The 72,089-nt window shown below is 36.6% G+C and overlaps 2 protein-coding genes and 2 pseudogenes across 2 annotated transcripts; all 4 read right to left on the bottom strand.

The window, feature by feature from the left end:
• Positions 1 to 10,149: 10,149 nt before the first annotated feature.
• Positions 10,150 to 11,091, bottom strand: LOC101966509 (TIP41-like protein pseudogene; annotated as a pseudogene).
• An 8,886-nt stretch (positions 11,092 to 19,977) lies between these two features.
• On the bottom strand, positions 19,978 to 26,957 carry LOC101969372 (putative olfactory receptor 2W6). Its single transcript, XM_078018560.1, has 3 exons — positions 26,058 to 26,957; positions 23,620 to 23,651; positions 19,978 to 20,302 (listed from the first exon to the last, which is right to left on the bottom strand). The coding sequence occupies exons 1-3, from the start codon at positions 26,955 to 26,957 to the stop codon at positions 19,978 to 19,980; spliced, it is 1,257 nt and encodes a 418-aa protein (XP_077874686.1).
• A 20,563-nt stretch (positions 26,958 to 47,520) lies between these two features.
• LOC144365812 (mitochondrial nicotinamide adenine dinucleotide transporter SLC25A51-like) lies at positions 47,521 to 49,200 on the bottom strand (annotated as a pseudogene).
• A 10,872-nt stretch (positions 49,201 to 60,072) lies between these two features.
• Positions 60,073 to 61,080, bottom strand: LOC101969664 (putative olfactory receptor 2W6). Its single transcript, XM_013365995.2, has one exon. The coding sequence runs from the start codon at positions 61,078 to 61,080 to the stop codon at positions 60,073 to 60,075; it is 1,008 nt and encodes a 335-aa protein (XP_013221449.2).
• Between the last annotated feature and the right edge of the window lie 11,009 nt (positions 61,081 to 72,089).

The raw sequence follows: 72,089 nt of genomic DNA, 5'->3' as shown, positions 1-72,089 counted from the left end.
AAGATGGTCCGTAGTTGTCTTACGGATGGCCGATGCCAAGAAGCGCTTGTTAAAGGGCAAGAGGTTTTAGAACAATTGCATGAGGAAAAATCAGAAACAACAGAGAGCGAAGTGTCTCAGGAAGAGGGGAGTGTGCGGGACGTGGAGAACGGGAGGAGACTGTATCCAGATCTCAGTGTGCTGCGCACGCCCCCATGCGAAAGTGGGTCAGAGGTAGAAGATAATGAAGAGGAGGAGCTGGAGACGCTGTCTCGGCAGCTAGGGAGTTTAGGTACAGGGAACAGAGATAAGCAAGGGCTCAAGAAAAGACAGCCTCCCGATCCGCCTCCGTATGGCGGGGGTGTTTCAGGCTGCTGCTGCTTTCCTCTGTTACTCAGGGCTGGCATATCATTGCTATTGACATTAAAGACTGTTTCTTTTCTATTCCTTTGCATCCTAAAGACTCACAGCGTTTTGCCTTCACCCTTCCCTCGTGTAATCACGAGGAACCAGATCAAAGGTTTGAGTGGGTTGTTTTACCACAGGGAATGTCTAACAGTCCTACGATTTGCCAGATGTATGTAGGGAAGGCACTCGCACCTCTTAGACAACAATATCCTTCCATCAAGATTATTCATTATATGGATGATGTATTATTGGCAGCCAAATTAGAACAGTCAGTTTATGAGGCCTATAAAGACTTGGTGAAGTTGTTAGCTCAGTATGGATTACATATTGCACCTGAAAAGGTTCAAACAGGGGATTCTATTCAGTATTTGGGAGCAACGATTGGATATGACATATTAAAACCACAAAAAGTTACTATAAGAACTCAAGATCTCCAAACTCTAAATGACTTTCAAAAACTGTTGGGAGATATTAATTGGATAAGAGGTTATTTACATATTCCTAATATCGTGCTCCAGCCTTTGTATGCTATTCTTAAGGGTGATCCAGATCTTACTTCCCCTCGTACCCTCACTAAAGAGGCCAGAGCGGCCCTTATAAAAGTAGAAGAAGCTATACAACATGCTACTCTATGCAGGCTCCAGAGTGATAAACCTTTCCAGTTATGTGTGCTTGCCACTATGCGGCAGCCTACTGGAGTACTGTGGCAAGATGGGCCTTTACTATGGATCCACCCACATGTATCCCCAGGAAAATCTTTAGAATACTATCCTGATGCTGTTGCAGCGTTAGCACTTAGAGGGATTCAACAGAGCATTCAATTTTTTGGACAAGCACCTTCTTCTCTTATCATACCCTATTCTAAAGTTCAACTTAATGTTTTGTGTGCTACTCTGGACAACTGGGCCATTCTATGTTGCTCGTTTCAAGGGCATATTGATAATCATTACCCTTCTCATCCATTACTCCATTTTGTTAAAGAGCATCCTATCATTTTCCCTAAAGTAACTTCACCCACTCCAATTCCAGGGGCTGTTAATATTTTTACTGATGGCTCTAAGTCTGGAATGGGAGCTTATGTGATTAATGACTCTCCCCCTGTCCAGCATCAATTTGCTCCTAAAAATCCACAATGGGTAGAACTGCAAATTGTCATTGAAGTTTTTAAACAGTGTTCTTTTCCTTTCAATCTCATTTCGGACTCCATCTATGTGGTGCAGGCGCTCAAAATTTTGGAGGCTGTAGGAGCTATTAGTGACACCCATGCTGTGTCTGCTTACTTTAATCAGCTTCAACAGCTTATCCGTAGCCGTACTGCCCCCTTCTATCCAATGCACATTCGGGCTCACACCTTTCTTCCTGGCCCGTTATCACAGGGTAACGCCTGTGCTGACTCGGCAACTAGAAGCCAGTTAGTATGCTTGGCCTCCTCCTTAGAAGAAGCTAAATTGTTTCATCACAACTTTCATGTCAATGCTATAACGCTGCGCAGACGTTTTTCCATCTCCAGAGCAGATGCTCGTCAGATAGTATTACAATGTCCCCATTGTGTCACATTTCTTCATCCTCCTACTTATGGTGTAAACCCACGAGGATTGAAGCCATTGGTCGTCTGGCAAATGGACGTAACTCACGTGCCTGACTTTGGTAACCTCAAATATGTACATGTTTCTATTGACACATACTCTGGAATTATTCATGCTTCTGCTTTATCGGGAGAAAAGGCACGTAATGTTATTACTCATTGCTTAGAGGCATGGGCAGCATGGGGTGCACCTGCATCCCTTAAGACTGATAATGGACCTGCTTATACTGGCAGACAGTTTACATCTTTTTGTTCTACTATGGGAGTACAACTTGCTCATGGGTTGCCTTACAATCCTCAAGGGCAAGGCATTGTTGAACGTGCCCACCGCACCTTAAAAAAAACCTTAGAAAAACAAAAAGGGGGAATAGGAGTTGACCACACTCCTAAAGAACGCCTGTCCTTAGCTCTTTTTACCATTAATTTTTTGAATTTGGATATTCATGGCCGCTCTGCGGCTGATAGACATGTGTCCCCTCAGCCCTCTGTGACTGGCTATGTTAAGTGGAAGGATGTTCTTACGGGCCAATGGAACGGCCCTGACCCCGTGCTGACATGGGCACGAGGATCTGTATGTGTTTTTCCCCAGGATCGCACGGAGCCGCTGTGGATCCCTGAACGCCTGACAAGAAGAGTCTCGAGATCTACTAACCAGCAGCAGGAGGTGCCACAACAGTCCCATGATGAGGAGCTTCATTCTGATGAGTGCTCTGGCTCTGATGCTGGTGCCAACGGTACAGATGGCACCAATGCAGTGGTGGGCAGTGGCACGGGCATGGCCAATGCCAATGCCAGTTCATAGTAATTCTAGTGTCCTCCCCACTCCTTTTTTCTACCTCATGTGAGATGTCTGCTCCTTGTACCTCTCCTAGAGGGGACATGGAAAATATTTTTAATCAGTCTCAAGTTAATCTCACAGGAGTTTTTTGTTTCAGCCTTGGGAACACTAATTGTATTAGCCTTAAGACCAAATATTTGACTAACTGGGAGGACCCATTGCGGTCCAGTCGAGTCTCAGGGAGTATTCTCAGTGCTGTATTGAGCCAAGTAGTTTCAGGGAAGCAATCAGGCTCAGGGACCCCCGCAACTAGCTCTGTTTTAAACATAACTACTTTAGCTATTATCTCCGAGGTATTAATCCCAATGCCTCCTTCCTCTAATAGTACTTGCTATGCCACTCATTTCAAGGCCTCTCCCTACTGTACCCCTAATTTTGGTTTTCCCCCAACATTTACGCCTTGTCAGGATCATTCTTGGGAGAAACATCAAGTTGCTAAAGGTTTCTCCTTTTCCCCCCCTCTGAAGAGATATGTTTATAACTTTAACAACAATGCCAACTCCTCTACAGGAACAGGTTGGTCCTGGTTTCAATGGCTAATTTCCAATGAGAAGGGGGCTTCAGCCGATATTTCCGCATTGGCTCAATTACTAGGAGCCAAAAGTTGGCTGGCTAATGTTTCTGGCACTACTAAGGAGAGTGAACGAGGTAATAGGCTTACATCTGTTTCGTTCAACTCTCTGTTACATTATGCCACATTGCCTCCTGCAATGGTCTGTATCCAATCCCCGTTCCTGTTCCTTTTAGCTAATCACACCTCGTCGGGGATGCTGGATTGTTCTATTATTACCTGTTTCTTATCTGAGTGTTGGAATGGTTCTTGAACTGTAGCAGTGATTATGAAAATTTCAACTTTTGTCCCAATCCCAGTCACTGCGGATCCAGATAAATTTCCTATTGTAGAGCTACTTAGAGTCCGCAGAGATTTTGAAATCACAGCAGCTATAGTGACAGCCGTGGCGGCATCTGCTGCTGCAGCAGTTACGGCCGGAGTAGCCATGGCCAGTCAAGTACAAACTGCTGCCACTATTAATCAAGTTGTTCAACAAACGTCCACTATACTTGAATCGCAAAATGCGATTAATCAACATATTTTGTCAGGGATTTTAGCTACCAACCAAAGAATAGATTTTCTTCAAGCTCAGGTAGAAGAATTGGCTGACCTAGTACTTTTAGGCTGCATTGACCAACGTGCACATTTATGTATAACCTCTGTCAGATTTAATGATTCCAGGAATGCTTCCCACATCATTGGTGGATATCTGGCCGGAAATTGGTCCATGGAAGCGGAAGACATGATCCAGTCTCAATTAACCCAGATAGCTGTCTTAAATAGTACCCGTGTCAATCCCGTGACTCTGGGTCAATTCACCAATTGGATATCTTCTGCTTTTTCCCTTTTTAAAGAGTGGGTGGGAGTAGGCATTTTTGGTGCACTATGTTGTTTTGGTATGTTCCTCTGTTTGTGGTTTCTCTGTCGCCTTAAGGCTCGTAGTGCTCAAGATAAGGCTATGATCATACAAGCTCTTGCAGCTTTAGAAACTGGCAACTCGCCACAGGTCTGGCTTGCGCATCTTAAGCACTAAACTTTTGACATGGTCATTGCACCCCAAGTTATTATAACATTGCACTGGGATTGACATGTCTTTCCTCGTTATTCTCTTAGTGTCAGAAAGCCCTTGCACTCTGCCGGTCTTACTACCATTGCACGCAGATGGGTTTCTACACTAGTGCCTTTGACATGGTCGTTGCACCCCAAGTTATTATAACATTGCACTGGGTACGACATGTCCTTCTTTTGTCTTTCTCTTAGTGCTGGAAAGCCCTTGCACTCTGCAGGTCTTGTTGCCATTGCACGCAGAAGGGTTTCCACACTGGTCTTTATCTATCACTTTAAAGTCCGTGCCTTTCTTTCAGGGTGCTGCCAACTTGTTTGTAGTTGTACCTCTGCATGGCCACAGTTCAACCTCAGCTATTCCCTCTTACTCACCATTGTCACGATACAGGATGCGAGGCAAGGCACTGCACTTGAGTGATCCATTGAGAAGAGGGACCTCAAGGGGAGCATGTCCTATTGCATGCGGGTTTGACGTGTCTCCGCCCCGCCCCACGAAAAAAGGCGTCGGCTGATATGGTGTCAGGTCTGGGGAAGGCGCCCCCTGGGGCTGGCCCATACTATGCAGCCACTTTTACACAGTGGGATAGGACCTCTACTCTCGCCTGTATTGTCTTAGTGAAACAAAAAGGGGGAGCTGTGGTGAGCCGTTCCTGCGGACTGTGGTCGCCATTACATGATGGCGCTGGCTCCGTTGTGGTCTGTGAAGGACAACTCCATATCAAAGAGAGTTGGCGTGTTCCCAGCTCCTTATCAGAGAAAGTTGGCGTGTCATTTTCTAGCACCCTGTGAGAAGGGTACACGTGGCAGCTTTGCATTGGGGTTCGAGGTGCTTTATTAAGGCTGGGAGGGGCATCCAATTATTATTCCGGGTAGTAGAAGTAGAGTAGAAGAATCATTAAAAGAATATCAGGGGCCTGAATAAACTGCTGAAAGAAGATTCCTGAGTCGCGTCTTCCTTGCGGGCAAGGGGGTCGTGACAAATACCATCCCCTTTTAGGGTATCCAAGTCAATCATGACCAGTCATTTACATCTTGAGCCATTTCTGAAATCCATGTGGATTTTCTCTTCCTCAGAGTTATGTAAAAACATGAATGACAGGTGATGTCACTGAATAACTGACATGGGAGTGGACAGCTTGAAGATCCTCAAAAGGAGCCAGGTAATCAGAGAAAAAATTACACTAAAGATGGAGGAGGCCAACCTCTGTCCAGCTCTAGGAAGAGTCATCCCGATTTCCTTCTGGGACCTGCTCAGTATGGATTATGGGTAAGATATGGGTAAGACAAGGTCAGCCATGAACTGTGAAGAATTAGGATGCATTGCGGGTGCTGATGGAAGTAGATTTGTATTTCAGGTTTACAGATTTTACTAAGAAACTCTGAAGAATTAGGTTAAATTCCCTGAGATTCAGTTTTCCCATCCAACAAATCGGCCTAGTAAATGCACCGTCTTCACGATGATAAGGTGAAGATGTCATGAGGTTACATTTGCAAAGCAATTACAAACTCTGGAACCAAACTAGATGCTGTTCAAGAGGTGAATTAATAAAGATAATGTGGTACATATTCATAATGGAATATTACTCATCCTTGAAGAATGAAATTATGCATTTATCAGTAAATGGATGAAGCTAGAGAATATTATGCTAAGCAAAATAAGCCAATCCCAAAGAACAAAATGACTAATGTTTTCTCTGATATGTGGAGGCTAATTCACAATAAGGAAGTGGGGTAGGGAATAATAGAGATATTTTGGATTAGACAAAGGGGAGTGAAAGGGGAGAGGGTATGGGGGGAGGAAGGAGAGTAGAATGATTTGGACTTTATTACCCTATGTGCATATATTGTAAAGGAGAAAAAAATCAAATTTTGGCCTCCTTGTGATTCTGCTTCAGATAGGTCAACTCTTCAGTCAGTCCTCAGTCTGCATCTCCAGGTCAGCTCTGGCTAGAGTCAGCTCATCTGGCACCTTTTGCAGGCCATTGATGTCAGCTTACACAGTCTGGCATAGAACCAGGTCATTCTCCTACCTGAAAAGTAGTTTAGGGATGCAACACACTAATTTAGACAAGGTCACTGTCATCTTCAGGGCTATCTGATGCACAAATCTATGCAACTGTTTTAAAATAGCAGCACTGGAGTGTGTAATGTGGTTCTTGCTTTTCTAACTCCTTTCCTTCTCTCCTGCCTTTCTTTTTTCCACATCATGATTAATTTTTCAGTTGGAAGAAAGGAAAGGGAAAACTCATGAGGTGGTGCTTTTCTACCAGCAATGAACTCCACTAGCATTGTGCATCCCAGGAAGGGATTCCCCTTTGGCTAGGTGTTGTGGCTATAAAAAATAGCAGCCCCTATCTTTTTGTGCAGTTTCTAATGGTGTCCCAAGAGCAACTGAAAATTAAACAATAGTTATTATTTTGCTCAATTTTCTTCAAGATTTATTCAAACATTGGTACTTCTTCATTATATTGTGCCAAGATTTTATAGGTTCAGGATCATCATCCTTGCAATTTCCTATGTGAAAATTTTGTAATACAAAAAGTTTGTATTCCTTATGTCGGGAAGTATGGGATATGAAGAAGGAGATGAAAATATAAAAACAAGTGGATGGATAATGTTTTTGCATGTGCATCAGGAAAACAATTGTTTAACCCCTTGTCAAATACATTATTAGTTCATTTAATGCTTTGAAAATTCCAGCTTCGGACATAGTAGAGTTATGTTGAATTATAAGTCATTAAAACTATGGTGATCCATAGCCTTAAGAGAAACCAATTTATTTTAACAATGTGTAATGTGAATTGTGTTTGATTCTAAATACTTTTTGGAATGAACATTCTATTTTCATTTGCCTAAGCACCAAATATGTGGAGAATGTGAACTTCAGAAGATTCCAAATATTTGCTATCAATGGAGGCAGGAAAACAGGGAATAAGAGGACATGGTGGGAAAGGTCAGTTATCATCCGTCTATTCCACTCACTTCATTCTGAAGTCCCAGGCAGCCTGTTTTGCATTGCCAATCTGCAAGATGAGCTAGGCATTGCCAATCTTGGCAGAAATGATCTGGCAAAATAAAGGAAGACATAGAAAATAAAATCCTAATATGCTAGTAGTTTACAAAGATATTTTTGACACAAAATTTGAGTGGTAATGTTAAATGCTGTTTCATTAAGAATTTTTTTAAAAAGGTGGTGTTTAAACTATAAGCCATGGATGCAAAGTAAGGGATTATGGTAAAGCCCTACTTTCATTATGAGTTCTGACAACAGCCCTTTAAGATAAATAGTATTATTCTCATTTTATAGAAGATAGAAGAAGAAACTGAGATTCAGAGAATTCACCCAGCTAATATTTGGCAGAAGGAGAGTTCAAAGTCCAGGCTGCATGATGCAAATGGCAGTAACTGAAGAGGCTGTGTACAATCCTAGGTAAGACTTTATTATACTTTTGCTTTTTAAATTAGTTCTTCCCTGCATGCTACTATATTGATCAATGTTTCTGCCCTTCCTTAATGTTACTTCATTTCTTCCCTTCTATTGATATATTTTATTCCCTATTGTGGTTTCACACAACTGAATTATGCAAATGAAATATTAAGTCTAAAGTTATCCAGCACCTCTTTTTTCCCAGTAACTGAACAACCTTAAAATGTTTTAATACTCTAGACTTTTCCTGTGTGAATGTTATTATGGTATTTTAGATCTCTCTTTTTGAGTTTTTTTTAACACACACATATCAATAAGAATAGGATTTTACCTTGTTTTAACATATCCTAGCAGTTACTCATTACTTATGAAAACAATGCTTTCCATGTATGCCCTATGTATTCATGTAAGCATGTTTGTATTTCAGACGCCCTTGATGATAGCGTAGCTGGGAATCAAATTCTATTTTGATTACTTTGGTGCAGTTTAAGGATACAATATAACTGTATTCTGGTTTCTACTAGTGGTATTGAATAATAAATAATACATTTATTATTTGTTTTTATAAACATGTTATTCTTCTAATTCTTGTAAATTTTCTTGTTCCTAGTATTCTTTTTAAAATGTCGTTTTAAAAATATTGTTTAGATGTTGATGGACCTTTATTTTATTCATTTTATTTATATGCAGTGCTGACAATCAAACTCAGTGCCTCACACATGCTAGGCAAGCATTCTAACACTGAGCCACAACTCCAACCCCCTAGTATTCTTAAATCTATAATATGCCTAAGTGAAGACTTATTTTTTTTCAGTAATTCCTTATTGTTTTTCTCCTCTTACAAAAAGACACTTGGAACAAATAAATATAAAATGGTATATATCATTTATCAATGGCCAAATACACATTTTCTTGTTATCCCCCACAGTAATAAACTAATGAAATTTTCAGAAGCACACTCACCCACCCCTCCCACCTTCTTTAAGGAAAAAAAGTCAATTCTTTTAATTCTCCATAATTTTTAACAATGGATTCTCAAAATAAGTAATCTAAATCTTCTCAGGGACAAGACATCTATATCAAAAAGTTAAAAAAAATACACATGTGTACACACTCACACAATGAGTGAAATGATGTTGCCCAGAAACTATAACTAATGAATATTCTTAAAAGTTTTCATTTCTTATGAGTCTTTTGTGTTTAGATCTGCACAGTGTATAAAACAAAGCTGAGTGCAATGTACGTATATATGTACATACTTTCCCATCCTAAAAGAAAGCATTAAATACAGGTATATTTAGTATACACAGAACACAAAATTCTGATTTTCTATACCATGGAGGTAATGCAGAAGGCAGACACATACCAAAACTACATGTGACCAATTTACCCTGACTGTTTGGCTCAAAATAATGTACAAAATTTGAGCAAAGATTAATAACCAAGTGTATTTTTTCACTAAAATTTATCTTTAGGCCAATACTTGAAGAGTTGAGCTTTGCTAATGCTTTCAATTAAAGATTCTTATTTAATGGGTTTTCCATCAAGTGGAAATATGCACAACAGTTATTTCAAGAACAAAGGGGGTGATTTTTCCCTGTCCTTTAAAAAATCATTTGTAAAAATCCATTTCAAGTAATCCCTTAGTTGATGCTTACATAATTTTCCACTTTATGAAAACAATCTAGAAAGGCAGAAAATAATATAAAATGTTTAAAGGGTCATCATCAAAATAAACAAATGAATTTTAAATTTATTTTTATATAGCTTCTGAACTAGCTAGGTCCCAAGCTGAAAAGCACTTAGAGATAGCTCTGACACCCTAGGTTCAAGTTTCGACATACATAACAGCTTCAGTTCTCCAAAACACTAGGGGGATGGATTTCAGTTCCATGTCTAAAACTTTCTTTAAACTCAAAGGTAATTCAAAAGAAACTGGTATATATAATAGGGGGTAGAAACATTTGAAAATTTTTGTGGGTTAGGATCATTAAACTGTGGCAAGTCACAACCCTCCATAAGTGCAAATAAACACTGGAAAGCCCAAAGCCAAAGCCAGTACCTGAACATGCACAATCCAGGATTCAATGACCAAAGTAACCTCTTCATGGCAGAAGTCAGTGTTTCATGATGGCTGCAGATTATGCCCCCACTCTGAAGTCCCACTCTGTGATAATTCATAAATCCAAACTTAACTCCAGAACGTGTAAATCTGAAGTGTGAATTTGGAGAGACAGTACAAACATCGGTTGAGTGGACCTGCCTGCAACAATTTTTATTTTTAACTTTTTTTCCTTTAAGGCTACAGAAGATCTTCACATAAACAAGGCAATTAATTCTCATAATAAAAATACCCCCTTACAAATAGCCAAAGTGTTCAGTCAGATTCCATGGTGAGTATATGCTGTAGTACATTCTATTCCACAGGTGTACATTCTTGTGAGTCTGCAGGGTTAGGATCCATTCTTTCTGGAAATATCAGCTTCTCACAAACTGCCTCCTTTATTGGTAAATACTGTGATATTTCATTAGGTTCCGTGAACAGGGAAGGTGGGACATGCATTAAATTAGCAATTTTGCTCTCTCCTGATGTGTATTCTCCTAACATGTAGGTCTTGTCTGCCTCATGGTAAAGTCTCGTGTAGTTCATTCTGATAAACACCCCATCAATTCTCAGGAAAAACCGCAACAGCAGAAAAAAGCTAGAAGGCATTACTCTAATTTTCACACTCAGGCTTGAAACACCATGATCATGAAGTTCATCCTCAAACAGGAGAACTTCTTCAAAAAATTTAATCTGTTCTCTGGCTTTCAATTTCTCTGTATCTATATGATCTGTTGTAGGTACAACCTTTAATTTAAGAGATTCTCCAAGTAACGTTTTTTTATAATCTGTCTTATAGGTCCAATCATAGGGCTTAATAACCTCTTTGGCGTGTTCGCCCTCCGTCCTGCTTTCCTGCCACTCTTCGCCACAGGCCACTTTAAGCATTCCCCTTCGTAGTTGTTTACACATCTTAATGCATCTGTAGCATTGAACTCGATCCCAAAGCCAGAGCCATGCTGGATTCTTATGACATTGTCTCCAAACATCATTTCAGGGAGAGAAGGCATGTGCAATTCATCTGCTAACCTCTCCACATCCGCTGACTTCATGATGCGGGTCTTGGAGGCCGTCAGCTTCCAGGGCGGAAGGAGAAGTCCTGGTGGCTGCTCTGGAAGCCGTGGATTATCATGGTGAGGCGAATCCGCAGGCCACACCGGACGCTTGGGAAGGCAGCAGCGGCAGCGATCACCGCGGTGGCGCTGCCTGTGGCCCTTCGCGCTAAGCTCCCCAGCCATTAGCATGCTCGCTGCCCCGCCCCTCGCTGCGACTCAGACGCTGAAGACATTTTTATTGATCTTGCTCAAATTATGATTTTCAGACATCTCAAAGTCTGTTTTTGATTATTATTCCCAAACACATTTTTTAAAAGAAAATTCTATTTGATATACAGCAAGTCTTATTTTGTCTTATAATTTGCTGAACATTTACTTTCTTCCCTTCCATATCTTTATGGCTGTCAACTAAATCATGGATATTTTCATGTATTTTCTAGTTAAACATGTTCTTTGTGTGTAAACTTCTCTTTGGTACTTCCTCCAATTTTCCTTCATTTTTGTGAAGTTTACCATTGTTAACTATCAAAATCTAAATTGGCCTTTTAATTCAACATTTCTTAGTTTCTTTTCTTATGACTTTTATTTCATTAATAATCTTCCCCTTTATGTATATTTACCATGGAAGGTTTGCAACCATTTCATTCTCTAAAAGTTTTGAATGTCTGATCCTGATGTCATTTGCCTGCTGATTCTCACTCATGGTGAGTAACTGCTCTGATATATTGCAGATGTTCATGGATAGTAGAGCTGACAGTGTAAGAATAATTCTGTATTTTGTGGCTTATCCAATGTTCATATTACTGTATAATATATCATTTGTCCATATTCTTAAGGTTAAGTGGCATAAGAGAAACTTTTTTTATATTGTCCCTTTTAAAAATGGTAAATCATTTTTAAAAACAGAAAACCTGTTCATGCTATTCGATAATTAAACATTTTGATAGGGTATAATTCATATTTGATTTGTGATGACTCCAAATTGGCAACAAACACATAACTCGCTACTTTCATATTTATACTTGAAGGGGCTATAGAGACACACTAAAATTAACTTTGATTTTGCCACAGGCACAAATACTTGATTAAGAAACTTAATCACAAGATCAATCACAATTTCTAAATCTAAATGAAGGGTTCCTGGCCAAGGGTGAGAAACATATAGACCAAATTAGTTATCGAGGATCAGAAAATACTCCTAAGTTGAAGTTACTGTAATTAAGTGATTTTGCCAAGGTAAACTGAGAATGTTATAGATTCAGATGTAAAACTAAAACTGTCATACTATTGTCATCACCATGTCAATCACAGTTCCCAGAGATGGATATCTGTGGGCTGTCTCTCATCCTGTGAGGAGGTCCATGGTACAGGTTAGAGGAGAGTATGGCTGTACAGTCACTAATCAAGACCTTCAGAGACCAAGCAGGAGGAAGGTCTGATTTTATTGCACAATTACCATGTATATAAACTCAGACAGTAGCTAAGCAGACTATAAGCAGCCACCAATACAATTTCTGGCCAACTGTCCTTGCAGCGACCAATCAAGGAAGTGGCCTTGGAACAAGTGCAGGTACTGCAACATGTGGCCTCATGCCTAGGGCTGTGCCTATGGGGTGAATGATATGCCACTCACATGCCTAACACAGGGGAGTGCTTTGCCCCTCAGACACCCTTAAGATATGCTAGGTATTCAGTACTCCATGCACTTGTCCCCACAGATTTCCAAATTCACGATTGTTTTTAACAAAAAAGCTGGTGTTTATCTGCTTTTCACCACAATGAAAGTTAGCTTGATACTTTAAAAATTAGGATAAGATGTTTGCTCAATCATCTTAGAAACATCCAGGGTGCTAGAGCATTGCAAACTTAGAATCTATTCAAAAGCCTGTGGACAGCAGCCATACACCCATACAGCACAGTTTACAGTCTTAGTTTATTCATGTGGTGCTTTTTGCAAGGCACAGTGGTATGAATTAGAAAACCTGAATGACTTATGTAAAAACCTTGGAAAGACACATGAAGGATGTTATGATAGTCAATCTGAGGCAGGATGCTTTAATGAATTGTTATTAATCAGGATATAGAACATCAGGAGTGAATTCTAGTTAAAATTCACAGAATAAAAACACCTTAAGGTGAGTGACTTATATGTCCTTCTTGAAGCTCTTAATAATCTGGAAAATTACAGAGCCACAGACTAAAGGAATGAATGAGTGAATGAATGAATGAGTAAATAAACAAATAAATAAATAAAAAGAGCCAATAACTAGGATGATTATTGATGCCTCCTCTTCAGGGACATTTTGTGAGGTCTTAGGGACGTAGCTATGCTGCATGACCTTCTTGCTGTACATAGTTTTTTTGCCATCTAGATCTGGGTGGTCAGACCCACCCAGCCTTCCCCCTAGGCTTTGTTCATTCCCCTCCAGGGTCTGCTATGAGGCTGGGCTCCTGCTGCTCCCATGACAGGCGCTGACTGCAGCCGCTGTGCCTACATATGGGAGGCCAGGCACAAGGCTGGCTGGGCACCTGGCACCAGCGGAGGAGTGTTGGGCTAGCTGGATGGGCCAGGAGGGCACATGGAAACACAGAGCAGACAGCCAGGACATTCTGGAGCAGCTGCTCTGGCTGCTGTCCTGAGCCTGAAGAGAAAGAGGAAGGAAAGGCAATGCCCAGACAGTGCAGCCCACTGCCTCAGTGAAGCAGGTTCTTGTGCAGAATGTAAAACTGAGTTTTACATCAAGTTATATATGGTGTTGACCAGGATAAAGTTCCATCCTTGGATTAGCAGGACAACAATTATGGCCTATGCCAACTATCCTTTTTCAAAAATCATAAGGATATTTATTATTTAAAGAGAATCCTATGATGATCAGAGGCTATTAGATGTAATTTCTATACAGGGAATTGACACAGTTTTTTTATATGGGGATCAAGGTTGGGTCTCAAGTAGTCCCAGGACTGAGTAGATTCAACACTGGGCAAAAATGGGCCTAGAGGTGGATGGTAGGGGTTCACGCCAAATTAAGAATGATTTAATCTCAGCACCAAAGTGGGCCTTGCTTTCCTTGTGATGCTACACCCATTAAGATGGGCATGTACTCTGAAGGGATGGTCAGTCAGAAGCCACTAACAGTTAGTGCTGGATCACCACATTGTTGATTTTGTAATGATTCTGTGGTTTGGAAGATCTATTTCTAAATTCACTAACCACAACCTTACTGTACTGAGTAGATTATTGATTAAAGTCCATCTTTAAAGACATCATAGCAATTTACTGGTAGAATTTCTGTCAGGATCACTGTAATACAAATTAGAATGTGCTATTAGACTTCTGTTTACTTTCCTTATATGCCATTTTAAGGCAAAGATTAATTTTTTGGCTTCCAAAAATTTGAGATATATTGTGTATAGAAATGTTAGAAAGAATAAAATTAAGTCTCTCTTTAAAGGATACATGTGCAATGTGAGGTGAAACCAGGTGTTATGGTGGATGGAGACAGCAGTGAGGGCAGTTTGAGTCTCTTAAATGGCATTTGGGAGCTACAGGAGAGCTTGCTCCAAGGGCTTTCCTGCTGCTCTTGTAATAGGCAGAGTCTGGTTAGACTTGTGTCTTGAGGGAATCTCCCACTGAATTGGTGTGTGTTTGGGGAGTCAGTGTGGTAAAGAATCTGCATCTCCACTGGGCTTACAGAAGAGGAGATGGCATTGGTAAGCAGATTGAAAGATATAAATGGATGTCAGGAAGCAAAAATTGCTTAAAAAGGGTTCCATTATTTCTCAGGGTCATCATGTGCCCTGACTAGCATGGGTAAACTTGTGGGTTTTATCAAGGATCAATGGTGGATTAGAAAATAAAGATTCACAGATGCATATTTTGAATAAAATAGCTGGTATTGGGTGGAGTATTGCTTGCTGATGAAGAAGCAGAGCCAAAAAATTAAATTACACCAGGAATCTTTATTTATATATGGGTCATTATCAGGTTAAAGACTATACAAGAATTATTCTTTGTACTCAGAAAGTTACAGTAACACTTACACAGCTTTTCCACAGATGCAATTTACAGTTGCAGCAATGTTAGGAGCTTTGTGTAGCTCTCAAGAAAGTGCATTGTTTAAAGTTACTGTTAAGCAGGCAGTTTCAGAAGTAAGGGAGCTGGTGAAACATTGTGGTTGTCTATCAGGAGAGTTCCTCTTTTCCCAGGAGCAATGTGCCTGAGATCAATGTCAAGGCAGATAAAACTCTTCTGCAGAGCCTCCTCATGCAGGACATTATCACAGCAGCTAGGCATCCTGCATCCTTGCACAGGAACATTCCCAGGCAACAGGCTTGCCACAGCTATGAGGTCATCAGAGACCCCAATCTCAGACACTGCTCTCCCATTATCTGTCACTACTCTCCACCATCATGGTTAAGAAAGTTAAGATTCTTTGTGTTTAGTATACCAGAAAAGGAGAGTAGGATATAGATTGACAGAGAGCCAGTGGCTGATCTTGAGATTGCTCCCATGAGCTGTTATCTTAGAGAGGATAACCTTGCCACACTGGGGTGGGTACCCTGGATAAATTGAGTGCCCTGAGAAACCTTTAAGGGGCAGAGCCATGCCATATTCACCACCTTGTGGTGGAGGAGATAGGATGCCCAGTGGCCCTGTGGAGTAGAGAGGCAGGGCAGGCCGAGGCCCAGATGAGAAAAGTGGAGGACTGGGGAACTTCAGGCTTTAAAACACTTAACAGTATTCTGTCTCCCCCTTAGACATCTCTGCTGTTGTCCAGCAAAGGCCTCTCTTTTGGCACCCAATGACTTTGCACCATGAGAAGTGTCTTGATTGTGTAAAAGTAGGAAAGATTGAAATATGACATTCCATTCCACTTTCATGCTCTCAGAACATTCCTGCTCTCAGAACTCATATCTGCCTTTTGGGCCATGTGCCTCTCCTCCCCAACAGGAGGGACCCAAAGAACCAGACAGAGCCATGGTGCAAGCTTGGGACAGAACAACTACACTACCCCTAGCCAGAGCACCAAAATTTTGACCTATAATTTAAGGCAAAATATTGAGCTATAAAATAGTTTTTATTGACCCATGTCTACTGGTTTAGCACATACCTATGGATTAGCCACTATCTCACAAATCCTTGGGGTTCCTGGTGGGCAAAAGCTCAGAGTGCAAACCCTTCCTAGTTGTCAGCTGTTTGGACACCTGGGAGCTCCAGTTCCCAGTGCAGCCCCAATTCTACCCTTGATAGCAGCCCCCCCCCAACTTTGGGCAGCCCAACCCACTCAGCCCTTGGGGCTCAAACACAGAAATCCCACAGATGGGTGCTCATGCCAGAACCTTCTGCTTGGGAGGAAGAGCCAAAGCAGCAATTGTCTGGCTGCAAGGTCCTCTTGTGCATCTAATACATCTGCCTCAACCTCTGTAGCTGCCAGCCAGAGGCCAGGGTCTGTGGCCAGTGTTTGTCTCTGGCAGCTCCAGGCAACTTGGGAAAACCAAGGTTCATCTCCCTCAAGCCTGGCAGTGTCAGTGACCTCAAAGGCAAGTGGGAGGACAGACTTGTTCCCAGGTATCACATCATCTATGGCAGTAATGAGCATCTGCACAAAAAGTAAAGGGACACCCAAAACCAGACAGCACCTTGGAGCAAGCTTGGGACAGAAACATCAACAGGAGCCCCTACCAGACCCCACCATGGGGACCAAGAAACACAAGACAAAGAGCTAACGGGGGCAGGGAAACACTGGTTTTCCTACACCGAGTGCCATCCCCCAAAGCCTGCCACAACTCCTAAGCTCATCTTGGGGAACCAGCACCAGTCCCAGAAAGGCTATCTCTTTTCTCATCTGTGCCTCAATGGGATCTCGGAGCTCAAACTTGCTCTCAGAACTCATATCTGCCTTTTGGACCATGTACCTCTCCTTCCCAAGGGGAGAGACCCAAAGAACCAGACAGAGCCATGGTGCAAGCTTGGGACAGAACAACTACACTACCCCTAGCCAGAGCACTAAAATGGGTACCAAGGGACACAAGGAAAAACACAAATCAGGGCAAGCAAGCACTGGTGTTCCTATAATGATTGCTATTCCTTAAAGCCTGCATATGCAGAATCCCTTGGGGAAAAAGCACTACCCCTAGGAAGGCCACCTCTACTTGCAAGTCTGTTCCCATGCCATCAATGGGATCTGGGAGCCAAGCCTTGCTTTCAGGTATTATATCTACCTTTGGGGCCATGTGCATCTCCTTCCAAAGTGGAGGAACTCAAAGCAAAAGACAGGGCTAATGGATATTCTTGGGCTTCAACACCTTCAGCCCATTTAAGCAGACCATCTCTGTGGTAACCACCTTACATGGGACAAAGAACAACTGTGTTCTTGGAGCCATGGGGCCCACTCCTTTAAGTGCCAAAAGGCCACTCCTTGCAGACACTTGCAAGTCCCCCTCATGGTACCAAGACCATCATGAGAATGTCTGCTTCTAGGTTCACATCTGTTCTGTTCTCTTATCCTGGAAGATCTGCTTCACATGGGTGAACAGTGAAGAGGAAACTGGCCTTTAGGGCCCCATCCTTATCTGGTCAGGGATCTCCTGGAAACAGGATCACTGGAGCAGCCCCAGATCCTAGGATGTAGGTCAGGTCCTACTCCTGTAGGGTCCAGAAGGAAAATGCTGCCTAAGCCAACTTCCACTTTCTCCCTTTCAGGACCTGGTGTGAGCCCTGTTTAGATGCATACCACAGGGCTTGCCCTGACCTTTGTGATTCTGGGGCAAATCAAGGCTCAGAGACAAAGTATCCCATCCCCACCCACTTCCTAGGCAGCTTTGCTCTCAAAGCTGGCTAGGAGGAGGGGGGGTCTTATTTGGGCTCATTGGTTGGGGTCATTACCACTACAGGCACAGGCCCTCAGCCTGGCTCTCTCTGGTTTCCTTGTAGTTTTGAGCTCTTTGGAGCTTTTGGGCTTTGGCCATTTGCTTGATTGGGGAAAAGTGAATGTTGGCAGATTTGGGGTACCACAGAGTGAGAAGGAATGGAAGGTATACAGATAAGCGGGCTATTGAGGAAATCTCTATTGTCATTTGTAATTGTGGTCCATGTTGAGCCCACAGTATCAAGAAGCTCCCTGCGGAGAAATTTCACTGACTGCTCTGCCTGTAGCTCTGAAGCTGTGAGCACAAACAAGATGACCGCCTGCTAGAACACAGCATGAAGGCAAAATGGTGTCCATGAATGTGGCTCCAAAGGGAGCCAGGGGCTGTGGTGCTAAACCTGCCAATGTGCTCAAAGAGGAAGGGGGGGAGGAAGGGCCAAAGCAGCGATTGGCAAGCTGGAGGAGAGGGGGACACTGAGGTTGGGAGTGGGAGGATGTCTCTGAGAGGAGACAGCAGAGCCTACCCATGTAGTCTGGAGGCCTCCATGGTGGAGGTGCTGGGGTAGTGGGGAAATGTCTGGATGAGGCCAAATTGAAGCCAGAGGCCTGGCCCCTCCCCATGCACAGGGGGCCCACACATGGGCTTGGCAGTGCATGGTACAGATGTCCCTGGGCCTCACCCATCAGAAGGCAGCTGATGTGCTCCAGAGCTTTCTCCTTCTCCTGGTCTATGTCCTCAGCAGTCACTGGAAAGGCCAGTTCTGGAGGTGGTGGCAGCCTCAGAGGGTCCCTTTGGCAGTGTCGCAGCATAGAAAATTTTCATTTCTGTGGCCTACTGGTGTTCCCCGTGGATGAGGACATTTCCTCAGCAATGGCTGTCCTGCCTGTCTTCTACCACCTTCTCACACTGGGTCTTCTTCAGGGGAATTTCTGCAGTTGAAGAGCATCCCAGGGGCAGCTTCCAGATGAATAAACCTGAAGCCCTCCTCTTCAGGACTAAAAGACCTTGAATGGAGATGTAGGAGCTGCTGATGGCATTTCTCTTGGGCAAGAAGTCATACAGGAGGCCTGAGAGATCTCAGCTCTGTCTTGGGATCTCTGGGTGTGGAGGTTTCCATATGAAGCCCCCGGCCTGGACACAAAGGAAGGCAGGGAGCTGTGGGTCACCAAGAGCCTAAAAGCAGATTGTGCTCCTCTAATAACATGGGGGTTCTCTGATGTTCTCTATCTGTGGGGTCTTTCAGTTGCTCAGCCACTCCTTGGCCACTGTCTTTAGGGGCTCTGGGCACAATCTTCCCTGGACAGGGGTCTTGGGTACACCACGATGCTGCAAGCTGGCAAGGAGCAACTTCCTGCTCCTGTGCTATAGAAGGGTTGCTGAATCAGTGGGTTGAACTGCAGGAAACGTGGAAAGGTGCAGCAGGCAGCAACATCTTCTTCAGGAGAATAGGCATGTGGAGGATGCAGGTCATGTCTATGTCTCCCAGAAAAGATGGAAGAGTTCATAGGACCTGGTACAAACACCTAGGAGGCACATTTCCCAACCACTGATGAGCAGTTGTAGGATGCCTGCAAGATAACCTGCTAATGCTCCCAAGGCCCCTGGCAATCCAGAGCGATCAAGAGTGGAGGGAAGTGGACATCTGGGACCTCTGTGAGCTGTGGTCTCATTTGAGACCCTTCTAGCAGTTCTCTGCCTCCCAGGCTGGGGACAGGGGTGAGGAACAAAGCTTGTCCTGGAAACTACCCACGGAAGCATTTAGAGAAGGTGGGGTTCAGGAATTGCAGAGGAGGGCACAAAGGTTCATTCTTCTGCTTGTGAATGCGGCTTCAGGATAAACAGCAATGTCAGACCTATAGCCAGGTCTCAGCTTTGGAGGGTATGAGTACAGAACCTCCAGGCGCGTGCAGAAAACCATCTACCTGGGCACGAAGCAGGGGCATGCCAGGGAGAGGCGTGCATTTGCAACGTCCTTTGTACACGCACCAGACGCAGGAAGGATAGGCGTGAGAACTGGGTGCCCCTTGCCCGTGTGGGTCTTGGGTAGACTGTGGAGTGCTGGCACTGGGGTTGGGGATCCAGATCCCGCTGATTCACAAGCTGACCCAGTGAGGTTTCCTGATCATGTGGGAAGGGTGGAAGATGTTGGGTTTAAGGGTCAGCAGCCACAGCAATGGCGGGGACCCCTCTCCTAGGGCTGGTGCAGCGCCCTCGCCCAATCCCTGAGGTGGCCAGGATGGCTGCACAGATGGTTTGGTCAGACGGTGGCCAGAGGGCTGAGCAGTTTCTGGTTGGCAGGTAGAAGGCGGCCCTGGGGGCGCGGAGCAGGTGGGGTCTAGGGTGTACATGCGGGTGTTGGGCAGTCGGTACCTGCATGTCCTATACAGGGTCAGGCTGCCTGTGTTTCCTTTGGGTGCTCTATATTGGGCAAGGTGGGCCCTGGTGCAGGGCCCCAATATGAGCAACACGCATGCCTCCAAGGATGGAGCAGGGCAGCAGAGTGGAGCCACCCCAAGTTCTCTGAAGGAGGAAGCAAGATGGGGGTTGGGGGGTTAGGCAGTGCACCAGCACAGGAATGGTGCTGCAGGTGTGCAGCCAGTGAGCAAGTGTGGATGGTGTCACCAGAATCTCGCTCCCTGCACTTGAGCAGGACACTCTGTCCTCTTCTGTAGCAGTGAAGGTGTGAACTGGCGATTGTGTCAACCTTGCTCTGGTGAGAATGGGCAGTGTTGGGCTGGGGATGTGGCTCAAGCGGTAGCGCGCTCGCCTTGCATGCGTGCGGCCCGGGTTCGATCCCCAGCACCACATACCAACAAAGATGTTGTGTCCGCCGAGAACTAAAAAAAATAAATATTAAAAATTCTAAAAAAAAAAAAAGAGAGAATGGGCAGTGTTAGGTTTGACATCTAGGATCTCTTGCAATGGCAGGGATCCCTTCTCCCATGTCATGGACCTAGAGCTGTCAGACAGCGTCCTGGTTGGGCCTGGCCATAGGTCACAGGACTGAGGATAACAGAAAACTTTGTCAAAGCAGACAAGCATTAGGAAAATCCCAAACTCCCCAGAAAATTAATTATAATACCTTACAAGAACTCTTGTTTCAAGATTTCTTGTCACCAGGCCCATTGTGAGAGGTCATCACCAAAAACAGGGCACACCCACTTTTCCACCTTCAGGACCCACACAGATTTTCTGAAGTCTCTACAAAGGGTAACAAACCACTTACTGGATTGTGAAAAATTGAGGTAAGATGAAAGTGGAAGTGATTTCTTTTTGCCCCATTGAGTATGTTCTTGGCAACCTTGTAAAAAAAAATCAATTGATGTTAACATTAAATGTTTGAATTTATTTTTGAATCCTATAATCTGTTGTATTTGTCTGTTTCTATTTTTATGGCATTAAAATTCTGTTGGATTACTAGCCTTTTCAGGTAGTTAATGCCTCCAGTTTTGTTCTTGCTTAAGATCATCTTGCTTGTGATCTTTTGTGGTTATATGAATTTTAGGATTATTTTCCCATTTTTTTGTGCAGAATATCATTGGAATTTTGGTAGGGACTGCATTGAAACTATATATCATTTAGGATAAGAAGGACAATCTAATAATATTCATTCATTCTTCTAATTCATAACATGCATATCTTTTGATTTACTTTTGTCTTCTTCATCTTATTTTAAATATATATTCATATATTTATTTTTTAATTGGTCATAATTGTACATATTTATAAGGAGTGGTGTGATATTTCAGTACATGCATACAATATGTAAGTATCAGAGCAGAGTAATTGGTATGTCCATCACCTCAGACATTTATCATTTCTTTGTGTTGGAAAGCATTCATAATCCTTTGTACTACTTATTTTGAAATATACAATTAAATATCATTAATCATAGTTATCCTACTGTGCTATAGAACATTATAAGTTATTCCTTCTATCAAACTGGTCCTGTACCTGTAACCATCTTCTCTTTATTCTCCTCCTTTCACTGTTTTCAGGCTCTGGTCACCACTATTATCCTCTCTACTTATAGCAAATCAGCTTTTTAAGCTTCCCCGTATAAGTGAAAACATGCAGTCTCTGTCTTTCTGTGTCTGACTTATTGACAGGATTTTAAATTTTTTTTATGGCTGAATAATAATTCATTGTGTATATATACCACATTATCTGTATCTCTTGTTATCTCTCCTTATCTCACTTTTATCTATCCCTCCACTGATGAACACCTAAGCTGATTCCTTTTCTTGGCTATTAGGAATAGTGTTGAGATAAATATGTAAGTGTAGATGTTTTGTCAATATGTTGATTTTATTTCCTTCAGAATACCAGAAGCGGTATTGCTGTATTCAATGGCAGTTCTATTTCTATTTTTTTTGAAGAGCTTCCATTGCCTTTTCCCATAATGGCTGTACAAACAGTGATAAGAGTCACCAATTTTCTGCATACTCACCAGAATTTCTTATTTATTTAAAATAATAGTTATTGTAACTGGGGTGAGCTGATATCTCACTGTGGTTTTGATTTGCATTTCCCTTGTGATTACTGATGTTTAGCATTTTTAGCTGCACCTGCTGGCTATGTATATTTTCTTATTATTTTTAACTAGTTTTGTCTTTAACCTTCCTACTGAAGTTATTTATATATACATTACAATAGTATTCTCAATTTGATCATGTACTTACTATTCCAGCATGTTTTGTACTTTCATATATTTTTGTATTACTAATTTAGTAATCTTTATTTTTTCAAATTGAAAAACCTCACTGTTTAGTTAGATGTTAGGTATCTCCCCAAAACTAATGTATGAGGTTATGCAAGAAAGTTTAGAGGTAAAATGATCAGATTATTAAAACTGTAACTTATTCAGTTCATTAATCCACTTGAATGGATTAACTGGGTGGTGACTATATGCAGGTATGGTATGGCTAGAGGAAGTAGGTATTCTACTATCTTGCTGAGATATCCTGACCAAAAGTTAATTCTGCTTGTTTCTTTAAAAAATGTTTATGAACTAGCATGTAACTAATACAATGAGGAAGAAATGGGATGTCTGTTTCCCCAAATTACTAACACTTTACTCCCAACTTAAAAATATATCATGCCAGTAAATTTCCAATATTTTAATCTGATTAACTAAAGGATGCATATTGAATTCCTAACCTGGAAGATTATCAAGGCTTTTATCAGGTGCTGGAGCCTGAGTATGTCTATCCTTTGCTTCAGAGGGAGCCTTTCTTCCAATTATCTTTACAGAGAGGGAAAACACCAATACCAAGTGTTCTCAACCTTTTTTGTTTTTATTATCATTTCCTTCCTAATGATTGTTATGGCATAGTTATACTGTGTGTATCTGTGGTACAGTGCCTTTTGAAGATCCATCAACAATTTTAATATCTGATTTTTGTCATTTTTCCTCAGTTTTGACTTTTGTTCTTTTGGGGGTGATACTATCACTGATATAAAAGCATACATTGAGAAAAATAAAGGATACCAAATGGAATATGATTAAACCTTTAATATAGATAGAAATATAAATAAATAAAATCAACTAAAAATTCCCATGACTATTTATGGGCTAGAGATAATGAGGATGATTTTACTCTTATTTTTCTAGTATTTTTCAAGTGTAGCAAAAAAGCTAAACATCAGGAATAATCAGGGAAATGCAAATAAAAATGTATTTCCAAGAAATATATTAGAAGAAAATATATATTGAAGATTTTAAAATATTATGCCTGTGAAAGAAAAACCGTATTACTTTCTTTTCCTCTAAGTCAGAGTGTTTTAAATGACTTAAACATTAACATAAACTAAAGATTTTGCTTCAGTATTCCCCAATGGATATTTTCTATATTCTGTAGAATTGATAATATTTTCATGAAGATTTAGTAAATGAGAAGGGGAAGGAGGGAGAGAAAGAGGAAGAGGCAGGAAGAGGAGGGCAGGAAGAAGAGGAGGAGGGAAAAAAGGAGGAGGAGGGAAGAGAGGAAGGGAGAAAGGGACTCAGAATCAAGATATAGTCCCCAAGGGAATGTTCCCAGTGACCTACTTCCTCAAATCATGTTCCACCTGCCTAGAGTTTCCACCTCCTTCCAGTAGTCCATTCAAATTAAGTATCCCCCAAATCCACCAAATGAATCAGTCCACTGATGAGGTTAGAACCCTCATGATCCAATCACTTCTCAAAAGCTCCCCTTATGCAATAGGGATCAAGTTTTCAACACATGAACTTTTAGGGGACATTTCATATTCAACCATAATGGCATATACAAATCCTTTGCCTCAGGGAGTGTCTTTCATTAAGTCATCTTTTCAAATAGGGAAGAATGTAACACTGTTCCATCAAACCTTTTTTTCCATTATTACCATCTCCTTTCTAATGAAATTTTATACCACACTTATATTGGATATTTGCTTGTATATACAGGCTATTTGATGAAACTCCAATTATTAGAATATCTATAATTTTTGCCACACTCCCAGTGTTACCTTTTGCCCTCTTGGGAGTGAAAACCTTAATGTAAAAGCTTACATTGAGAGCAATAGCGAAGGAAGACAAACTGAACAAGATCCAAAGTTTAATGTAGATGGAAATATGGAAATAAGTCAAAAATGAAATTAGTTAAAAATTTTCAGATTATGTCTGGGTTAGAGATGCATATTATTTTATTATTTTTGTAGTTCCCACAAAGATAGAATTTCTAGTGTCTGAATGACTGACTTATAGAGAAAATAAACTATTTTATTTTATTTTCCAGTCCAGTAAAATAAAGTAAAAAATGGTGGACATACAGAAAATCACTAAATTTTTGTTTTGTGAATTAAGAGCATAGTGCTCCTTCCCCCAGATTACTAAGTACTACCACCATCATTCAATATAAGAAGAAAAACTATAAAATCCAAGTGCCTAAAAGGAATAGATCAAAGAGCAATATTTAATACTGACTTCCTTTAATCTTAAGTAAAGATTTATTAAAGATTTATTTAATTTATTAATTAAAGATTTATTTTCTTCATTTCTCCATACTGGTGATAAGAATTTCATAAACTGTATCTGACCTGGAATCCTGCAAACTCCTTATCAGGTCATAAAAGGATTAGAGCTAAGTTACTCCAACAAAAAGCACCCCAAATACAGAGGTTTAATTAATATTACACATAATGGAAATTTTTTTCCTGAAATGCTCTGGAGGCATTGCTTTGCCGGTGAGTTACTATATATTTTCTCTTATAGTTCTGTTCCCACTTGCTGGTCTAAGGGAGGTAGCTTCCACATTCCAGATAATAGTAAGGGAAGTGTGCAAGGTGAACTCAAGTAGGTTCATATTAAAGAAGTTGATCCAGAAGTTGTACCCATAACTTTCCTGGCATTGTTTTCATGGAGGCCACACTAAGAAATGTGATTTACAGTATGGTGGTCATGTGTCCAATTAAAACTTGAGATCAAAGTGGAATGTATATTGTCAGGTAGTCTATCAAAAAAGCTCCTCAGGCACTGTCATATGAATGAAGGGGAGTATCATGTTCTATCACTTTTCTTAAGCAGTATGTCTGGGAAGAAAGAGAACATTGCCTAATATAATTCTACATTAACATAGATGTCCACATGAAAATTTTCCTTACAACTATTTACACATCTCTTAACTGTATTTACTACATTTCTTAATTGTTTATTTGACCACAGTTCTTGATTTGACTTGAAGTTTTATATACATTCATTGTATTATATTCATGTATTTGTATTTCCTTATCATTCCTACTTCCCATGTATTTACAATGTTAAACCTTTTATCTAGTAAAATTCTTGGTAAATGATGAGTACCCATTTTGTGGTCTTCTTTTTGGGGGTACTGGGGATTGAATTCAGGGCACTTGACCACTGAGCCACATCCTAGCCCTGTTTTGTATTTTATTTAGTGACAGGGTCTCACTGAGTTGCTTAACACCTTGCTTTTGCTGAGGCTGGCTTTGAACTCGGGATCCTCCTGCCACAGCCTCCTGAGCCAATGGGATTATACTTTGTGCCACTGTGCATGGCTTAGATGGTCTTTAAATGAATTGACAGAGCCCCTATTGATAAAGGCCAATATTTCTTTAGTTCTCTATACTCTCACATTATCCCACCTACTCATGACTTTGCTGAACATTTTTCTCTTGATAGTGTTCTTTTCACTGCATTCTTTACATCTTTGTTTCTTAAAGTGTAGATCAGAGGGTTAAGGCTTGGTGTGATGACTGTGTAGAAGAGAGTAAAAAACTTTCCTTGTTCTTGGGATGTGGTATTCTGTGGCTTCATGTACATATAAATGGCTGTCCCATAAAATAGAGTTACTACTGTGAGGTGGGAACCACATGTATTGAGGACCTTTATCCACCCTCCTGCTGACTTGATCCTCATCACAGCTCGAGTGATAACTCCATATGAAATGAGAATAAGTGATAGAGGTACTAGAAGAAATACTACTCCAAGAGTAAAGACAACAATCTCAATTACTCTTGAATAGACACAAGCCATCTTGATCAGTGCTGGCGTTTCACAGAAAAAGTTATCCACCTCCCGGTTCCCACATCTTGGCAACTTCATAGTCAAAGAGCAAAGAATTAAGGCACTGCCAAGGCCACCCAGCCAGGAGGTCAGCACCATCTTCTGGCAAAGCTCAGGGTGCATTATTACTGTGTAGTGAAGGGGTTGACAGATAGCAGCATAGTGATCATAGGCCATCACAGCCAAGAGAAGACATTCTGTGGCTCCCAGGTCAAGGGCAAAGAAGAATTGGAGCACACACCCTCCATATGTAATAGATTTTTTGGGGCCCCATATATTTACCAACATCTGGGGGATAATGCTCGTTGTATAACAGAGGTCCAAAAAAGACAAATTAGATAAGAAGAAATACATGGGGGTATGAAGCTGAGTGTCTAGATAAGTTACAAGAATGATGGTTGTGTTTCCTACAAGAGTCACAATATAGAAGATGAAGACAACCACAGAGATGATGCTTTCTAGTTGAGGTTGATCAGAAAACCCTAGAAGGATGAAGTCTGTTGTGGAACTTTCATTGATTATTTCCATTGTTCCTATGGAAGTAAAAGAAAAAAAATGTCAGTTTCAAATAGAATTGAAAATGTCTGTTGTTGTCATTTGTATTGAACCTCCTTATTTGCTTGCTTTTCACATTTGGAATTTTTAACATTTCTTTTTGTTTAGTAGCCAGAGCTTCGACATGTTATATCTACAGTGAGTCTATTTATATATGTTAAACTCTTCATGCTGAATTTTAAATCACTGAGAAGGGCTAATAAACTATGCTACCCTGTGCAACTATGTTCCTGTGCATTTTCTTTAAGTAATAATTCCATAGTTATATAATTTCAAGATGGGAATGTATATTTGTGTAGCTATTCCTCTTGAAACTAAGATATAAGCATCACTTAATTGTGATACATCTTTCCCTTACTAAAGAAGTTGAGTTTGAGGTAGAAAGTTAAGTTACATATTTCCTTTGAATAAGCTCCACCATTTGTTATAGAATCATTTTACTTATTGCCTTCTAAATATCTACATCTCAAACAATATAATCGTAATCAAAATCATTGCTCACCTTCTCCTTTTTATATTTTCTTCTTCTTCAACATTGCTGGCATTGTAGTTATTGTATTGATTTTGGTGTTTGCTGAATTTTCATAGTAAGACAAAATGTAGATAAATTATCTCAAATTATAGGAGATAGGTTGAGCTAGGATATAGCAGGAACTATGTTAAACTCTTCAAATGTTTTGGTTGTAAAATGCACTGGTTTTTTTGGATTGCTTGCATTTGGGATGTTGTTTTAAAAACAACTAATTTTTAAAAATTGGTACATTATAATTGTACATAATAGTGGGATTCATTGTGATGTATGTTTATATGCACATATCATAACTTGGTCAGTTTTATTCCCCAGTACCTTTTCTTTCCCTACTCAAGACTTTCATCCTCTATTATTCTGGTCTCCCTTTATTTTCATGAGACAACCCCCATATTTCCATTTTCCTTTTTTCTCTTTAGTTTCCTCATATTTGAAAAAATTAAACCCTTGACTTTTATGAACCTGGATCATTTGCTTAGCATAATGTTGTCAAGTTTTATCCTTTTTTTCTGCACATAATTTCTGTTTTGTTTATGACTGAATAAAATTGTGTCCATAATCCTATACTTTCTTTATCAATTTATCTGTTGAGGGACATCTATTTTGATTCTATAATTTGGCTATTGTGAATAGTGCTGTGCTAAGCATGGGTATGCTTGTATCTCTACTGTGTGCTAACTTTATGTCTTTTGGGTAAATGCTGAGCAGTAGTATAAGTGAATCATCTGGTATATCCATTCCATTCCTAGTTTTTTTGAGGAATCTGATTTCCATAGTGGCTGTATTAGTTTGCATTTCCATCAACAATATATAAATGTTCCTCCCCAATCCCATATCCTTACTAGCATTTATTATTATTTGTATTCTTGATGGCTGCCATTCTAAATGTGGTGAGATTAAATCTCAGTGTAATTTTGAGTTGCATTTCCCATATTGCTAAAGATGAACATTTTTTCCATTTGACATTTGTATTTTTTCTTTTGAGAGGTATCTGTTTATTTTATTTGCCTATATGTTAATTTTTGATGTTTTTTGAGTTTTTTGATTTCTTTCAGTCCTGGCTATTGATCTTTTGTCAGAAGAGTAGCTGGCAAAGATTTTCTCCCATTCTGTAGGCTCCTTATGCACCCTTTTAATTGTTTCTTTAGCTCTGAAGAAGTTTTTTAATTTGATGCATCACACTTATTACTTCTATTGAAACTAACTGATTTTTCGCAAGGTGCTCAGAGAACACACTGGGGAAAGGATAGTATTTTCAATAAATAGTGCTTAAAAAATTGGATATACACATTCAGATAATAAAATTAGATCCTTATCACTCATCAGCTATTAAAAAAAATCAACTCAGTATAGGTTAGAGACTTACCTAGACCTGCAACTATGAAATAACTAGAAGAAAAGATAGGGGAAACATTTCAGGACTTTGGAATGGGCAAATCCTTTTTTTTGGAAAAGACCCCAAAAGCACAGGGATAATAAATAAAAATAGGCAAATGTAGTCATATCAAACTAAGAATGTTCTGCATGTATACGAATCAATCGACTGCATGAAGAGACATTTATATCAAGGGAGAAGATATTTGCAAATTATGTATCTAACAAGGAATTAATAGCAATATTATGTAAGAACTCCAAAATTTCAGTAGCAAAAACACACAAAACTCCCAAATCTCAATATATAAAAATGGTCAGTTGACATAAAAAGACTTTTTTCAAAAGTATACATGTAAATGGTCAACAGGTATATGAAAAAATGCTCAATATCTTCAGTCAGGGAAACTCAAATAAAAACTACAATGATGTATCCCCTCACCTCAGTAAGAATGGCTATTAAAAAGAGAATAATTGCTGGTGCAGTTTTGGTGAAAATGGAATCCTTGTAAACTGTAGGTGAATATGTAAATTAGTATAACCATTATGGAAAAAGTAAAGCTATTCCTCAAAATGGAAATCAGTATGTTGAAGAAATATCTGTGCTCCTATGATTATTGCAGCACTCTTTACAGTAGGTAAGAAATGGAGACAAGTTAAGTGTCCAACTAATGAATAGATTAAAAAAAACATGATACATATATGCAATGGAAAGTTGATTAATGTTAGAAGTAAGAAGTCTGGTAAGCTATTGTAAAGAAGGGTAGGTAACAATAATGTACTGTATATCTTAAAAAGCTAGAAAAAAGTATAGTGAAAGTTTTCTCCATAAAAAATAGTAAATATTTGAGAAGATAAATATGTATAACCAGATTTAAATATTATATATTGCATACATGTATTGAAACATCATATGCTGTAACATTATTATGTAATTCATACATATTAGTTAAAATAAATTTAATTTACATGCAAAATTATTTTAAAGAAAAATTAAGTTGGGATGATGTTCGGAATATAAAGATTTATGAATTTTAAATTGGAACAAACCTAAGCCTGAATCTAGCCTTCTGTTCTGTACAGGAGATTTTTCCACAGAATATTCACACAGCAACTATTTTTTGCATATAAAGCAGTCTTTTTCCTTTAGTCACTGCCTCTTACTTATATTAAGGTCTAAAATGCTTCTTTGTAATATCCAGGCATTGCCTTTAAAAAAAACCTGAAAAGACCAAAGAGAATTAAATTCAATATGGGTTAATTAAAAGAAAACCAGTTTTAGTATAACATAAAACATGTATACAATGAACAACAGAAAACCAGTAAAAGCTTAATAATTTAGGTGAATATTCTTGCAACTCTCACCTGAGTTAAGAAATAGAATATTGCTAACTACCCCAGAAGTTTCTCTTTGTGCCTCATTGTAAATCATAACTCTTCCAAGTCCCTGGAATTATCCACTTCCTTATAATCACCTCCTTGTGATTTAGTAGCTTAATTAGCTAAATGAACATGTAGGTGATGTTGTTTAGTTTGGTTTACATAAAAATCTTATATTATGTGTTTTAAATATGCTTTAATATTAGAATTTATAATCTACATACTCTCAGAATATTCTTTTTCTGAAAAATCACCATTTGTTCCTAATGCAGCATGATCTTTAATTACCATGGTTTTCTGTTGGTTCTCCATAAGACATACCAAGAGTCACAATGCCTCAAATTAGTGTATTTAAAAGTAAGCACAATAATCCTCCAGATATGCAACACTACTGAAGAGAATAGTGAACATCTATGTTCTGAATACGTTTTCTGGAGTATTTGTTAGTTATTATTATTTTTTTTGGATGAAGTTTCATTATATTGCTCATGCTGGCCTTAAGCTTTTGGGTTCAAGTGAAACTCTTGCCTCAGCCTGCCAAGAAGCCAGTACAACAGGCATGTACCACCATGCCACACTTGTACCAGGCATTCTTTTGGAAATGCTTCCAATCCAGGGATTATAATTGTGTAACTTTATGTTGTGAACTCAAAAATATTACCTTTCATTTATGCTCATTAGTATTTTCCATATTGATTTATGTCTTGGGTCTTAAATTTTAAAGTGACCATGATATTTAAAATGAGACTGAGAATACTAGAGTAGAATTGATAATAAAAAGAGGCATACTACATTTTAACTGCAACTGAGTTTTTCATTTTTCATGTATGGATGTCTTTTAGTTCCATAATATAAAACATATTTTTACTTTCTCCAGTGAATTTAAAATAAATGACTCCAAAATATTTAAGCCTAATTTGGATGTATATAATATTATTGAGAAAAAAATTAGAAATATGAAAGACCAAAAGTGGCTGAATGTTAAAAAAATCCCTTTTAAATGAATCATTTATTAAATTATAAAGCAGGAGGTATATTGCTGTAGTCAAAGTTCAAAGAGAAAAAGACAATAGGTAAGATCCTAGACTCTGAATTCATCCCACCTATGTTTTCATTCCATGGATGTCAGACACTTCCTTAGTGTGTGAACCTGAGCAAGCTAATTAACTTCCATAGAGTTCGGTTTCCTCATATGTAAAATATTCATCCCAACAGCACCTGCTTTGTAGGATGGTGGTGAGGAGGATTAAATGACATACTAAGTATAAAACATTTAGCATAATTTTTAATGCATTCAGAAACTTCAAAGTACACTAACAGCTCTTATTGAAATTTAATCTCTACTGAGAGGACACCAATATATTTATATTCCATACACCTTTCACAATTTTGTTTTCATGCTGGACTGAGTTCTGTGCTATCTAGGATTTGTTTTTTTCTCTCCTGAATTTTTTTCTTCAGAGAATAATGGAGAATACTTACCAGAATCCAAAGATTAGAATGTATTTATATTTTCATGAGGGAACATTTCATAGCTGTCAGGTTTTCATGTAGTCCAAATAACTCTCTTCTCATTATGATGATTCTTCATTGCATTAATAATTCAGAAAAAAATTTGAAGTGTAGGTTACTGAACCTGAAAAATTAGATTAATCATGATTTTTGAAATGTTGATACACAATCCTACCTACATTTAAATGTTAATGGAAATCTCTATTTAATTTGAATTTTGGGAAAAAAACTAGATATGTCAATGGTACAAGAGTTGATGAGTTAGTTTTAGCTAGATGTATTTTTGATGCCTATTTGAAGTCTTCTGTGTATATTTTTGGTATTCATATTTATGGGAAGATAAATGCCTAATTGGACAAGAGGAGTACTATGTTGTTTGCTGTGTGTTTTAAGAATCATTAATACCAGCAGGGAAGTATTTTTGTATAATTATATAGGCTACCTATATTAATATGTTGTAAACCCTGGGGATTGATGCCTCACAGAGATGATTAAGGAAATCTGTGACTAAGGTCAGAGGCATATCCAAGTAACAACTTCATGAATAGTTCCCTTAAGACCTTTAGTTTTATCTTTTCCTTTTAAAAGAGATTTTTCAAAAGAAATTAATTTGATAAAAATTTAATTTCTCATATTAAACATACATAAAATTGAAAATATGATATAAACCATACCTGTAAAATTAACACATGTAATTGAATTTTGGTGTAAACAACAAAATCAGTTAAATTGAGAAATTAGGTTTTCAGGTGTTGTCTGAACAGGACATAAAATAATTGATTTTTAGCAAATTTATAGAATAATTCCAATTTTTTGGTTCATATCATCATTGTTTGCTTTTCAATATATTAAATAGCATGATATCTCTTGAGCCCACCATCAGTTCAATGACTAGAAAGTTAATAGTAGCTTAGTAACTTTGCTTTTATGTTCTTTCCTTCTTTCTTTCTAACTCAGAGTGATTATGGTTCTTTTTAAAAAAAATTTAAAAAGTTGTAGATGAACACAATACCTTCATTTGATTTATCTATTTTTATATGTGGGGCTGAGGATTAAACTCAGTGCCTCACATGTAGTAGGCAAATGCTCTACCACTGAGCTACAGCCCCAGCTACATAATCATGGTTTTGAATTTTGCATTCCTCACATACTTCTTTTAGTGATATATGATATTAAGTATGATATATACATAACTCCCTAATATGTATTAAGTACTGATATATATCACTTCCTTACATGTAATATATATATATATTGATATGTATAGTATAATATATATATAAATATTAACCATTCACATACACATGGGAATGCCTAAATAATATGTTAAAGTTTACTTGTTTTTGAACTTATACAAAGGGTCTCATACTTCAATTTCAAGTATGTTTTGGGAACTCTTTTTACCTAACATTTGCTAATCAATTTTATCCAATGCATTTTGTGTAACTATATTTCATTTATTTTTCACTAATTGTCATTACTGCCAATTAAAAGAGTATAAATGCTATATCTATGGCCTTAATTTTTATTTTCCTAAAAACTAATGAGGTTGAACATAATTTAATTTTAGTTATTGCAATATATGGTTTCCCATCTTTGCAAAACCTTCTTGTAGATTCTGCCAATGTTCTATTGCATTGCTTGCCTTTTTTCCATACTTATAGAATATCTTTGTACTTGAATATTTTCTGTACTGTTTTTTGTTCTACAAAAATTTTCTCTCAGTTTTTTTTGTTTTATTACTTTTTTCCCATCTTCCACCAGACCTCACCTCTTTTTTATTTTTATTTTAATTAGGTGTATATGACAGCAGGATGCATTTTGATTCATTGTACATAATTGCAGCACAACTTTTCATTTCTCTGGTTGTTCACAATGTAGCATCGCACCATATGTGCAGTCATACATGTACACAATGTAGTGTTGCACCATATCTGTAGTCATATATACACATAGGGTAATGATATCCCTCGCATTCTACCATCTTTCCTGCCCCTATGTTCTCTCCCTCCCCCACTTTGCCCAATCAGAGTTCTAGTTTATTACTTTTAAAAAATTACTCTTGATAATCTGAAGCTCTTAACTTCAACATGAAGACCTTATTAATCTTTTCTTTAATGGCTTTGAAAAGAAATCCTTATCCATTCCAAAGTCAGAAAGTCATATTTTTCTACAAGGTTTCAAGTTGTATCCTTAATCCATCTGGATTTAATGTGTGTGAATGGTGGAGGGTAGGGATCCAAATTAATTTTCCAAATTGTTAACCAAATTCTAGCATAATTATTTAAAATGTTTATTTGTTTTCCATAGATGCTATAAAATCTTTCATATGTTAAAGTTCTATGTGGAGGGAGAAGGAGGAAGAAAAGTGGGGGAGAATATGCATGTATGTATCTGAGACCTGTATTCTGCTACATTGTTCAATTTGTGTTTTTCTGTATCAATACCAGCCTATAGAGATGGAGAGGAGACCCAACATGGCAGCGAGCGCAGAGAGATCAACTCTCTGACCTCTTCAGCTGCACGGGCATAGGGAGTTGTAAACTGTCTAAATGCTGTTTGCTCAGGATCACTAGGCATTGCTGAGCTGATGCGGATCTGGGGCGAACAGTCTGGGCCTCTCAGAACACACACTGAGCCCTGATCGGCTGAATTCAAGCTCCTGTTTGCCTGCTTCTCGCAGCCAAACTGCTGTGACTCAGCACTAACGATCCTGCTGAAACAACTGGTCGGCCCTTCTGAACTTACGGAGGTAAATGCCAACCGAGCCTTCATAGGCAGTGGCCACAGGATTGAAACGAGGCTTGGGAGAGACAGTCAGGACCCACGCATTGCATTGATCACCCGGCAAAGGGAACGAACTGTCACCATTTGCATGGGATACCACCATGGCAGAGAACTGACGTCACCAGAACGCAGCGGAGGAGATAACTTCATTGAAACCAGCAGCGACAGGTGTGTAATCCCCTAGCCATCTCTTTCCACACAGCAGGGAAAACTTAAGGGCCCCTCCCAGCTCTCCCGTGAGCTCGATAGCCAGACTAAGGGAATCAGGAGTGGCGCGGGACTCGTGGTGTGGAACTCCCGGCTACCGCTCCCACCAGTGATGACAACTGAGATCTCTTGCACCAGCTACCGGGGCCGTGGCTACCGGAGGGCAAGCAAATTTGCTGGGGGTTCTCAGCCCCAAGCTCTACAAACTTAGGGTCTGAGGGAATGGCAAACAGGGAGAGTGTGCCCAGGCGTTCATGAAAACAGGGCTCCCAGGAGCAGCAGACCTGGCGTGTAGCCAGTATTGTGGTGAGCATCACTGGTCAGCGGGGCCTGGCTTGAGGGAAAGTGGGGAAGTGACTAGACACAAGAGAAGGCCCTAGACACTCAGGATTGGAGACCCGCCCAGTCTGGGAGGAAGAGCTGCTGCACAGTGATTGGTACCCACCTATTGAGAGGAGAAGTGTGGCCCAGTGGGCACAGCTCCACCTACTGGATGAGAAGTTAATCAAACTCTAAGACTGCATTTACTAATATTTTTTTTTAATTTGGGTTTTTTTTATTTTCATTTTTTTGTTGTTGTTTTTTAATTTTTTAAAAAAATTTTGTATTTTTGTATTTTTTAAAAATTATTTTATTTATTTATTTTTTAAATTTAAATTTAAATTATTACTATTATTATATAAATTTTTTTTTCTTTTCTATTTTTTTTCTTTTGTCTTTCATTTCTTTTCAATTTTCTTATTCCCCCTTCCTTGAATTCTACCTGCTTACTCTCATTCGCTTTAGTGACTTCTTCCCTTCCCTTCTAATACCTTTCCTCCCAAGCATCAAATAAATTTATAGGAGTAAACAGTAACTCAGCAGTCAAACAGAAAAAGAAGTAACATGAGCAGCATGAAAAAGCAAGGAAGAAAAGGAGTACAAACAATGCAGGAAAGCCCAAATATTCAGGAGGACCTAGAGTCATCAGAAAAATGGTCATATAAAGAACTCAAGGAATACCTTAGACAGATGGAATGGAACCTTAAAGAGGATACGAGACAGCAAATTCAAACAGTGAAAGAACACATTGAAAATGAATTACATAAACAGATAAAAGAAGAAGTTAAGCATCTTTTTCAGGAGATAGAGATTATAAAAAAAATCAAAAAATAATTCTAGAAATGAAGGAAACTATAAACCAAACTAAAAACTCAATTGAGAGTATCACTAACAGAGTGGAGCAAGCCAGAACGTCAGATAATGAAGACAAAATATATCTTCTTGAAAAGAGTCTAGCCAACTCAGAAAGGGTGGTAAGAAATCATGAGGAAAACATCTAAGAGATATGGGATAACATAAAAAAACCAAACATAAGAGTCATCGGGATAGAGGAAGGTATAGAGATTCAAACCAAGGGAATGAGTAACATGCTGATGAAATAATTATAGATAACTTTCCAGAAATAAAAAAGGAAATGGATATACAATTTGTAGATGCATACAGGACACTGAGCATACAAAATCACAGTAGACCAACGCCAAGACACATTGTTATGAAGATATCCAATATACAGAACAAAGAGAAACTATTAAAAGCTACAAGAGAAAGGAGGCAGACTACATTCAGGGGTAAACCAATAAGGTTAACAACCAATTTTTTATCACAGACGCTGAAAGCGAGAAGATCCTGGAACAAAATATTTCAAACACTGAAAGACAATGGATGCCAACCAAGAATTCTGTATCCATCAAAATTAAGCTTCAGGTACGACATCAAAATAAAAATCTTTCATGATAAACAAAAGCTAAAAGAATTTGCATCCAGAAAACCAGCATTGCAAAGCATCTTGAGCAAAACACTACATGAGGATGAAACGAAAAACAATAAACAAAACCATCAGTGGGAAGTGTCTCAGCAAAGACAGAGGGCGGGGGGGGGAAGCTAATCATGGAGAAACAAACTAAATTAAAAAAAGATAAATAATCAAACATGGCTGGAATTACAAACCATATATCAATAGTAACTCTAAACGTTAATGGCCTAAACTCTCCAATAAAGCAACATAGGCTGGTAACATGGATTAAAAAAACAAATCCAACAATATGCTGCCTCCAGGAGACACACCTGATTGGAAAAGACATACACAGGCTGAAGGTGAAAGGTTGGGAAAAAATATAACACGCACACGATCCTCGTAAGCAAGCAGGGATGGCCATCCTCATAGCGAATAAAATCGACTTCAAGACTAAGTTAATCAAAAGGGACAAGGAAGGACATTATATACTGTTAAAAGGAACCATTCACCAACAAGATATAACAATTATCAATATTTATGCACCAAATAATGGTGCTGCGACGTTCATAAAAGAAAATCTCCTCAAGTTCAAGAATCAAATAGACCACAACACAATAATTATGGGTGACTTCATCACACCTCTCTCACCATTGAACAGATCCTCCAAACAAAAGTTGAATAAAGAAACTATAGAACTCAATATCACAATCAATAACCTAGACTTCACTGATATATACAGAATATATCAACCGTCATCAAGTTGATATACTTTTCTCTGAGAAGCACATGGATCCTTCTCAAAAATAGACCATATATTATGCCATAGGGCAACCTCAGTAAATATAAAGGGGTGGAGATAATACGATGCATTTTATCTGATCATAATGGAATGAAACTGGAAATCAATGATAAAAGAAGGAAGGAAAAATCATCCATCACATGGAAAATGAACAATATGTTACTGAATGATCAATGGGTTACAGAAGACATAAAGGAGGAAATCAAAAAATTCTTAGACATAAATGAAAATACAGACACAACGTATCGAAATCTATGGGACACAATGAAAGCAGTTTTAAGAGGGAAATTAATCACCTGGAGGTCATTCCTAAAAAAAAAAAAAAAAAAAAAAAAGGAAAAACCAACAAATAAATGAGCTCACACTTCATTTCAAAGCCCTAGAAAAGGAAGAGCAAAACAATAGCAAATGTAGCAGAAGGCAAGAAATAATTAAAATCAGAGCGGATATCAACGAAATTGAAACAAAAGAAACTATTGAAAAAATTAACAAAACTAAAAGTTGGTTCTTTGAAAAAATAAATAAGATTGACAGACCTTTAGCCATGCTAACGAAGAGAAGAAGAGAGAGAACTCAAATTACTAACATACGGGATGAAAAAGGCAATATCACAACAGATGCTACAAAAATACAGAAGACAATTAGAAATTATTTTGAAAACCTATATTCCAATAAAATAGAAGATAGTGAAGACATCGATAAATTTCTTAAGTCATATGATTTTACCAGACTGAGTCAGGAGGATAAACACAATTTGAACAGACCAATATCAATGGATGAAATAGAAGAAGCAATCAAAAAACTACCAACCAAGGAAAGCCCAGGACCGAATGGGTATACAGCGGAGTTTTACCAAACCTTTAAAGAAGAATTAATACCAATACTTTTCAAGTTATTTCAGGAAATAGAAAAAGAGGGAGCTCTTCCAAATTCATTCTATGAGGCTAACATCACCCTGATTCCGAAACCACACAAAGACACCTCAAAGAAAGAAAACTACAGACCAATATCTCTGATGAACCTAGATGCAAAAATCCTCAATAAAATTCTGGTGAATCAGATACAAAGGCACATGAAAAAAATTGTGCACCGTGATCAAGTAGGATTCATCCCTGGGATGCAAGGATGGTTCAATATACAGAAATCAAATAATGTTATTCACCACATCAATAGACTTAAAGATAAGAACCATATGATCATCTCGATAGACGCAGAAAAAGCATTCAACAAAGTACAGCATCCCTTTATGTTCAAAACATTAGAAAAACTAGGGATAACAGGAACCTACCTCGACATTGTAAAAGCTATCTACGCTAAGCCTCAGGCTAGCATCATTCTGAATGGAGAAAAATTGAAGGCATTCTCTCTAAAATCTGGAACAAGACAGGGATGCCCTCTATCACCACTTCTATTCAATGTAGTTCTCGAAACACTGGCCAGAGCAATTAGACAGAGGAAAGAAATTAAAGGCATAAAAATAGGAAAAGAAGGAAAAGAAGAACTTAAGTTATCACTATTTGTGGTTGACATGATTCTATACCTAGAAGACCCAAAAGGGTCTACAAAAAAACTACTAGAACTAATAAATGAATTCAGCAAAGTGGCAGGATATAAACGCAACACGCATAAATCAAAGGAATTTCTGTATATCAGCGACAAAACTTCTGAAACAGAAATGAAGAAAAGCAATCCATTCACAATATCCTCAAAAAAAAAAAAATACTTGGGAATCAACCTAACAAAAGAGGTGAAAGATTTATACAATGAAAACTACAGAACCTTAAAGAGAGAAGTATAAGATCTTAGAAGATGGAAAAATATATCCTGTTCATGGATAGGCAGAACTAACATCATCAAAATGGCAATATTACCTAAAGTTCTCTATAGGTTTAATGCAATGCCAATCAAAATCCCAATGGCATTTCTTGTAGAAATAGATAAAGCAATCATGAAATTCATATGGAAAAATAAAAGACCCAGAATAGCAAAAGCAATTCTAAGCAGGAAGTGTGAATCAGGCGGTATAGCGATACCAGATTTCAAACTATGTTACAGAGCAATAGTAACAAAAACAGCATGGTACTGGTACCAAAACAGGCAGGTGGACCAATGGTACAGAATAGAGGACACAGAGACTAATCCACAAAGTTACAACTATCTTATATTTGGTAAAGGGGCTAAAAGCATGCAATGGAGGAAGGATAGCATCTTCAACTAATGGTGTTGGGAAAACTGGAAATCCATTTGCAACAAAATGAAACTGAATCCCCTCCTCTCGCCATGCACAATAGTTAACTCAAAATGGATCAAGGAACTTGATATCAATCAGAGACTCTGCGTCTGATAGAAGAAAAAGTTGGCTCCGATCTACATATTGTGGGGTCGGGCTCCAAATTCCTTAATAGGATACCCATAGCACAAGAGTTAACAACAAGAATCAACAAATGGGACTTACTTAAACTAAAAAGTTTTTTCTCAGCAAGAGAAACAATAAGAGAGGTAAATAGGAAGCCTACATCATGGGAACAAATTTTTACTCCTCACACTTCAGATAGATCCCTAATATCCAGAATATACAAAGAACTCAAAAAATTAGACAATAAGATAAAAAATAACCCAATCAACAAATGGGCCAAGGATCTGAACAGACACTTCTCAGATGAGGACATACAATCAATCAACAAGTACATGAAAAAATGTTCACCATCTCTAGCAGTCAGAGAAATGCAAATCAAAACCACCCTAAGATACCATCTCACTCCAGTAAGACTGGCAGCCATTATGAAGTCAAACAACAACAAGTGCTGGCAAGGATGTGGGGAAAAGGGTACACTTATACATTGCTGGTGGGATTGCAAATTGGTGCGGCCAATTTGGAAAGCAGTATAGAGATTCCTGGAAAAGCTGGGAATAGAACCACCGTTGACCCAGCGATTGCCCTTCTCGGACTATTCTCTGAAGAACTTAAAAGAGTGTACTACAGGGATACTGCCTCATGGATGTTCAGACCAGCACAATTCACAATAGCTAGACTGTGGAACCAACCCAGATGCCCTTCAATAGATGAATGGATAAAAAAAGTGTGGCATTTATACACCATGGAGTACTACACAGCACTAAAAAATGACGAAATCATGGAATTTGCAGGGAAATGGATGGCACTAGAGCAGATTATGCTTAGTGAAGCTAGCCAATCCCTAAAAAACAAATGCCAAATGTCTTCTTTGATATAATGAGAGCAACTAAGAACAGAGCAGGGACGAAGAGCAGGAAGAAAAGATTAACATTAAACAGAGACATGAGGTGGGAGGGAAAGGGAGAGAAAAGGGAAATTGCATGGAAATGGAGGGTGACCCTCATTGTTATACAAAATTACATATAAGAGGTTGTGAGGGGAATGGGAAAATAAACAAGGAGAGAAATGAATTACAGTAGATGGGGTAGAGAGAGAAGATGGGAGGGGAGAGGAGGGGGGATAGTAGAGGATAGAAAAGGTAGCAGAATACAACAGTTACTAAAAGTTATTATGTTAAACTGTGGATATGTAACCGATGTGATTCTGCAATCTGTATTTGGGGTAAAAATGGGAGTTCATAACCCACTTGAATCTAATGTATGAAATATGATATGTCAAGAGCTTTGTAATGTTTTCAACAACCAATAAAAATAAAATAAAAAAATAAAAAATACCAGCCTATATCAATTATTATATATTTATTAAGAGTCTCAATATTCAGTAGGACAGGGACTCCTATTTAGAAGTATTTTGCTAGTTTAACTCTTTATGGTTCAATGTATATTTAGAAACAATTTTTCCAGTTCTACAAAAAGTGCCGAATTTTTAATGAAGTTTCACATATTTATTACTGAACCAACTGAAACCAGTACTACAGGACCCTCATGGCCAAAGAAAGTGACATTTCCAGTTAAGTATTCCCAACTGTCTGAGCAGCAGTGACATTTTCAGCTTGATATGATAAAATGATCATAACCTTGATACAGCATAAAATATGTGTGCCATTTCAGATATAATTCCTTATACACCCATTTTGATTCTCTTCCAGTATCTCCTCTTGGAGTTGTATCTGATTTTATTATCAGTTTTCATTCAAATACCTTCATGTGGGATAGGTTGATTTTTTATTTTGTTTCTTGGCCAGGAATCATTTGACCCTGAAATTCTTGTGAGAAGGGTAAGAATCCTAAAACAGAATTTCTCAGTTATCTGTATCACAGGGTAGTGACACGTGCATTGTTGGCATTTATTAAGAAATTCCAAACTTCACAGGCTCACAAAAAAAGCCCTGTTCCAGGTGCTTCTGCTGGAGTGATATTCATGTCTCTGAACAAATGGCTAAAATCCTGCATTTTCTCAATGTGGAATGCTCTCAATAGCCAACTTCTGGTCCTGATGCCCAGTATATTGTTCATGCCATGGGTAGCCTACAGTGGGCCAATTTGAAGGAAGTACCTCGCTTCTGCCATCCAGGTGAAGCAAAGTAAGAATTCTTGTGCTCCTGGGTGGTGTTCCATGAACCATGGCATGCCCTGGAATCTATAGCACCAACTAAGCTGCTCCTTCCTGGGTACTCCCTTGATTGCTGTCTTCCCACCAGACCTTGGGTTAGAGCAGTGGCCAAACTGGACCTTCTCTTGAAAATGCCTTTAGAATACACTTGCCCCTCATGTTTTATGCGGCCCTGGCCATTCTGCAGGGGCCTAATGTCTTAGGATTATTTTATGGATAATATGATTCAAATGTAAATGCCCTTCCAAAATGCATATATTAGAAGATGCTTGTTAATTTTTGGTGAAATAATAATGAGGAAAAAGTGAATTGACCATAAACTGTGATGATATATTTGTCAATTTATCTTTGTAGTTCCATTAACTTTTTATTTTATCTTTTTTTATGATGAGAAATTTTAGTCACTATTACAACTCTCTCACTGTAAATGTCTTCCCTTACTCTTGCTGACTGTGCACTCTCAAAAGGCTGAGATAAGGTCCTGCATTTTTCCTTTTTAATATTTTTCTTTTATTAGTGCATTATAGTTATACATAATAGTTGTGTTCATCTGGACAAAAATTAAATATGTGTGGAATTTTATTTACTCCATTTCAGTTTAGGTTCCCCTTCCTTCCCTCCCTTTATCGCTCCCACTATTCTCCTTCCTTTACTGGTCTTCTTTTCACTGTTTATTTTTGATTGGCATTTTATAGATACACATAAAAGTGGATTCACTGTGATATAGTTATATATGTGCATGGCATAGTTTTGTTAAATTCATTCTACATTTCCTTCCCTTTTCCTCCTCATCCCCATCTCCTTCTATTACATTGATCTTCCCTATTTCTTTATCGTATCTGACCTCACTCTCTTTTTTCATTATTTTACACTGGCTTCTGCATATGAGAGAAAATATTTGACCCTTGATTTTCTGAGACTGGCTTATTTCATAAACATGTTGCTCTTCAGTTCTATTAATTTAGCAGTAAATGCCATAATTCCATTCTTCTTTATGGATGAGTAGAATTCCACTGTGTACATTTCACACATTTTTCTAATCCACTCATCTATCGATGAGCATCTGGGTGGGTTCCATGACTTGGCTCTTATGAGTTTTGTTATAAACATTGATGTATCTGTATCACTATTGTATGGTGATTTTAGTTCTTTTAGATAAATACTGAGGAGTGGGATAGCTGGGTCATATGGTGGTTCCCTTCCTAGTTTTTGTATCAACTTTAAAAAAATAATTTCTATTTTATTTTTTGGTAGCTTTTTCAACTTTTCAAAATATTTTACAGATTATTTATAGGTAATTTTCAGTTATATGTTCAACTAGTAAAGACTTAAAAAGTAGAGGAAACAGTGAAATGAAACACAAGGTTACTGTAGGAACTGGCTTCCACTTCTTTGGTGATACAGCGGGAAGAGAATTTAGAAATTCAGGGAGGGACTTGCAGAGCTGAGATTCAGACTACAAAGAAAGGTCTCCACTTGTCTGTGGCTCATGACTCTGAAGCACTGAGCAGGGTTTGAGGTGCATCTGATTCTGTTTACTCTTTAGAGGCACCTAAGACCACCAAAAGAGCTGAAGATTGGAATTATCGCTGTTTTTGATTTAGGTGCTATTGCGGGAAGCCATCTGTAAACTGTGCCTGAACTAAAGCACTGTTGAAACCATTAGGCAGAAAAGTCTGATGTCAGGAACTTCCAGTAACAACCCTGCTGTTTGAAGAATGCCTGATTCACATGGTGTCTTACCCAGCTTCCTCACAAGTTCAGGACAGCACCAGAGATGGGGTGACCTGCTGGAGCCACAGAGCCTCTTGGAGATGGGTGTGGCTTGTCAAAATGCCAATCAATCTGTTTATTGCAAGACCTCTGCCCCAGTGAAAAGCAAGCAAGAATCAAAACTCCTCCCACTGAAACCTGCCTTTGAGGTACTCCCCCTTAAATAAACAATCAGGATCCTTTTTCAGTTGTTGAGTTCCAGCTCCTATTAGGACTGGAAGATACGTCAGGTGCTCCGCTTTTCATAACTGATTTCTGGCTCTCTCTTTATTTCTTACTGATTATTTCAGATTTTTTTTTTCCCAGGTGGCTCACACCTCCTGAGCATGAACCTACACTGGTTGGGTGCTGCTCACCTTATCATATGCTATTATGGGGTCATGTTCAAAGGAATACAAATCGAAAGAGTATGGTAACTATTTTTAGTTTTTCCCCTCCAAACAACTAGTTGGTACATACCTATAGAAAACAAAATCAATATGTCAAAAAATACCTGCATTCTCATGTTTAGTGCAGTACTATTCACAGTAGTCAGGATGTGGAATTAACCTAAATGTCCATCAACACATAAAGAAAATCAATATCTCTCTCTCTCTCTCTCTCTCTCTCTCTCTCTCTCTCTCTCTCTCACACACACACACACACACACACACACACACACACACACACACACACACTGCAATACTATTAGCCATAAAAAGCATGAAATTCTCTCTTTTGCAATAATGGGATGGGCCTTGAGGACAGTAAGTGCACAGAAAGACAAATGTTGCATGAAGTCTCTCAGAAGCGGAATCTAAAAAAGTTGATTGTATAGTAAATTGTAGATCCTGGAGATATGAGAGAATGTTGGTAGAGGGTGATCCAAAATTATAATGTTGTCATTCAGTAAGTTGTGGTGTACTATTGCATGGCAGAATAAATACAACTAATAATAATTAAAATAGCTACAAGAATTTGAATGTACTCACCATAAATAAATGATAAAATTTAAGATAATGGATACAGTAATTATCCTAAGTTGGTTGATTCCTAATATACCCATGAATCAAAATATTGCATTGTACCTCATATATAGGTCCAAATATTTTGTGTTCAAAAAAAGCAAAAGAAGGTGAGGAAATTTCTTCTTACCTTGTCTGTTTCATATCTCATGATGACTCTCATTGATTAGATCCTAATTGGAAGGCATCTTGCAAAGAAAAAAATGTAGCTTTAAATTAGCAAACCCAACATCACAGAGAAGTATAAGGGAGATTTGTAGTTGAAAATTTGATATCCAGCACAGTGCCCATTTTGAGTACTCAGCATCCATACTTTACATGAACGTATAAACTTCTGTAACAACTTTATTTGTCTGCCTAACAATTTGTAGATATTATTCATACAAATGTGGATGCTTTCATTATTCTTAACAAGAACAAAAATTTCTAAAGGTCATTTTATTTGTTCATTGAAAACATATTTATTTTATTTCTATCACAGTAATCCCAGATATGCATTCAACAATGGCTTCCCCTTGTATTTCCTTTATGGTGTCATTTGAAGAGACAAAGTTTTTGATTTAAAAATTCCAATCTATAATTTTTTAAAAATAAATAGTGTCTTAAGTAATGTTTGCCTATTCCAAGGTTTTTATGCTTTTATATTTTATTCTAGAAGAGATGTAGTTTTAACTTTTATGCTTTATATTTTAGGTCTATTCGTTTCAAGTTAATCTTGGGTTTGGTGTGAGGAAGAAGTTGAGTTTCAAATTTTTCCATAGCACATATAGCAATTCCAATACCATTTGTTGAAAAGACTATTTTTTTACTTATTAAATAATATTAGCATCTTTAAAAAATAATATTCCTATATGTATGGATCTATTTTTGGACACTGCATTCTTCTCTTGACTTGTCTGTGCTTAGGTTAGTATGGCAGTGTTTTGATTATGGCAGTTTTATAGTGAATCTAATCTAGTCTAATATATAATTCTTCTATATTTATTTTTCTGTTTTAATACAGTTTTGTGTATTTTGAATTTACATATTAGCTTTAGAATTAGCTTGTTGATTTATTACAAAATTGGTTGGTATGGCAGTGTTCTATTGATACTACAACAAATTACCACAAACTTTGTGGCTTTAAACAATTTATTTTGATGTTGTTTCAATGTTTATGCCCTTCTAAATTCTTTTAAACTTAATTCTCAATTGCAACAGTATTAAAAATTCTTTTGAAGGTAATTAGGACATGTGGTCATTGCCCCTTGTATTAGTGCTCTTATGAAGAGCTTGATAGTGTAAGTTTGTTCCTTTTACTCTTCTGGCATGTGAGACACAGATTTCTGCCCTTTTTGCCATGTGAGTATGCCATTAGAAGATGCCAGATAGCAATGCTTCGTTATATACTGAATTTATTGGATCCTTGATCTTGGATTTCCTAGTCTCCTGAAGCTCAAACAACATATTTATGCTGTTTATTAATTATCCAGGTAAGATATTTTATCATAGCAGCAGAAACAGACTAAGTCAATTGATCTTCTTTTCTGGAGGTGAGAAGTAAGAAAGATTTATGGAATTAGTTGCTATCTGAGATATAGCATGTAAGAAGCATGCTTTACCATACTCTGGATTCAAGAAAAACTTTTTTTTGTTTCTATCACTTCTAAAGGAAAATTCATTTGTTTTGTAGTATTGGGGATTGAAAGGAAATTCATTGTACTAAATGATTATTTGCTTTTCTTGTAAGAATTTTTATTTAGATCCCATACTTGACATATTTTTTCTACCCCCAACATCTTTGCTTCTGTCAGAGTTACCTATATCTATTTCTTTCACTTTATGATCTTAGCAGTGCATTACAAAGCAATATCCCTAGCATGAAATAAGGGGTGCATGAAGTGAAGGACTGACTAAAAGTTCCTTTTTTATATTAACACATGCTCAAAATAAAATTTTATGGGAGTGTTTATTTTTTAAAAGTAGTTTTAAGAGAACAGGATACTTGAATAAGACACATTACTTCTCAAGGGGGGAAAAAAAAACCCAAACCTCCAAAGCCCTCTGCTAAGGTGGCACCAATAATTCAAGAAACCAAGATAAAAAGATTATGATCTATTTCATCTTATAAACAGGATGAAATACTTATAAAAACATTTAAGTCCTCTTATCATTTGCAAAGAAATCAGTAAAATTAACACAAGGATGTTTTGGAAGGTTTAAGGGTCACATTCAGAAGTAAACAGAACATTTTCTAATTCTAGAAATTAAAATGAGAATTTTCATTAGCTGCTTGATTCTACTATGCCTGAGCAGAAATAATTTGAATAATAAACTATCAAAAAAGGTCTATAGCTTCAAAACTAACATCAACAATTCCTCATAAAATGCTTATGTCTAGTAAAGTATTTTTTTCTTTGTTCTGTTCCTTTGCCCTACTGTATCTATGTTTGAGTTCAATGAACATTACACTTTGCAACTTCTCCTTAAAACAAAGAAAGTACAAATGGAAAAAAGTAAGCCTGAGAAGTCCTAGAGCCCTAGAGCATTTTCTCTGGCTGACCATGGCCATTTCTGTTTCAATCCAAGGCTCAAAGCCTCTTTTGGGAACAAGAATCATAGCTTTGCTATTAGATTACCCTGTCAAAGGCCATCAGATAGACAGGTATTTACCCGGTGGTTAACCTCAAGCTTTGGGGTAATGATGAAAACAACAATAACAACAATTAAAATTTCCTATTGAAACCTTTAAAAAATTTTCTGATGCTTAAGGAAAATAACTTTGCCCATATTCATGTGTCCTGGAGCCAATCACATCAACTTATATTCGAGTGAATTAGAAATTAGAGCAAATTTCATTATTATATCTATTTAGCTGACAAATGGCACTTCACCAATGACCTTTTTTAAAAAATATAACCTTTAACAAGAACTCATAAGTAGCATTGATTATGCCCCAAGAGATGGTGGCCCCATGGTAATTCAGATGGCTTCCTCTGAAAATATTTTTCAGTTTTCAGTCCTATTCTTGCTGGATCATTTTGAAAACATGAAAGAAAGACTGAAATTCCCTACAAATCTGAGACCAAAATGTGAGTTTTTACATTAATAAGAAAAAAACAAGAATCCCAATATGGCACCAATAGACCTCCCAGAGATGAAGTCATTGATTGAATAAGCACTGTGAGTAGCTGCAGAAGGCAGATGCTCCCTAATGGGACATGAAAACCAAAGGAAAGGACATCACTGACTTTGTATTCAAAAGAATGGGCACCAAGCCTTGATAATACCTTCCAATTTTATAGCATTTCATGAAATGAAAGCCTGATAAGTGTTTGAGAATTTGTCATGATGCTTGTGGTCTTGAAGCAATCAATGTCTGAACTCTTTTCAATGGAGTGAAAATGTCTTCTGTTGTTCCTGAAAGTACAGCCATGCCATGGATTTCAAACTCTGGGGCATTGAATGCATTTAAAGAAGGCACAGTAAATCTTCATACAAAGCAGGGTGTGGCTCCATGCATGTATGTCAGAATACACTCTACTGTCATTGTTGTGATTTGAATGTGAGGTGTCCTCTAAAGCTCATGGGTGAGACAGTGCAAGAAGGTTCACAGGAGAAATGTTTGGGTTTCGAGAGTCTTAACCCAATCAGTGAATTAATTCCTGATGGGATTAATTGAGTGGTAGCTGGAGGCAGGTGGGATGTAGCTGGAGAAAGTGGTTAATTTGGGTGTGGCCATGGGGTATATATTTCGTATCTGGAGAGTAGAGTCTCTTTCTCTGTTTCTTGATCACCATCCTGATGTGGGCTGCTGCCCTCTACTACCCTCTCCTGCCATGATATTCAGCCTCACCTCAAGCCCTGAGGAATGGAGCCGGCCTTCTATGGAATAAAACCTCTGAAACCGTGAGCCCTCAAATACACCTTTCCTCCTTGCTGTTGTTCTGGTCAGATCCTTTAGCTACAACAGTAAAAAAAGCTGACTAAAATAGTCATGTATGTCCAAATTTATCAAATAAAAAAAGTTTAAAAAAAAGCTGGGTGTGGCGATGCATACCTGTAGTATCAGCAATTTGGGACCCTGAGATAGGAGATTGCAAGTTTGAGTTCAGACTTAGCAACTTACAGGGGGTCCTTTTTTTACCCTGTTTCAAAAAGGAAACAAAACAAAAAAAAATAGGGCTTGGTATGTGGCTTATTGTTAAAGTGCCTCTGTGTTCAATCCCTGGTATGTACCCCACTCCCCTCTCCCCCAATCCTCATTCAGACCAAACATAAGTGCCAGTATAGTTACTTTCTAAATTAATGGAGGAAAAGTCCTGACAAACAAATTTTGACGTCCATCCTTCCTTAACTGAAGTAGTGTATCTGGAGTTTTTATTCCATATGGTTGCTGTTCAAAGAGCATTTTCTAAATATGAAATGTGATTGCTACATTGTTGAATGCTACATAGCAGCCACACAAGTAAGGATTCATTTCACTAACATTTATAATGTAAGGTGATATATCTTGTTTTGAATATGTTAGGAGATATGGCCTCTTTTCATGAGTTTCTGAATTCATCATATTGCTTAAGACCTTTCTTTTTCATCAAGAATTTTTTTAAAAAATTTAGTTATGTGTTCTAATTAGTTATACATGACAGCAGAATATTGTTTGATTCATTGTACCCAAATGGGGCACAATTTTTCACTTCTCTAGTTGTATACAAAGTAGGGTCACACCATTCGTGCAATCTTACGTGTACCTAGGGTAATGATGTCTGTCTCCTTCCACCATCTTTCAGGAAGAATTCTTTTTAACCTGTAACAGCTGAACCTACTGTTCTAGGGGATGACAGACAGCTCTTTGGTAACTTTCCTAGTTTCTTCCATGTTACTGCTCCATTAGGTCTCTCTTCTGGAGTCAGTTTTGATAACTGAACTTCCAGGTCCACATGTGCCAGGCCCCACGCCTGGAGCCACAGGCCCACAGGACTGTGAGGAGTGAACCTGCTAGTCATTGCCTGTGCAGGCCTGTCCAGAAGTTCTGAATGCCTTAACCCTTGATTTTCTAATTTTATGCATTGTTATTTTTTTTTTAATTTATTTATTTATTTTTCTAATTAGTTACACATGATAGTGGAATGCACTTTGATACATCATACACAGATGAATATAATTTTTCATTCTTCTGGTTGTACATGATATTGAATCTCACTGGTTGTATAGTCAGTCATATATGTACATAGGGTAATAATGTCTGATTCATTCTACTATCCTATTCCTATACCTTCTCCCCTCCCTTCACTTCCCTCTACGTAACGTAACTCAAGTCTTTCCTAACCCCTCTGCTTATTGTGAATTAGCATCCACATATTAGAGAAAACATTCAGCTTATAAGTGACTAATTTTTAATCATGGCTGAGTATCAGTCTTTTGACAAAAAAAGAGTCTGTGCTTTGAGAGGTGGTATTGTCATGTCATCTAAAAATCTCCTGCATTGGATTCCATTATATATCATCTTAAAAATGTCATCAGAATGTCTTGCTATGAGAAATGAAGTTCAGTTGACTACAGTTTTTTTTTCATAACTATCATTATATTTTCACTTGCATAGAGGCATGTTGCCTCTTGTTGTACATCGTTTTCCTTGTGGATCAACAATTACAAACGGATATCCTATACTATCATGGAATTTAATTTTTTTTCAAAGATGATATTGCCTTTATTCATGCAATGATAATTTCTATAAGATCTGTGACCAAAGATAAACTTTTGTTCCCTTTAGTGTCTCCAGTATCTATTACAATAGCTTGCACATAACATAATCTAATATTAAAATCAATTCTGCTACCATTAGTCATCCATGTATTAAAATGTTTACTTTTTGTGTATGAATGCATTTTATGACTAATTGTTATGAAGTAAAGGTGAAGAAATCTGGTCAAACTTTAGATATTGTTTTTAAAATTTATAAATTGATAAATTTTACTTTAAAGCCATTTAGAAAATGCATCATTTGAAGGAACATATTATAACTAATGTAGAATTTTGGCAAATTATAATTGTGCTTGTTTTGTGAGCTATTTCCCAGGCTAAATGGCACACACATTTTGTATTTATTACAGAAAGTGATCACATTATTTTTTCCTTTGGATAATATATCAAAACTTAGTGACTAAAGACTGCCAGTGAGGAAATTGTAGTCTTCTCAGCTTGAGTGCTGGCTTCCTTCAAGAGACAATTAATTTGATGAAATAATTATTTTATTTGATAAAAATACATTGCAGTTTCCACTTATTTTTATCTTTAAATTAATTAAATTGACAAATTGTATATATTTTTTACACACAATATGATGTTTTGAAATATGTATACTTTGTGGAATGGCTAAATTGACCTAATTAGTTATATATAAACTCATATACTTATTATTTTTATGATGAAAATCATTAAAATCTACTCTTAGCAACTTTTAAGACTATCATACATTATTATATACTATAGTCATATGCTTTGCAATAGGACTGTTGCACATATTTCTCTCTAATCTCACTGACATTTATTTCCTTTGACCAACTTCTCCTGAGTGCCCTCATTCCCCTCAGACTTTGTTAACCCCATCTATTCTCTTCTTCTGCAAGTTTAGCATTGTAATTTGAGATATAATTGAGATCATGGAATTTGTCTTTCTCTGCCTGCCTAATTTCACTTAACATAATGTCCTACAGGATTATGTTGTTGAAAATTACAGGTTTTCCTTCTTTTTAAAGGCTGGGTAGGATTCCATTGTTTTTTATACCACATTTTCTTCTTACAAATATTTAAAAATTTTAAAATTTTATTTTTATTAGTTAAACATGACACTAAAATGCATTTATGTACTTTAATATAACATACATAGATGGGATATAATTTCTCATTTTTCTGAGTGTACCTGTTGTAGAATCACATTGGTCATGCAGTTATATATATATATGCATAAATTACTAATGTCTGTTTTGTTCTACTATCCTTCCTATAATGACACCCCCCTCTCCTCCCCTCCCTTCCCTTCACTTCCCTCTATCCAATCCAAGGTAACTCTATTCTTCTCTAGTTTCCCCCCTCCATTGTGAATTAGCATCCACACATTAGAGAAAACATTTGCCCTTTGGTTTTTTGGGATTGGCTTATTTCACTTAGTATGATATTCTTTTTAACTCCATCCATATACCAGCAAATGCCATAATTTATATTCTTCTTTAAGGCTGAGTAATTTTCCATTGAACATGTATATCACATTTTCTTTATCCATTCATCTATTGAAGGACACCTAGGTTGGTTTCATAGTCAGCTTTAGTGATTTGAGCTGCTGTAAACATTGTGATGGCTGTATCACTTTAGTATGCTGATTTTAAGTCCTTTAGTATAAACTGAGGTGTGGGATATCAGAGTCTAGTGGTCGTTCCATTCCCAGTTTTCTGAGGAATCTCCATACTGCTTTCCATAGTGGTTGTACTAATTTTCAGTGCCACCAGCAATGTATGAGTGTACGTTTTCCTCCATATCCTCGCCAACATTTATTGTTGCCTATATTCTTGATGATTGCCATTCTGACTGCAGTGAGATGAAAATCTTGGTGTAGTTTTGATTTGCATTTCTCTAATTGATAGAGATGTTGAACACTTTTTCATATATTTGTTGATTGATTGAATATCTTCTTCTGTGAAGTATCTGTTCAGTTCCTTATTGCAGTTATTGGTTGGATTATTTGTTTTTTTTGGTGCTAAGTTTTTTGAGTTCTTTATATATCCTAGAGATTAATGCTTTATTGGAGGTGCATGTGGTAAAGATTTTCTCCCAATCTATAGGCTCTCTCCTCACATTACTGATTGTTTCATTTGCTGAAAAAATCTTTTTAATTTGAATCCATTCCATGTATTGATTCTTGATTTTACTTCTTGAGCTTTAGGGGTCTTGTTAAGGAAGTCAGATCCTAGGCCAACATGGTGAAAATTTGGCCTACATTTTCTTCTATTAGGCACAGGGTTTCTGTTCTAGTGCCTAAGTCTTTGATCCACTGTGATTTGATAGAGTTTTAATTTCATTTTGCTACATATGCATTTCCAGTTTTGCCAGCACCATTTGTTGAATAGGATATCTTTTCTCCAGTGAATGTTTTTGGCATCTTTGTCTAGTATGAGATAACTGTATTTGTGTGGGTTTGTCCCTGTGTCTTCACTTCTGTGCCACTGGCTTATGTGTCTATTTTGGTGCCAATAGCACGCCACTTTTATTACTATAGCTCTGTGGTATAGTTTAAGATCTGGATTGTAGCATATTTTCTTGATCCACTCATTCACTGATGGTTGCAGGTTGATTCTATATCTTGGCTCTCATGGATGATGCTGAAATAAACATGGGTAAAGATTTTTTTGGGCAGATTCTGATTTCATTAATTTTGGAGATTCTCTCTCATATATCTCTACCTATCTATCTGTCTTTTTGTCTCTCTCTCTATATATCTCATTGGAATTTTGGTAGGGACTACATTGAATCTGTAGATGACTTAGGGTAGGAAGAACAATCTAATAACATATATTATATCTAATAATATAGTATATCTAATTATATCCAGTAGTAGAATTGCTGGATCATATTGTAGTTCTATTTTTCAATTTTTTCAAGAACTTTTGTGCTGTTTTTAATAATAGTGGTTCAAATGTATTTTCTCACAGTGTTCAAGTGTTCACTTTTCTCCACATTCTTGCCAACACTTGCTATCTTCTGTCTTTTTGATAATAGCCAATACAAAAGGTGTGAGGTGATGTCTCATTTTGGTTTTAATTTCCATTTCCCTGATGATTAGTGGTGTTCAATAATTTTTCCTGTTGGCCATTTGTATGTCTACTTTTGAAAATGTCTGTTCATGTTCTTTCTACATTTTAAAATCAAATTATTTGTTTTCTTGTTATTGAATTGAGTTCCTTATGTATTTTGGATACACACACATATTATCAGATGGATGGATTGCAACTATTTTCTCCCAGTCTGTAGGTTGTCCCTTCATTCTGTTGTTTCCATTGTTGTGTAAAAACTTTGTGTTTGATGTAATACTATTTATTTTCTTTTGGTGTCCTTGTTTTCTGGATCATATTAAAAAATCTTTATCCAGATCAATGTTGTAGAGCTTTTCACCTATCATTTATTCTAGAAATTTTGCAGTTTTGAGTCTTAGGTTTAAATTTTAAATCCATTTGAGTTAATTTTTATATAATGTGAGGTGAGTGTAATTTTATTCTTCTACATAAAAATATCTAGTTTTCTCAGTATTGTTTATGGAAGTGGTTTCTTTTGCTCCATTGAATGTGTTCTTGACAACTTTGTCAAAAAAATCAATTGATGTTAACATTAAATGTTTGAATTTATTTTTGAATCCTATAATCTGTTGCGTTTGTCTCTGTTTCTGTTTTTATGGCATTAAAATTCTGTTGGATTATTATAGCCTTTTCAGGTAGTTAATGCCTCCAGTTTTGTACTTGCTTAAGATCAATATGCTTGTGATCTTTTGTGGTTATATGAATTTTAGGATTATTTTCCCATTTCTGTGAAGAATATCATTGGGATTTTGATAGGAATTGCATTGAAGCTATAGATCATTTAGGATAGGAACGACAATCTAATAATATTCATTCATTCTTCTAATTCATAACATGCATATCTTTTGTTTACTTTTGTCTTCTTTATTTTCTTATTTTAAATATATACTCATATATTTATTTTTTAATTGATCATAATTGTACATATTTATAAGGAGTGGTGTGATATTTCAGTACATGCATACAATGTGTAAGTATCAGATCAGAGTAATTGTTATGTCCATTACCTCAGACATTTATCATTTCTTCATGTTGGAGAGCATTTATAATGCCTCTGTACTAGTTATTTTGAAATATACAATTAAATATCATTAATCATAGTTATCCTACTATGCTATAGAACATTAGAAGTTATTCCTTCTATCAAATTGGTCCTGTACCTGTAACCAACTTCTCTTTATTCTCCTCCTTCCACTGTTTTCAGGCTCTGGTCACCACTATTATTCTCTCTACTTATAGCAAATCAGCTTTTTAAGCTTCCATGTGTAAGTGAAAACATGCAGTCTTTGACTTTTTGAATCTGACTTATTGACATGATTTTTAAATTTTTTTGTGGCTGAATAATAATTCATTATATATATATATATATACACCACATTATCTGTATCTCTTGTTATCTCTCCTTATCTCACTTTTAACTATCCCTCCACTGATGAACACCTAGGCTGATTCTCTTTATTGACTACTGGGAATAGGGCTGAGATAAACATACAAGTGTAGATGTTTTGTCAATATGTTGATTTTATTTTCTTTTGATGTATACCCAGAAGTGGCATTGCTGTATTCAATGGCAGGTCTATTTCTATTTTTTTGAGGATCCTCCATTACCATTTCCCATAATGGCTGTACTAAATTATATTCCTACCCACAGTGATAAGTGTCACGAATATTCTGCATCCTCACCAGTATTTCTTATGTTTTTAAAAATAATAGTTATTTTAACTGGGGTGAGCTGATATCTCACTGTGGTTTTGATTTTCACTTCCCTGATGATTATTGATTTTAGCATTTTTGGCTACACTTGTTGGGTATTTGTATATTTTCTTATTATTTTTAACTAGTTTTGTCTTTTAACCTTCCTACTGAGGTTATTTACACATACATTACAATAGGATTCTCAATTTGATCATGCACTTACTCTTCCAGCGTGTTTTGTACTTTCATATATTTTTGTATTTCTAATTAGTAATCTTAGTTTTTCAAATTGAAGACTCCACTGTTTAGTTAGATATTAGGTGTCCCCCAAAAACTAATGTGTTAGATAATGCAAGAAAGTTTAGAGGTAAATGATCAGATTATAAAAACCTGAACTTAATCAGTCCATTAATCCACTTTTGAATGGATTAACTGGGTAGTGACTATATGCAGGTATAGTATGGCTAGAGGAGGTAGGCATTCTACTGTCTTGTTGAGATGTCCTGACCAAAAGTTAATTCTGCTTATTTCTTTTAAAAAATGTTTATGAAGTAGCATGTAACTAAGACAGTGAAGAAGAAATGGGATGTCTGTTTCCCCAAATTACTAACAACACTTTACTCCCACACTTAAAAAAATATATAGTGTCAGTAAATTTCCAATATTTTAACTTGATTAACTAAAGGGTGCATATTGAATTCTTAACCTAGAAGAGTATTAAGGCCTTCATCAGGTGCTGGAAACTGAGTGTGCCTATCCTTTGCTTTAGAAGGAGACTTTCTTCCAATTATCTTTACAGAGAGGGAAAACTCAACACCAAGTATTCTCAACCTGTTTTGTTTTTATTATCATCATTTCCTTCCTAATGATTTTAATGCCATACATATACTGTGTATATATGTGGTGCAGTGCCTTTTGAAGAGCCACCAATCATTTTAATATCTGATTTTTGTCACTTTTCCTCAGTTTTGACTTTTACCCCCTTGGGGGTGATATCATCATTGATATAAAAGCATACACTGAGAGAAATATTGGATACCAAATGAAATATGATTAAAACTTTAATATAAATAGGAATAAATAAAATCAACTAAAAATTTCGATGACTATTTATGGGCTAGAGATAATGAGGATTATTTTATTCTTATTTTTCTGGTTTCCAAAAATACATTTCCAAGGAAATGTATTTGAAGAAAATATATATTGAAGATTTTACAATATTATGCCTGTGAAAGAATAACTGTATTACCTTTCTCTTCCTCTAAGTCAGAGGTGTTTTAAGTGACTTAAACATTAACATAAACTAAAGATATTGCTTCCATATTACCCAACGGATATTTTCTTTATTCTGCAGAATTGATAATATTTTCATGAAGATTTAATAAATGACTACTAATTTACTTAATCATTCTATATAGACATTTATTGAATATGCAAAGCATAGTAAAAATATAGCAGAATTTATTATAGGAGGAAGGAAAGATGTCCTCAAGGGAGAGAGTGGGTCTTTTTAGAGAGGAGAGTGATGTTGTACCCCTTGGTCACCAGTTTTATTAGGGGCTTTAGGGAAGGTTTTAGAGAGTCCTGCCCAGGTACCATCTCTTAATTTTGACTGATAGTAAGATTGTATCAAAATTTTAAGTCTCTACTGAGCATGATCTTACCCATATGTATCCACGTGAAACCCATGGGGGGATATTTTTCTCAGCTTTTTCATGGTTGTGGCTAAAAGACCTGATAAAGGACAATTTTAGAGGAGGTGCCCATGGTTTTAGAAATCTCAGTCCATAGATGACCAACTCCTTAGTTTTAAGGCAGAAGGTGCAGCAGAACATCCAAGCCTGGTGGAAGGTCTTGGGGGAAGAAGGCAGCCTAGGACATGGCAATCAGGAAGCAGATGGAGAACACTGCTCACTGGAGACAAAATATATACACCAAAAGTATGCCTACAGTGACCTGCTTGCTCCAATCACAACCTTCCTGCCTGTAATTATTACACAGTTAATCCATATCAGTGGATGAAGCCATGGATTGTTACACCTCTCATAATCTAATAATTTCACCTCTGAACATCCTAACATTGTCTCACATATGAGCTTTTGGGGTACACCACATATCCAAACCATAATAGAAGAGATTTTACCATTGTGGTGAAATTAAAATGACATGTTAAAAACCTAAAGGCAACTTTCCGTTCCTTTGACCTGTGCTGATGTGTTCTGATTGGAACTTGCTTTTACAGATTTTATGGTTGGTAGACTTTTGCTTTTATATTTTTTTTGTCTTCTTGAGTGTTGGACTTTTTGGGTCTGTGTAGTGGTCTGTGTTAAGGCCACATGTCCCCCTTTCAGGTCCATTTATGTCAGCAAGGAGGAGTCTTTCTTCATGTATTCTTTTTGACCCTGAGAGAATATCCCTGAGGATAATAGGTTATTTGTCAAGGAATGTGGCATCCTACTGAATTAAGAGAGAGCAGTACCATAATGGCCACAATGGTAAATTGCTTTTTAAAAGACAGCATGTGGACAGCCAGCACGTAGTTCCAGTTTGTAGAATTATCCCCTTAACTTCATGTTCCTACTACTCCTACCTATTAATAGGAAGCTCTATGTTGTTGAGAAACTCACCAGTGTCTTTTCTTCCAACACACATACAAACTCAAATAAAATGGGAAAATGGGTTAAATTTTTTTTTTGGTGTGTGTTGGTGCTGGGGATTGAACCTAGGGCCTTGTACATATGAGGCAAGCACTCTACTAACTGAACTTTATCCCCATCCTGGCCAATGGCTTAATATTTATATGGTCTGAATTTTGAGAGAGTTTAGAAGACACTGAGGTTTTTCAGGAATTTTCATATGAGGTAAGATTTAATTGGTTAGAGAATTTGCTTAGAAGGTTTTAAAGTGATAAATATAATATCTGTCAAAAATTGAGATAGGCTTTCATCACAAAGTTGATACTCATTTTCAGTGGCCATAATTTTGTCATTTTTTACCTTTGTCTTTCTTCCATAGTCCTTATAACACTATAACCTTTGTATTCTCTTCATGCTTTAACTGTTGTGTGATATCACTCTCATATTCTTTTCTTTTACAAAGACTTATACATCTGACAATTGTAACGACACATGCAAAGACCATGATTGGTCTTGGTGCTTGTGTTTTACATATATATCTTTATCTCCTTAGTATTTCCTCAATTTAATATCTATTTACAAAGTTAAAAGTCTCTGGTACAAATTCTGGTAAATTTTAGACATGTATTCATGTAAAACAAAGATATCACGTTTCACCAAAAAAAAAAAAAATTGGGAACTACAGGGTTTAAGTATTGGAGATAGAAAATTGTAAGTACTTAGTACTCTTTTTCCTTCATCCAATTACTTCATGTAGGTTGTGGACAACTCTGCCTATGAAATGTCACATGAAGGTTATTGCAGAAATGTGGAATTTATCATTTGCAGAGAGGATTTCAAATCTCTGAGTTAGTTTATTTATAGAGAAGTAGATTATTTTATTCTCCAGGACAGGGACCTCCAGACTTTGAATGTATTTACCAGCAAAACAAGTGATAAATGTGGAGCAAAGAAAAAAATCACTAAATTTTGTTTTGCTAATTAAGAGGTTCAAGCTCTTTTGTAAGAAATAACCATAAACTACCACCACATCCAACAAAAAATAAAATAACATAAAACCAAAATGTCTAAAGAGTATGGTATTAAATAAGAAGTACACTTTACACTGATTTCATTTAATCTTAAGTGAAACTTCTTATTTTCCTCATTTTTCTGGTGATAGAAAAGAGGTCTTTAATGGATTGTTTCTGATCTTTAGTCTGACATTTTAGGGTATTTATGTAAATGCTTTGAGAAATTGGTATTCATTTTATCTTCCATATCTACCAGGGAGGAAAGTAATTCATATCTACCAAACCTCATTTATTTAATGTTCAGAGACACTTTATATCTACTAGTTTTGCTACAACAGTGGTTCTCAAACTCTAACCTGAGCAGAATCACTCGAAATGTTTGTTTTAAAAATGTATATTTCTGGATTTATCCTCAAATTATGTATCCAGTAGTTCTATGGTGAGGCCTAAGAATTTGTATTTAATAATTTTTCAATTGATGTTGATGCTTCTGGTCCAAGGACCACAGCTCCCTCCAGGACATAGCCCAAATTCCTTATCAGGTCTTCTAAGGGTTAGAGCTAAGCTATTCCAACAGAGAGACACAAATACACAGTTAATTGATTATTATTACACAATGGTCTGGAGGCATTGCTCTGCCAGTGGGTTACTGTATATTTTCTCTTAGGGTTCTGTACCCATTTGCATGGTTCAAGTGAGATACCATCCACATTCACATTCCAGGTAACAGGAAGGGAAGTGAGGAAGGTGAGACTAAGTAGGTTAATATTAAATATATTCAGAATTTGTACCCATGACTTCCGTGACATTGTACTTATAGAGGCTACACTAGGAAATGTGATTTGCAGCATGGTGACCATATGTCCAATTAAACTTTGAGGTGGAATGTGTATTGTTTGATTGTTAGTGTTTACCACATTGGTTGATCCAGTCCAACATGTGAATGAAGGGATGTGTTATTTCTCAGAGAATCAATAAAACAGGGAAGAAAAAGATTCATAGCTTCAAATAATACTTATTTAAAATAGATTCTTTAATACCTTATACATATTTACTGTATTTATTATATTTCATCATTACATTTTTACCATAGTCCATGATTGGTCTTGGTGCTTATGTTTTACATATATATCTTTATCTCCTTAGTATTTCCTCAATTTAATATCTATTTACAAAATTAAAAGTCTCTGGTACAAATTATGATAAATTTTAGGCATGTATTCATGTATTTGAATAAATTAATGAAACTTCATTAATAAAGAACAATATTTCTTTGCTTTTCTGTGCTTTGACGCATTTTTTCCTTGTCACTCATGACTTTGTGGAATGTTTTTTTTTGAATCTGTAATATTCTCTTCACTGCACTCTTCACATCTTTGTTTCTTAAAGTGTAGATCAGAGGATTAAGGCTTGGTGTGATGACTGTGTAAAAGAGAGTAAAGAACTTTCCTTGTTCTTGAGATGTGCTGTTCTGTGGTTTCATGTACATATAAATGAGTGTTCCATAAAATAGAGTTACTACTGTGAGGTGAGAACCACATGTATTAAGGATCTTTTTCCACCTTGCTGCCAACTTGATTGTCATTACAGCTCGAATGATAACTCCATATGAAATGAGAATTAATGATAGAGGTACTAGAAGAAATATAACTCCAAGAGTAAAGACAACAATCTCAATTACTTTAGAATAAACACAAGCCATCTTGATCAATGCTGGCATTTCACAGAAAAAATTATCTACTTCCCGGTGTCCACATCTTGGCAACTTCATAGTCAAAGAGCAAAGAATTAAGGCACTTCCAAGACCACCCATCCAGGAGGTCAGCACCAACTTTTGGCAAAGCTCAGGGTGCATTATTACTGTGTAGTGAAGAGGTTGACAAACAGCAGCATAGCGATCATAGGCCATCACAGCCAAGAGAAGACATTCTGTGGCTCCCAGGTCAAGGGCAAAGAAGAATTGGAGCACACACCCTCCATATGTAATAGATTTTTTGGGACCCCATAGATTTGCCAGCATCTGGGGTATAATGCTAGTTGTATAACAGAGGTCCACAAAGGACAAATTAGATAGGAAGAAATACATGGGGGTATGAAGCTGGGTGTCTAGATAAGATACAAGAATGATGGTTGTGTTTCCTACCAGAGTCACAATATAGAAGATGAAGACAACCACAGAGATGATGCTCTCTAGTTGAGGTTGATCAGAAAACCCTAGAAGGATGAAGTCTGTTCTGAAACTTCCATTGCTTGTTTCCATTGTTTCTTATGAAAGACAATAATATGGTAATCAAAGACAGTATTAGCTTTAGGTAGAATTCTAAATCTCTGATGTTTTTCATGGGTAACAAAACTTAATTAATTGAGTGCTTTTTCCCCATTTGGCTCATTTTTCATATTTGTTTTTGTGACTTTAGTATCTCCACATTCCACCTTAGCTAAAGTGATTTTAAAAATAATATGCTATAAGCAATCACACTGAATTATAAGTCATTGAAAAGCCTTAATATGCCATGTGATCCATGGTTCCATGTATTTTAATTAAGCAATAAATCCATAAAGTCAATCACATGATTTTAAGAGTGGGATATATTTTGAGGTTTTTTTTCTCCTTGGAACCATGACACTATTTTTCTCTTGATCACTTGATTATGATGTCTTTTCTTTATCAAAGGAGCTGTGCTTGAGGTAAAAAAGTAAAATGGCATGTTTACTTTTTAAACTCCACTGTTTGGTAGCAGAAAAATTTTTCCATATTCACTTCTAAACATCTTTATCTGATAATCTCTTTTACTGCACTTATTTTAGTACTCATATTTTTCCTGTGCTTTGGTTGCTGGGAAATAATATTTTTCCTTTTCTTTTTTATCTTCTGTTTTTTCCCTGGTACTGGTGATTGAACTCAGGAGCACTCAACCACTGAGCCATGCCCCAGCCCTTTTTATATTTGTAGTTAGAAACAGGTTCTTTCTAAGTTGGTTAGAGCCTCAATAAGTTCCTGAGGCTGGCTTTGAACCTGTGATCCCCTTCCCTCTGCCTCCTGAGCCAGGGGGGTTATAAGTATATGTCACTGCACCTGGCTAATATTTTTCATTATATTTATTTACATGTATAGATGCCATGTTTTGGCAATTATTATAATTACTAATACTTCATTACCTAACTAACCTAATCTATTTGTTACAAAGTTAAAAATTGAACTTTTGGGCACAACAAACACATAGCAACCATCATTATAAGCCCCTATCAAGTGTCCAGTTTGCCAAATTAGGTAGACAGGTAATGAAAACAATAATTTCTTAAACTATCAGTAAATTGTTTATACTTGTAAAATTTACTGATCACATGAGTGAATCTTTTGTTGCTTTGGAACCCTTTCTATAAAATGATCTTGTCTTTCATGCTAAAATGAGTACATACCAGGATAAAGATTTAATCAATTTTACTATTTTTGAGTTTTTGTATCATTAAAAATATAGACTCTTTAATAATTGAATTAATTTTTTATATGTTATTTCTGACCATACACTTCAGACCCAGTATACTTTACTTTTACAGTGTCTTTGCAGACAAGGAATAAACACTTGAATTATTTCAGTTGCATTATAAAATATAGATAAAATATCTCAAGTATCATTAATATAAGCACTTTAGTTAAAACATGATGATAACATAATGGTCATATGGAAGATACTTTTATTATCAGAATGGATGAGATAAAGATGTAGTTTTTCCTCAGTAAAAACTGTGAATTCAATTTAACTAGAGAATGTCTCATTTTTACATAGTAGGATGTCAGTTAAGTCAAGGACAGTGCTTAAGTACAGATTCTAAACTCCAACTGCCTGCATCAAATCACAGCTCCACCACTGGGAAGCATGTTTTTTTTTTTTTGTAATTATTTAAACTGATTGTGTACCAGGTTCTTTATATGTGAAGAATAGAATATAATCATAGACTATAATAATAGCCCCTTACACAATGGTAGGTTGTGAGGGTTAATATTTGTGATAGCACTTGGAGCTGTGTTATTATTTAATTCTAAAATTGATAAAACATATCCAATTATATCTGAATCATTATTATTCTATGTATTCTTTATTCTCTTCATTTTTCACCCTAGTTATTTTACCATCATGGTTTAAAGCTAATCTAGATTGTCTTAAATCTTTTCCCATAACTCTTAAAAGGTATCAACATACCTTTGCACATAAATATGTACAATTATAATGTATTTATTGAGGTGATAAAGCCCATGAACAGAAGATGGCTTGAGCTCCCTAAATACAAAAATACTGGGATGTTTTGGTTGTTTAAAATTGTTATGGTACTGGTAACTTTCAAAGCATTAGTTTTAAAGTTGAAATGGACCTCAAAATCGAGCTTTTGTTTTTGCATAGGATATCCTTCCACAGATTACTCACCCAACTCATATTTCATACAATATTTATGACAGGCAAGTCAGTTGTACATGGAGTGCTTTTCTTCCTTTAATCAATGTTAAAGATGCTTCCTTGTAACATGTAGGCACTGAATCTCTTTCTTTATTATAAAACAACACAGAATAAGTTATTTCAACATGCCTTAATTTAAAAACCTACCATATGTTAGTATCATTATAAAATAAAAGAGGGATACACAAACAAAAGTAGAAGCTTGAGGAGTATAGGAAAATATTTTTTTTAACTATCACCTGAGTGAAGAAATAGAAAGTTACCAATTATCTCTATTATACTGCCTTGCTGTCCCCTGGAGTATCCACTGTCCTAATATTTATAACAATGACCTCCATCATTTTAACTGTTAGAAAGCCAAATATACTGGAACGGTAGCTGTAGCTCAGTGGAAGAGCATTTGTCTTACATGTGTGAGGCACTGGGTTCAATACTCAGCACCATGTGTAAGAAGTGAAAAAATAAAGGTCCATTGACAAGTTAAAAAAAAAAAGCCAAATATACTTCTCTGGATGATGTTGTGTTAGTTTGGCTTATCTGAAAAATCTTACATATGTACTCTTAGACTAAACACACTTTCAGTTATTCTGAGCAGTACATGATCTAAGTTTTCATGTTTTCTTGTTTAATTTCTACTAGACACATCATAGTTTATCAAATATTTCAAATTTGTACAAAAATGAGCAGAGTACACCAGGTGTTTTATACTGTTGGAGAGCACAGTGGATGTCTATATTCTGTATACACATTTTCTAAAATACATGTGACTATTTTTTGAGAGAGAGAGAGAGAGAGAGAGAGAGAGAGAGAGAGAGAGAGAGAGAGAATTTTTTAATATTTTAGTTTTTAGTTATTGGCGGACACAACATCTTTGTTTGTATGTGGTGCTGAGGATCGAACCCCCGGCTGCAGGCATGCCAGATGAGCACGCTACCGCTTGAGCCACATCCCCAGCCCCACATGTGACTAATCTTTAAAAAATATTTATTTTTTAGTTGTAGTTGGACACAATACCTATATTTTATTTATTTATTTTTATGTGGTGCTGAGGATTGAACCCAGGGCATTGCACATGCTAGGCAAGCGCTCTACCGCTGAGCCACAACCCTAGCCCCCATGTGACTCCTTTTAGGAGGTAAAAAACATTAGTTCAATCTGAAGCTTGGATTAGATAAGGCCCTAAATATTCTTAGAAATACTGCCATGACAAGAATTATTATAGTACTTAATGTTCTGAATTCAATCATAAGTCATTTCCTTTAACATTTTTAAACATTTTCCATATTATTTAAGTATTGGACTGCATAGTAAATATGATTTTAATTTCAATTTAAAAAATGAGTTGAAAAAGCTAATTATTTTGATTAAATTATTATTATACACATATTGAATTTTGTCTAAATCCTAAATTTATACAATAAATGTTTTTTTAAAAACAAAATAAACAAAAATTATATAAATATAAAAAATGGGACATTACAGTGGAGTTGAAGAAATAGAAAATAAAAAAGATGCATACTACATTTTACTTGAAACTCAGATTTTCATTTTTCATATTATGGACTTCAGTTCCCAATAAGCTACCATAATTTGGCATTTTATTTTCTTTAGTGAAATTTAAAATAAAATGAGTAAAAAAATATTTAATCATACTTCAGATGTACTTAATGATGTGGCAAGACAATGAGAAAGAATTAAAAATGTGCAACATTCGATTCTTGGCACCACATAAAAATAAAATAAAGATGCTGTGTTCACCTAAAAGTGAAAAATAAATATTAAAAATTAAATTGATTGGCTTTTTTATTAATTATAAAGGAAGAGGTATATTATCATAGCCATACAAAGCCCCAAAAGAAAAAGACAATATCACAATAGTTAAGACCCTAGACTGTGAATTCAGACTACCTGTGATTTTATTACATGTGATCTCAGTCATTTTCTCACTATGTGAAGGTGAGAAAGCCAATTATCTTCTGTTAGCTTCTACTGATGGATAAAATAGTTATTATCGTAGTACCTATTTTGTAAGATGGTTGTGAGGAAGATTAGATTATATAGTAAATATAAATTCTTTTGCATATGCTTGATGCATGGATAACATTCAGGCAATTCAAAATACACTAACTGCCATTGTTGAAATTTAACCTTCATTCCTTAGAGGGCATTAGTATGTTAGTATTAGTTTTATATTATATAAATATACAGTACTTTCTATTTATATTTAATTTCAGACTAAGGCCTGTGCCAACTAGGATCTATTTTCTAACCTGTATCTTTTTCAGAGAAGAGAGAATACTTACCAGAAGTAAAAAAAATTAGAATATATTTTCAAGAGCTAAGAATCCACAGCTGCCACACTCTCATGTAGTCCAAATGCATCCATGTTTCCATTAGGAGTATGATTCATTTAATTAATAATTCAGAAAAAATTCTTATGGGGCAAGTTATTGAAAAATTGGATTAACCAAAATTTATTTATATGGATATTACAACCCAATAACATTTTAATTCAACAATTGAAATAAATAAGATTTAATGGCAATCTCTATTTAATTCAGATGCTAGAGAAAAACTAGATGTGGTATTGGTGGAAAACTTGATGAATCAGTTGGTTAAATGTATTCTTGGCCCAATATTTGTAGTCTTTTAGTGTATTCTCTTGTTACTCATATTTGTAGGTAAATTATTGCCTAATTAAACCAGAAGGGCACTGTATTTGTTTATGTGTGTTCCAAAAATCGTTACCATGTAGCAAGGATGTATTTATGTGAAGGCTATCTGTGTTGATGTGGCTTAGACCTTTGGGACTGATGCCCCATGGAGGTGATTAAACAAATCAAAGAGGTCATATATCCAAATTACAGTTTTATGAAAAATTGTTTTAGGACATTATGTATCCTCTTTTTTTTTCTTTTTATATTTCTTTGATGGAAATTAAGAAATGATTTAATTATGTATTACATCAAACTTAGGAAATTAAATATTTAAACCTTAGCTATAGAAATTAACATTTAATTGAAAATAGTTTCTGCAATGGGTAAGATATTAATTAAATGGAGAAATTAAGTTATCTAGGTATAGTGTTCACAAGACAGAAAATATTCGATTTTAACAAATTTAGAGAGTAATAATAATTCTAGGTTTATGACCATATGATCATTGTTTAATTTTCAATGAATTAAAAAAATCTTGAATCTAATATTTATTCAAGGACCATAAACTTGCCAAATGTCAAAGTTATCTACATTGTTTTACACTCTTTCTTTGTTTCAGACTGAAATCCAGGAAAGTCATGACCTGAGTTTTGTGTTAGTCACATCTATTCTTTAGGAAATAACTCATATACAACATATGTGTGAATGCATAAATATCATGTATTTTAAAGTTTAGTTGTTTTTGAACGTATAGAAAGGGCACCATATTTTATGTTCTGTTTTAGGGATTTCCTTGTTTCATTTAAATATTTTTACTAAGTTAATTTGTGTATTTATGGCTATTTTCATTGCTATAAAATATTTCATTGTGTGTATATATTACAGTCATTTTATCTATTTCCTTGTTTGTGGGCATTTTTGGTTCACATGAAAGGTGTTACAGTAAACACTTTTTATGTCTCTTTGAGGCATAGAGTAAAAAATTGTGTTGGGTTTCTAAGAGGAATTACTGGGGTATAAATAAGTAAATATGTATTGTTTTTTTATTTGTGCATTGTAATTATACATAATAGTGGATTCATTGTGACATATGCATATAACATAATTTGTACCATTTCATTTTCCTGTACTTCCCCTGTTTCTCTCTTTCTCCCTCTCCCAAACTCTTTCCTGTATTCTATTGGTATCCTATTTATCTTTTAAATTGATGCATTATAAGTATACTTAAAATGGGATTTGTTGTGATGTAGTCATATATCCACATAGTATAATTTTGTCAATTTCCTTTCTCTTACCTCTCCTTGTCCTCTCCTTCTCCCTCTCTCTCCCTCTCCATCTTTTCTTACTAGTCTCCCTTCTATTTTTCATCTTTTTTTCCTTCTCTCCCTTCCTTCCTGGGTATTGAATACAGGACTGTTTTCCAAATGAGCTGCATCCCCAGGATTTTTTATTTTTTATTTTGAGGTAGGGCCTTACTAAGTTGCCCAGGATGGTCTTGCAATTGTGATCCTCCTACCACAGCTTCATGAATAGCTGGGATTACAGGTGTATACCACTATGTGCAGCTTCCTTTCTATTTTCATAAGATCCATAACAATTTTTTTCTCTCTAAACATTCAACTCTTGACTTTCAGAGTGTGTTTCATTTCATTTCACGTAACATTCTCTAGTTCCATCTATTTACCAGAAAATGACATAATTTCATTTTTCTTTATGGCTAAGTAAAACTTCATTGTGTATATATATCACATTTTCTTTACCCATTGATCTGCTGATGGACACCTAGCCTGTATCCATAACGTGGCTATGGTGACTTGAATGCCTATATCATGATAGTATGCTGATTTTAATTTTGTAGGATAAATAACAAGGGGTGGGATAACTGGGTCACATGGTGTTTCCATTATTGAACTTTAAAATTTTCTCTTAGTTGTAGATGGATACAATATCTTTGGTTTATTTATTCATGTGGTCCTGAGGATATAACCCAGTGCCCCACACTTGTGAGGCACATGCCCCATGACTGAGCCACAACCCTAGCCCCCATTGATATTCTTTTGAGGAATATCCATACCAAGTTCCATAGTGATTGTACTAATTTGCAGTTCCACCAACAATGTATAAGTGTTCCTTTCTTACCACATCCTCTCTAGCATATATTGTAGTTTGTGTTTTTTAAAAACATATTTATTAGTGCATTGTAGTTATACATAATAGTTGGGCTCATTTTGACCTAATTATGCATGCCTGAAGTTTAATTTGCTCAATTTCAGTCCCTGATGTCTCTTCTTTCTCTCATCTCCTCCCTCCCCTGTTTTGCTTCCTCTTCCATACTGCTCTTCCTTCTATTTATTTATCTGTTCATTTTAAGTAGTGCTTTATAGACTTAAATTCAGAATTCACTGTAGTATATTTATAAATGCAAATAACTTAATTCTAAGAAGTTCATTCCTTGATTTCTCCCCTTTCCTCTCCCACCTTTATCCTTACCAATATCCTTCTACTCCACCGATTATCCTTCTGTCTTTGTGATATCCATTTTCCCCTTATTTTGCTTTACTTTCTGCATATGAGACAAAACATTTGAACCTGATTTTCTGAGTCTGGCTTATTTCATTTAGAATAACGTTTCTCCATTTTCATGCATTTACCAGCAAATGCCATAATTTTCATTCTTTTTTGTAGATGAGTAAAACTCTTTTGTGTATGTTTTCTAAATCCATTCACTTGTTGATGATTTGGCTATAGTGGATTGTGTTGCTATAAATATTGGTAAGTATGTATCACTATAATATGCTGATTTTAATTCTTTTGGATAAATTCTGAAGAACATAATAGCTGGTCATATGATGATTTCATTTCTAGATTTTTATTTTTAAGGAATCTCCATGCTGCTCTCCAAAGTGATTGAACTGATTTGTAGTCCCAGCCATGATATATGGCTGTACCTTTCCCTACACATCCTCACTAGCATTTATTATTATTTCTTCTTGATACTTGTCAATCTGATTGGTGTGAGATGAAATCTCAGTGTACTCTTGATTTGCATTTCTCTGGTCACTAGGGAAGTTGAACATTTTTTTCACATATTTGTTGACTTTTTTTTTCTTCTTTTGAGAAATGTTTACTTAGTTTATTTGGCTTGCCATTTATTGATTGTTTTCTTTTTAGTGTTAAGCTTTTTGAGTTTTTGTATTAATCCCCTGTCAGATGTGTAGCTGGCAAAATTTTTCTTCTATACTGTATGCTTCCTCTTCATGCTTTTGTTTCCTCTGCTGTGCAGAAGCTTAATTTGATGCTATCTCACTTATTGATTCTTGGTTTTATTTCTTGAGTTACAGTGGTCTTTTTAGGAAAGTTAGTGCCTGAAGTGATGTGTTGGAGTGTTGAATCTATGTTTTCTTATAGTACTTGCAAAGTTTCTGAACTAATTCCTAAGTCTTTGATCTATTAGATTTGACTTTTGTTCACAGCAAGAGGTAGGGATCTAGTTTCACTTTTCTGTGTCTGGATATCCAATTTTTCCAGCACAAAAATGGCTGTCTTTTCTCCAACATATATTTTTGGCACCTTTGTCAAGTATCAGATAAATGTAGCTATGTGGATTTGTCTCTGTGACTTTTATTCTATTCTACTGGTCTTTAAGTCTGTTTTGATGCCAATACCATGCTGTTTTTGTTACTATATTCCTGTAGTATAATTTGAGATCAGGTACTGTATTGTCTCCAGTGTAACACTTCTTGTTAAGGATTGCTTTGACAATTCTGGATATTTTATTCTTCCATATGAATTTTAGGACTGTTTTTTCTACTTCAGTGAAGAATGTCATTGGTATTTTTATGAGGATTACACCAACTATGTATAACACTTTTGGCAGTATGGTCATTTTGACAATATTAGTTCTGCCTATGTAATAACATGGTAGGTCTTCAACATCTTCTAAGGTCTTCACATCTTTTTTTTAAAGAGAGAGAGAGACAGAGAGAGAGAGAGAGAGAGAGAGAGAGAGAGAGAGAGAGAGAGAGAACTTTTTTAATATTTATTTTTTAGTTTTCAGTGGACACAACATCTTTATTTTATTTTTATTTGGTGCTGAGGATTGAACCCAGCACCCTGCACATGCCAGGCGAGCGTGTTACCGGTTGAGCCACATCCCCAGCCCAAGGTCTTCACATCTTCTAAGGTCTTCTTCCACTTCTTTCCTCAGTATTGCATAGTATTCACTGTAGAAGTCTTTTACCTCTTTAGTTAAATCAATTCCCAAGTATTTTATTTTTTGAAGTTATTGTAAATGGGATCATTTTCCTGATTTCTTTCTTGAAAGATTCACTATTGGAGTATAAGAAATCTACTGATTTATGAGTGTTGACCTTATATTTTACAACTATGTTGAAATAAAAAAATCAGATCTAGAAGTCTTCTGTGGAGTTTTTTGGGTCTTATAAATATAGGATCATGTCCTCCACAAACAGAGAGAGTGAGACTTCTTCTTTTTCTATTTGCCTCCCTTTAATTTTGTTCTCTTGTCTGATTGCTCTGGCTAGTTTTTCAAGAAATATATTGAAAAAAAGTGGTGAGAGTAGACATCCTTGTCCTCTTCCTGATTTTAGAGGAAATACTTTCAGTTTTTCTCCATACAGTATGATGTTGGCTTTGAGTTTTCACAAATTGTCTTTATAATATTGAAGTAAGTTCCTCGTATCCCTAGTTTCTTCAGTGTTTTTAACATGAATGCATACTGGATTTTTATAAAAGATCTTTCCTGCATCTATTGAGATGATCATTTGATTCTTGTCCTAAGTTATATTTATGTGATAAATTATATTTATTAATTTGTGTATGTTGAACAAACCTAGCATCCCTGGAATAAAACCCACTTGATCATGGTATGCTATCTTCTTAATGTGTTTTTGAATTCAGTTGCTACTCTTTTATCAAGGATTTTTGTGTCTATGTTTACCAGGGATATTGGTCTGTAGTTTTCTTTCTTGATGTGTGTTTGTTTGGTATTGATAACAGGGTGATAGTGGCTTCATAGAATATGTTTGAAAGTGTTCCCTCCTTTTCAATTTTATAGAATAATTTGAATAAGACTGGTGTTAGTTTTTTAAAATTTTGATAGAACTCAGGTGGATTTTTCTTTGTTGGAAGATTTTTAATTGCTATTTGAATTTCATTGCTTGATATTGGTCTATTTAGGTTTTGTATATCTTCCTGGTTCAATTTAGGCAGGTTATATGTCAATGTCTTTTAGAAAACTTTTAAAGTTTTCTAGATTTTCAATTTGTTGGAGAATAGATTTTCAAAATATTTTCTAATGATTTGCTGCATAGAAGTGTCTGTGGTGATCTCCTTTTTCATCTCTAAATTTGTGAATTGGGTCTTCTCTCTCTTTTGGATAGTTTGGTTAAGGGTTTATCATCTTGTTTAATTTTTTCTTTTTCTTTTCTTAAAAAAATTTTATTATTAGTTGTTCAAAACATTACATAGTTCTTGACATATCATATTTCATACATTTGATTCAAGCTGGTTATGAACTCCCATTTTTACCCTGTATACAGATTGAAGAATCACATCGGTTACACCTCCACTTTTTAAAATACTGCCATACTAGTGTCTGTGGTATTCTGCTGCCTTTCCTATGCTCTACTATCCCCCCTCCCTCCCCTCCCCTCCCCTCCCATCTTCTCTCTCTACCCCATCTACTGTATTTCATTTCTCCCCCTTTTTTCCCCTTTTCCCTCACTTCCTCTTATATGTAATTTTGTATAACAATGAGGGTCTCCTTCCATTTCCATGCAATTTCCCTTCTCTCTTCCTTTCCCTCCCACCTTTTGTCCCTGATTTATGTTAATCTTCTTCTCATGCTCTTCCTCCCTGCTCTGTTCTTAGTTGCTCTTCTTATATCAAAGAAGACATTTGGCATTTGTTTTTTAGGGATTGGCTAGCTTCACTTAGCATAATCTGCTCTAATGACATCCATTTCCCCACAAATTCTATGATTTTGTCATTTTTTAATGCAGAGTAATAGACCATTGTGTATAAATGCCACATTTGTTTTATCCATTCATCTATTGAAGGGCATCTAGGTTGGTTCCACAGTCTAGCTATTGTGAATTGTGCTGCTAAGAACATCGATGTAGCAGTGACCCTGTAGT

The sequence above is a fragment of the Ictidomys tridecemlineatus genome, chromosome 8 (genome assembly GCF_052094955.1).
Source record: "Ictidomys tridecemlineatus isolate mIctTri1 chromosome 8, mIctTri1.hap1, whole genome shotgun sequence".
Classification (NCBI taxonomy): domain Eukaryota; kingdom Metazoa; phylum Chordata; class Mammalia; order Rodentia; family Sciuridae; genus Ictidomys; species Ictidomys tridecemlineatus.
This window is presented reverse-complemented; position numbering and strand designations above follow the sequence as displayed.

Coding starts and splice junctions, on each gene's coding strand:
- LOC101969372 (XM_078018560.1), bottom strand. CDS start 26,957: ATGGAAATAATCAATGAAAGTTCCACAACAGACTTCATCCTTCTAGGG. Junction 23,652..26,057: donor ACAAAGATGTAAAGAATGCA/GTGAAAAGAACA, acceptor TCTGACTTAGAG/GAAAAGAAAGTAATACGGTT. Junction 20,303..23,619: donor ATACGGTTTTTCTTTCACAG/GCATAATATTTT, acceptor TGCCCAATATAG/AGCACCCAAAGGAAACACAG.
- LOC101969664 (XM_013365995.2), bottom strand. CDS start 61,080: ATGGAAACAAGCAATGGAAGTTTCAGAACAGACTTCATCCTTCTAGGG.